Genomic DNA, 60,122 nt, shown 5'->3' with positions numbered 1-60,122 from the left:
ACAGAGAATCCCTATCTCAAAAAACCAAAAAGAAAGAAAGGAAGGAAGGAAGAAAGGAGGGAAGGAAGAGAGAAAGGGAAAGAAAGAAAGAAAGAAAGAAAGAAAGAAAGAAAGAAAGAAAGAAAGAAAGAAAGAAAGAAAGAAAGAAAGAAAGAAAGAAAGAAAGAAAGAAAGAAAGAAAGAAAGAAAGCCTGGAGAAAGACCAGCATTAATTCATATGGTGGGATCTTGAATACCACTTAAAGGTTCACGTGTTGAAGGCTTGATTCCAAACTGATAGAACTATGTATAAATTGTAGACCCTTTGTTAGGACACAGTGCCTAATAGAGGAAGTTACGCTTTTGGAAGCATACCTTTAAGGGGCTCTCCCCTCTCTCTCTCTCTCTCTCTCTCTCTCTCTCTCTCTCTCTCTCTCTCTGTGTGTGTGTGTGTGTGTGTGTGTGTGTGTGTGTGTGTGTGAGTGTGTGTGTGTCTCCTCACTCTCCTTCTGTCCCTCTGACCCTTCCTCCCTCTGCCCCTTCTCCCTTTCTCACTCCTTTCTTCTTGTAGTTTTCCCTTCCTTCTGTCCCCCCTCCTCTTCTTCATCTTTCCCCCTTTCCATGTGGCAAGTAGTTTTGTCCCACTCTACTTTCTGCCATGATGTTCTGCTTCACATCAGGCCCAAAACAATGAGGTCAAATGACCATGGACTGAAACCATGAGCCAAAATCAACCTTTCTTCCATTTAAATTAATTTTCCCAAGTATTTTGTAACAGCAATGGAAACCTAACAGATTCTACAAATACATACTTGTTTTTTCTTTACTTGGCTTCATTAAAATTTATAAAACTGAGATGAGTGTACAAAATGTTTGATTAGCATACTGAAACCTTCAGCACCACCAAAAACCATAGTAATAATGATGACATAAAATTATATTAAAAATGGTTGCAGGCTAGGTGTGATCACACACACACACACACACACGTAACCCCTTTAATCCCAGTTCTTGAGAAGCAGAGACAGGAGGATCTCTGCAAATTCTGGGCCAGCCTGGTCTACTTAGTGAATTCTAGGATAGCCAGGGCTTCCTAGACAGACCCTGTCTCAAAAAAAAAAATATTGCAAACAATGTATTTGTCAGCTTTTAATACATAGAGACACAGTATATACAATAGCTCAAAGATGGGAAGGGAAAACAGTGCTACAAAGGAGTAGCATCCCCATATGTCACTGAAATTAAGTTGGTATAGATTTGAGGTACTGTGATAGAATAAGAAATACATATGTGATCTCTCTTCTGGATCCTGGTGCACTACTCTCTTGAAGCCCTTAAAGTCTCTTAAGCTGTAAGTGACTTTGTGTATGGTAATGAGATGGCTGATTGTTAAGGGGTCCTGAATTGCCTTATGATGGGAACTGATTGCCTGGGAAATGAACTTCATTATTAGAATAGTGAAAATGTCAATCCCACTCTCCCCGAGCCAGCTTTCTTGGGAAAAGGGATGAAGGTTGAGATCATTGAGTTGTGACTCAGCCACAGAGGAAGCAAGATGTTACTGCCTCATCGAAAAAGGTACCAAGCCATGTGGCCAACATAGACAAGAATTATGAGCTAATATAAGTTATAAGAATTAGCTAAGCAAACTGTCTCAGTGGATGACCCCCTCATGGTCTTGAATTCCTTACTCATACTCTCACTCCTTCCACTCTTCAACTGGATCTTGGGAGCTCAGTCCAATGCTCCAACGTGGGTCATTGCCTCTGTTCCCTTCTGTTGTTGGACAAAGGTTCTATGGTGATATTTAAGATAATCATCAGTCTGACTACAGGGTAAGGTCTGTTCAGACACCCTTCCTCTATTGTTTAGGGTCTTAGCTAAGGTCATCTCTGCATTTTTCTAGAGCCAGGTTTCTTGTTAACTCCATAATGGCTTGCTAAATCAAAATATCTCTTTCTTGTTCTCCTATCTGTACTTCTTCCATCTTGCTCAAGTTCTCTTCAACCTCCCCCTTCTCCCCTTACTTCTACCCCTTGCCAAATTTTGTCTGATTCCAATTTCCAGGTGGGTCTATATATGTTTTTCTTTGGGTTCACCTTATTATTTAGTTTCTCTAGAATCCTGAACTATAGGCTGCTTGCCCTTTGTTTATGACTAGTATCCACTTATAAGTGAATACATACCATATTCATTTTTTGAGGGTCTGGGTTACCTCACTCAGGATAATATTTTCTAATTCAGTCCATTTCCAGTTGAAAAGTGGAGGGAGTGAAAGTATGAGCAAGGAATTCAAGACCATGAGGGGGTCATCCACTGAGACAGTTTGCTTGAGCTAATGGTAGCTCACCAACTCCAACTGGACTGGGAGTGAACGAGCATGGGAACAACCAAGCCCCTCTGTGTTGCGGGAGGTCCTCCCACTCCTCCAGCCTATTGCCGCTGAGATACCAGCCCATTGGGGCGTGGTCTCTCTCCCTTTAAAAAAACAGCCAATTCCCTCTCCTCTCTCTCTTCACTTCCTGCTCCGCCAGCGACTAGACTCCCTTCCTGGTTGCGCAGAGGGCTGACGGTGATCTGTAAGTTTTTTCCCCTTTAAATAAATACCACCCTATTAATCATAATTCCAAACTGGTGTGGCATTGTTTATGACTTATGCCTTCACCTCTGAAGATGGTTGACAGTTGAGGCAGACTGTGGGGCCACTGATAGTGACACTGGGATGTCTCTCTACTGCATATACCAGCTTCATGGGATCCTATTCTCTTTAGATGTAAACCTTGCTCAACCTAGATGTAGTAGGGAGGGTTTTGGACTTTCCACAGGGTGGGGTGTATGGCACTTCCTTAGGGTTGGAAGGGGAAGGGTCTGTGGAGGGAGTGGGAGGAGGGAAGGGAGTGGGAATTGGATTGATATTTTTTTAAATAATAATAATAATAAAAACAACAACAAAGAATTAGTTAATAAGAAGAGCCTGAGATACTGGGCTAATCAGTTTACAGTTGATGTACACCTCTGTGTGATTCTTTGGTACTGAATGACTGCAAGACCTGGCAGGACAGAAAACCTCGGTCAACAGAATGGCACCCAATGTGGACACCTGCATCCACATAAAGCCTGAGAGAGCTTGGGAAGTAATTCCAAACAGAAAAGAATAGAATAAAGCATGATTTATTGATAGCAGCATTTTTTCAAGTGGGCTCTGCTTGTTAGAGGCAAGCACTCTCATTTAAGAAAGGCTTCCTGACTCAGCATTAGCTGTAAAACCTTGCAGCTCTTTTAAGAGGTCCTGCCATAAAACACTTAAATGGTGTTGATGAAAAGCTGACCGCATGATTTTTGATAGTGGCAGGGACCTTGAAATGTCATAGAGTTGTGGTAATAAACATGGCTCCAGCCGGTACCTCTGCCATGAGGCTGGAATCTCAGAAAGCTAAGGAATGGCCTGTATCCAGCCATCAAAGCCGTGGCTTTAATCCTAGCCATATCACTTAGCAAATTAAAGACTCATGTGGTCAGAAAAAGAGAGATATATAGTAAAGATAGATTCAGATGAAGAAAACCTCTAAATGGTTTACAGTGCGTTTATATTTGTAGGCTTGGGAGAAAAAAGAAAAAATCCTTAAAAATAAAAAAGAAAGAGAATAGTTGGGTGTGGTGACAAGCATCTTTAATCCCAACATGTTAAAGGCAGACGGATTTCTGTGGGTTCAAGGTGTGGTGGCACATACCATTAATCCCAGCACTTGGGAGGCAGAGGCAGGCAGATCTCTGTGAGTTCAAGGACAACCTGGTCTACAGAGTTAATTACAGGACAGCCAAAGATACACAAAGAAACCCTGTTTCAAAAAGCCCCCCCCAAAAAAAATCAAAAAATAGAGTTTAAAATAAAGCCACATAAAACATGGAAAACATACAGATAATCTGGATACTGTACGTTATTATGTTTTCTTTGAGTTGTTTAAATGCTGAGGAAGGAGTAACAGCTGCTAAAAGATATTTGTTTATAAATGCTGCTGAATTAATCCAAGATAGGTATTTTGAAAATACCTTGACTTCAAAATTGAAGTCAAAAGGTATATTACTTTGGAGAAGAGGTTTTGCTTTTGTTTCCACAGGAAATGAAAGGCTGTGGACTCATTCCAGGTTAAGAAAAATCAGGTTTGATCAAAGAAGACTCCCTGAAGAATCTCCAATAGGAGCAGATGGTCCAGATGATCCAGCATTTCAGAGGACCTCTGTTGGAGTTTCCTCTGAGTTCTATATCCAAAACAGTTTCAAGACTGCTGGCTGAAATAATCAAGCCTCACAGAATATTCCATTCAAGACTTGACCAAAATTCAATTTTTTTAGGTCCCCATAAGATTATCAGCACCCCCAATCAGTAGGAAGTAGCCTGAAAAACTATGCCCATATTCCCCAAAAAATAATGGATTATGGATGTTTGCCTTTGTTTAGAATGTTGGTTACAAGTTGTTGTGGATAATGGTCAACAGAATAGCTAAGCAAAGGAGATTCGATTCAGAGTTTTTACAAAAAGGGGGAGGGAAGTATTGTGGGACAATGGTCTGTTCCGTGTCACTTATATTTTAAATAAATGCTGATTGGCCAGTAGCCAGGCAGGAAGTATAGGCAGGGCAATGAGAATTCTGGGAAGATGGAAGTTTCAGTCTGCAGTCCTGACCCAGCCTCAGAGGAAGCAAGATGAGACTGCTTCACCGAAAAAGGTACCAAGTCACATGGCCAACATAGACAACATAAATTATGGGCTAATATAAGTTATAAGAATTAGTTAATAAGGGGCTGGAGAGATGGCTCAGAGGTTAAGAGCATTGCCTGCTCTTCCAAAGGTCCTGAGTTCAATTCCCAGCAACCACATGGTGGCCCACAACCATCTGTAATGAGGTCCGGTGCCCTCTTCTGGCCTTCAGGCATACAAATAGACAGAATATTGTATACATAATAAATAAATAAATATTAAAAAAAAAGAAGTAGTTAATAAGAAGAGCCTGAGATACTGGGCCAATCAGTTTATAATTAAAAAAAATTGAGATCATCATCAATAGCCAGTGATGTAATAAGCCATTCGTATGTACTGAAGCCTTCATAAACCCTCAGACAGGCAGGACTCTAAGCACTTCAAGATTGTTGAACAAGTGAGCTTCCTGAAGAAAGGAGGACCTAGAAAAAGGTCACAGAAGCTGTACACTTCATAAATACATGAATCTCCATGCATCTCTTCCATCTGGCTGTTATTCGCATCTTTGACTTTACAATAAACCAATAAACAAGCATTTATCCAAGTACTGAGCTACGTGGCAACTTAATCAAGCCTAAGGAAGTGATCTTAGGAGCTCTCAATTTCAAGCTGGTTGGTCAGAAATGGGTAAAACAGTCTGGAGACTGCAACTGGCATTGCAAAGTGGTAATGGTGGTCAGTGATGGAAAACGAAGCACTTGACCTGTAGGATCAAATGCTATTTTCAGGTACAACAGGTCAGAATTGAATCAAATCAGACACTCAGCTGGCACTCACACCCTGGAAAATTGGTTGCTTGGTGTGTGAGGCGAAATCCCACATATCTGATACCAGCAGTGTTGTGGGGAGTGTGTGAGAGCAGGAAACACTTTGGGTTTTTTTCTCCTTATCTAGTAGGATATAAAGTAGATTCTGGCAAGTGAAAATATATGGATGATTCCCAACTTCTGATGAGCTGACTTACAATTTTTGAATTTACAATGATGAAAAAGTGATATGTATTCAGTAGAAACCAAATATTGAATTTTTATCTTTTTCCAGGATAGCAATATGCAATATAATATGACCTTGCTATGCTGGGTAGTGGCAATGAACCACAGTTCCCATTAACCACATAATCGCTTTACAGTGTGCTGAGTTGTTAAGCTATGCTGTTTGGTAACTTAGATATATTAAATTTATTTTCCATTTATGACATTTTCAACTGATCATGGATTTATCATTTGTTAAGGAACATGTATATTAACCAGTGAGGAAATAACTAAAAGTAATATAAAATAATTGAAGTAATTCAAGTATACCATTAGAAAATGTTCCCTTAATGCAGATGTTCTCAACCTGTGGGTCCTGCGGTCGAAAGACTTTTTCACAGTGGTCACATAAGACCATCAGAAAACAGGGATATTTACATTATGATTCATGACAGTAGCAAAATTAACAGACATGATGTAGTAATGAAAATAATTTTATGCTGGGAGTCTTCGCAACATAAGAAACTGTACTAAAGGGTCAGTAAAGCATTAGAAAGGTTGAGAACCACTGCCTTAATATATTTTTTAAAAAGTGGGCAAATGGAGCAGATGAGCCAGAATGATATTTATGGAAAATAACAAATAAAATGATAGGTATAAAATCAATTATAATAATATTAAGCACAACTGGATTAAACAATCCAACTAAAAGCTATATATTGCTAAAACTCCATAGACAATATAGACTTAAAGATAAAAAGAGTTTGAAAATAAAAGGTTAAAAACCATTTATCATGCAAAGAAAAATCAAGTGGTTGTAATGGTCCAAATAAACTTTTAAAAATATTAACTGAGAGACTGGACATTTATCACACAAAGAAAAACTGAGTAATTATATCTGGCCAAATATACTTTAAAAACTGTTAACTGAGAGGCTGGAGATATGGCTCGGTGGTTAAGAGCACTTGGTACTTTCGCAGAGGACCTGGTTCAGTTCTCAGCACCGACATGGCAAACCATAGTCATCTGTAACTCCAGTTCCAAGGGATCTGACGCCTTCTTCTGGCCTCCCTGATCACTGTGAATCCACATAGTGCACATACATACATGCATATAAAACATTAATACACATAAAAAGAAATAATTTTCCAAAAATGGAAACAAATGCTAATTAAGATAAAGACATAAATTTTATAATGATACCCAATGATGGAATATGGAATTATTTTTCCAAATACCAGTAACAATAAATTATATTTGATTTCACCACTTTCATTCAACATTGGAATGGATTTCCAGCCACTTTGAGAAAGAAGTTATCCAAATTGGAAAGGAATGGAAAATGTTTCCTGTCCATTGATGACATGACATTGTATATGGAAAAATCCTAATGAACATATACTCAAAATGAAAATTATTAAACGAATTCAGCAAAATTGCAGAATATAAAGTCAACACACAAAATCCTAGCATTTTTATACATACACTAGCAATGAATAAATTAAAAGAAAATCAAGAAAAATCCATTTAGAATATTATAAAAGGCTTTCAATGTTTAAATGTAAATTGAACCAAGGAGATAAAAGCTTATGGCATAGAAATCACAAAACATTGTATCAAAAAAAAAAGGCAAAGAAGACAAGTAAGTGGGAAGATTCTCCATGTCCATAGATTAGAAAACTTAATAGTAAGATGTCACTATTACCCAAAGTGACCTATGGCTTCATTGGAATCTCTATCAAAATCCCAATGCCTCTTCTGAGTCCTAAAATGCATAACGAATTACAAGGCTAGACAATGAAGAAAAGGAATAGCAAAGTAAGAGAACTCACTTTCTGATACCAAGCTGTATTACAAAACCCCAGTAATCAAAATTAGCATAAGGATACAAACAAAGGGTAATGAAGTAAAATTGAGAGTCCATAACACAAACTTTTATATTTGTTCTAGGCTATGGGTCAATGGTAAATTGTTTTCCTACTATGCACAGGGCACTGTTTTCAACCCTCAGTACTATACTACAGTACGACACACATAAATATAAGAAAAAAAAGAATTGAAAATTGCAGTTAACCCTTACCCATTGGGAGAGGTGGATGGGAGATGGACTGGGGGAAGGTAGGGTGGGGCAGGAGAAGGGGTTGGGTGGAGGGAGAACTATGGATGGAATGTAAGATAAAATGTTAATAATACATTAAAATAAAAAGAAATGTGAAGTTATAAATATTGTGATAAACTCATTCCATTTTACTTTGCTTTTCCAAGAAGTGAATCATTGCTTTGTTCAGTGTTTCCATGCTGCATATACCAACCACTAATTTAGTCACTAGTAATTATTTTCATAACCAGTATCAGAGTGCTCAATTTTGATTAACACTTATTTTACTTAATAATCGTTCCTAAGTACTAAAGTAGAGATACTTTCACTTTGGCTATGCCAAAGAAAAGTTTAGATAAAGTGCTTCCTTTAAGTGAAAATGCAGAAGTTCTGGCTTAAGAAAACAACAATGAAGTATTCTGAAGCTGCTAAGACCCGCGGTAAGAATGAATCTCCACCCATGAAATCGCAACGAAGGAGAAAGAAATTTGTGTTGATTTTGCAGTCACACCTCAAACTGCAAAAACTATGGGCACAGCATGAAGAGTGCTTGACTGAGATAGAAAGGAATGGAGTTCGTGGTTTGGTATTATCCCAGTTTACAGCCATCCACCGCAGTCTTACAGTTCATCCCTCGGGGATGCAGAAAGAACTACCGCAATTATATCATTAAACTTTTAGGCCACAATTTGTAAGGGCTTAATGGGATAAATTTTAATTTCATCCGATCTTATAAAATTTGGACTCACCAAGAATGTAGCTCCATTGCCTGGTGGCTAAGAACTCCCAGTGAGTCTCTATTGGTGCAACTCTACAAGGTAATTATGGCCTGAAAGGAAAGCACTTGCTAGATAGACTCAGATTGCTACTGCTGTCACTGAGAGTCAACAGTCAATGAATGTGACGTTCCTTCCTATGGTTATAATCAACTGTAGGCCCGAGGCTACCGCTCACTGATAAATCACTAGCCTACTACACGGCAAGGTCCTGGGTTCAATCCCCAGTCATCCACTGTGATAAAGAAGGTATGGCAGAATTCATGGTTATGGGAGTATGTTGTAGCGATTCCTCACATCCCAGGAGATCAGTAAAACAGAAAGCAGCTGTGACTGGAAGCTAGGCTACACGTAATCTTGAAAGGCCTGCCCCAGCAACCTGTTGTCACTAGCTAGACTCCACCTCCTAAGGCTTCCATTGCCCCTCAAAAGAGCACCTCCACTTGGGGAACAAGCATTCAAAATGCAGGCATGTAAAATCAAGTATATATGACAGGAAAACAGAAGTGGAAATGACTGACAGGAGGATGACTGGGTGAAGTGTAAATCTAATCAATCTTAATCAATAAAAACCGAGAATCAGATATCGGGATAAAACCTGAAAAATCAGAGAAGCAGAGAGGAGCAGCCGTCAGTTGCTTCCTTCCTCTCTCATTCCTCAGTCCAAAAGGGCTGAGGTCCTGTCTACACCCCACCTTTTCACTTCCTGTCTCCAACTCCTGCGTGCTGGGACTAAGGGCATGAGCCATGAGTGCTCAGCTTTTATGGTTAACTAGTGGCTACCTCTGACCTCTGATCACCAGGCAAGCTTTGTCAGAACACAAACAAAATATCATGTAACAGGTGGGCAAAAGTGGGATGAGGACATGGATGGGGATATTTTTTCAACATATAGTATTTATTTGTATGAAAACTATAGAAATAAGTTAATTTTTAAAATTGTCTTTATAAAGGTTATTTCAGATTCAAATAATAACAGCTATGAAGGAGCGCTATAAACAAACCTGTGTGGTTTTAGTTTTAAAAAGCAGGTTATAGGGGTTGGCCTATAGGTTGGTAGATCACTAGCCTACCGTGTCATTAGGCCCTAGGCTTGGTACCAGGTACCTCCGAAGGCTTTTTTTCCAAGTTACATCTACTACAGAGGTTATCATTTGAGAATGAACTTCCAGAAAATTACTTCCGGTCTAGTCATCAAACTATGCAATATACAATGGATAGACTGACAGCTGAATAACTATCGACTTTGATCACTACTTAAAAAGATCTTTAGCTATTAAGAATACAGTCATTGCCTGTGATGTCAAAGCGTTCTGTGCATATATACAAATCACCCTTGTTTCTGCAGATTTAAAGTTATTAAAACAGAGTTGGAGGCTAAAGAGATGGTTCAGTGAATACAAGCATGTACTGTTCTTGAAGGAGACCTAAGATCGGTTCTCAAGACAACACTGGACAGCTCACATCTGCCTCTCTCCAGCTCCAGAAGATTTGAAGCCTTCTTCTGAACTCCGTGGTCACACACTCATGAGCACATATCCACACAAAAAGGCACACATATACATAATTAAAAATATGGTGAATCTTTAAAAAGATTGAGACAATGTGTTCATGAAAGGTCTAAAGCAGAAGGTATTATTGCTTAGCTCAAATTCCCATGGGAAATGACTACCTTGAGACAAGAAAGGTTAGGCAGGAGTCTCTATAGCTTATGCAGAATAAATTGTTTCTTTTTGTTTTTGACTGGACGTAAGATTTAGACCTCAAGAGTGCAGGACTGGCTACTTGTCCAGAGTACTGCAATTGAGGATATATTTGACCACACAGCCATCAGGAGTGAGCCACTTCTCAGCTACTATGTCTTTTCATCCATCTGCATTAAACTTGGTGAAGCCCCACATCTTTGAGATGTGGATCTCCTGGTGGCCAGGGAGCTTGAACTTAGCTCTCCACATAGCGTCGATTCCAGGTTCCTTAATCTGTGGCTTGGTGTGGATAGACATGATGACCTTGCCAAGGAGTCCTGGAGCTGCCAAAAGGCATACACATACCTGTGTGGAGCCTGTTAAACTCAGCACAGGACATCTTGTTGGTGAAAATGACATGTAAAGATGGCGCCTCACTTAGATATGAAAGCCATCCTTGCCACAACTCTTTCCCACGTATTTGTTGGCATAAGTACAAGTGGCCCTCGAGGGCTTTAGAGGAGAGTTCCTCACATTTATTTAACACCACGTGAACATGAAGTGGGAATTCATTAACTTGTGCCTTCTGTCCCAAGTCCGATGCCCTGGCAGAAGTGAGTCTCTAAGTATTGTTCTTAAAATACAAGTGACACCAGGCTGGATGGCTATGGCGCATAGTGACAAGAGGATCTTAGGTGGAACACCAAAGAAAAAGAGAGAATAAATTATTTTTCTTTTTTTGTGTTTCTTTTTTTACTAGTTAAATTTATTCATTTATTTTACATCCCAACCAAAATTTCCCCTCCCTCTCTCCTCCCATCCCCTCCTCCCACCTTTCCTCCCAATCCACTCCTGTTTCTATTCAGAAAGGGGCAGACCTCCTATGGGTATCAACAAAGCATGGCATATCAAACTGAGGTAGGACTAAACTCCTCCCCTTTTATTAAGGTTGAACAAGGCAACCCAGAATGAGGACTAGGTTCCCAAAAGTTAGCCAAGGCATTAGGGACATTCCCTGATCCCATTGCTAGGAGTCTCACAAGCTACACAACTATCACGCATATGTAGATGGTCTACATGGGTCCCATGCAGGTTCCCTGGCCTGCCTGATACAATCCTTCCTCCCTCTCTTCAGCAAGATTCCCTGAGTTCAGTCCAGTGGCTGGCTGTGAGTCTCTGCATCTGTTTTCATCAGTTACTGGATGAAGGCTTTCTGATGACAACTTGGGTAGTCACTAATATAGCCTCTTTGGGGCTGTGGATTGTAGTATGGTTGGTTATCCTTTACTTTACAACTAATAATCTCTTATGAGTGAGTAAATGTTTGTCTTTCTGGGTCTGGGTTACCTCACTCAGGATGATTTTTTTCCTAGTTCCACTCATTTGCCTGAGAATTTCATGATGTGATTGTTTTTAACATCTGAGTAACAGTCCATTGCACAAATGTACCATATTTTCTTTATCCGAGAATAAATTATTTCCAAGCATGACTACCATCCACATAATCTTAGTAGGGAGATGCAGTATCTGTGGGTACAAAACATGTTTTCTAATCGTGCTAAGGCAATTACAATGGCAACAACATGCCTGGTGGATTAGACAATGGTCCACAGGACAGAAGAGAGCTATGTGAGAAACAGGTACCAGCTTAGGCACCAAACTGCCAGGAAGGCTCGGTAGAAGGATTGTTGTGAGTTTGAGGTTGCTCTAAGCTATGTAGTGATGCAAGGATAGTCTGAGCTCCAGAGTAAGACCTTTTCTTAAGAAAAAAGAAAGACAGCATGCGTTATTATTTTTCATTTATTTAAATTTATTTTAAGTGATCCATAAAAACAAAATTTGTACATATTAATGGGATACCATGATATTTCAGTACATGTATACATTATATAAATTTAAATCATGTTCATCTTTTTCCTCATTATTACTTCTTCATGTTAAAAACTTAACAAAATATTTTCTAATTTTTTATGTATAGTACATTAATGATGATCTACAGACACCCTTACTATGTAATAGCACAGCAGAACTTTCTTCTATCTAAGTAACTATAACTTAGTGACACTTGTTCAGCCTTTCCTCATTCAGCCATCCCTCCCCAAACTTTGGTAACAAGTGCTCTACTGTCAACCTGCACAAGATTAGTTGTCATCAGATCCCACACAGTAGAAGTCATACAGCTTCACAGTTTCACTCACTTAACATAATCTCCAGTTCCATCCAATTTTGTCACAAAATCATTCCTATGCATGGCTGAATAGCATCCCATTGTACAAATGTACTATACTTTATTGATACATTCATCACTGACATACACTTTGGCTGTTCCTAATGGTTAGTTATTGACAATACTGCTGCAATGAACATGGGAGTGCAAATGTCTCTGCAGCCTGATAATTTCATTCTCTCTGTTTACATACTCAGTAGTGTGACTGCTGGAGCAAAGTGAGTTTCCTATTAAAGAATGGCATTCACAAGAGAATGGTGAGTCAAGTGGACTAGAAGAGCCAAAGGGTCACTCTTCCAGAAGACAAGAAAAGGAAAGGAATCAGCCTGAAAAGATGGTAAGGGTTTAGCAACCTGGGCCAGGCAGATTCCTTGAATCAAGCTGGACAGTGTTAGGACTCACAGCTGGGTAAAGGCTTGTATCACGAACAAATAGGGTCTTTAGAACAATTTAAAATAGTTGGAACCTGACCCAGATATAGCCCTTCATATAGGCAATGACATATCAACACTTGTGGAATTCCTATAAGCCTCCAAATTTATAAGTTCTCTGAAGGTCAAAACAACTTATATTAATATGCACTTACTTGTTCTCACCCCAAGAATGGAGCAAAGGAAGTTGCACCTGATTTCACAGCAGAAGTAGAAATAATTCTAAATTACACCCTTAGATTTGCCATAAGAATCCTGCCCTGCCAGGAGTGACAATGCACACCTTTAATCTCACCACTTCGGAGGCAGAAGCAGGTGGATCTCTGTGAGTTTGAGGCCAGCCTGGTCTGCATAGTAAGCAGGGCTATATAGTGAAATCCTATCTCAAAAAAGTAATAATAACAAAGAAAAAACAGGCCCTGCCACATAACACACATGGAAACAGTCTCAGCAAAAGCCTGTGGATTGGAAGACAATGACTAGTTTCGTCACTACAATTATGTGCCCCCTCCATCCATATTGAAGCTCTAATCCCCAATACCTCAGGCTGTGACTATATTGGAGCTAGGGCTTTTAAGGAAGTGATTTGGTTAAAACAAGGCCATTGAATAGGCCCTAATACAATCTGACTATGATCATATGAAGAGAAAATCTGAACACACAAAGAAACACCAAGGACATACATACAGGTGGAAGACCGTGGAAAGAGAGGCTTCTGAAAAGTACACAAACATATCAACACTTTGATTGTGGACATGTGGCCTGCCTCCAAAACTATTTCTGTTGTTAAAACCATTCAGTCTGGTATTTTGTTACAACAGCACAAATACACTAATATACTGACTTGGAACCTGGACATAAATCCAGCTGAGCTGCGACGTCATCTTTCCCTAAGAACATCTGGCACATGGTTAAGAGCCAATTATTTGGGGGAAAGTATAATGGTATTTCAGTGACCTGTAGGTAAAACAACTTCTGCATGATACAGTGGAAGGTGAGTGTTGCTGGTGAAGTTCAAGTACATTAAACAGGTCACAGAATGCATGGATAATTATATGTATCGAACAATTTAAGTTTCTTTAAGACATGATATCAGTAGAAAATGATTGACATGAGGAGAAACTAGATATAGCTAACAAATGATAAGCAGTTTAATATAAGCTTATCATAAAGTTCAAATAAGACAAAGGGAAAATAATCATATTAATATAAAAATATGGAGGTGTATATAATGGCTTTATAGGATGGATTAACCGCTTCAAGTTTGTTTATATTTTACATGAAAACCTCCAAATGTTGGATATACTCATGTTATTATTTCTATAACTTATCTGCTATATAACTGCTATATTAAATGTAGATGCTCAGAAAAATACAGAACAGTCTCCCTTTATGGGAGACTGGGCTGCCAAGTGTGGTGGTACATGCCTTTAGTCCCAGCACTATAAGTTTGAGGACAGCCTGGTCTACACAGTAAATTTCAGAACAGCCAGAGCTACATAATAGAGAGACGATTCCTCAAAAAGAGGGGAAGGGACTGGGTCAATGTCCTGGAGGGTAGACTTAGTGGAAAGAGTTGACACAAATGTCATCAAGACATAAAGTAGAATCATGAATAATACTCAATCCAAAAGAAGGTGAAAATGAAGAAAAAGTAAATAAAGAACAAATAGAAGGCAAAGAGCAAGTTGGAGATCTAAAACCAATCAGGCCAATAATTACATGACATGAAAATTATCTAAACACTGCACCAAAAGGCAGACACTGTCAAACTGGATGTTTTAAAAAGCAAGACACAGCCCTAAAGCTGCCTATAAGAAATTCAGATGAAATACAACCATGTTAAAAGTAAAGCTAGTCCAAAGAAAAGTGGAATTGTTAGTACCATCAGCTAAAACAGATTTCAGCACAAAGAGTATTAACAAGTACAAAACAAAACATTTCTGAATGGCAAAGGGTCATATTATCAAGAGACTACTGCAATTCTAACAGTCTGTACCTAACAAGAGTACTCTAAATACACAAAGCAAAACCTTCACTGAACTGAAAGAAAAAAAAAAACGAATACAACACTTCAATCTGAGCTTTCAATATCCTTCTAATAATCAATAGAACAAGTAGACAGAAAAAAAATCAGTCAAGGAGTAGAAAACTTGAACAGCTTTATCAATGAACATAACCTGACATTCATAGTAAACAATACAGGATATGCATGCATTCCAAGAAAGCATGGAAGACTTACCAAATAACAATAATTTATGGACAAGATCCTATCTCCAAAACCCTCATAAATTAAAAGGATTCAAACATAACAATTATATTCTCTCACCAAAATGGAATTAAATTAGGAAACAGTATCAAAGAAAAATATGGAGAAATTGCACAAATATTTGCAATTTGTTGATGATTTTAAATGACCCTGGGTTGGGGAAATAAAAAGAAAATGAGAAAATATTTTTACCTGAATGAAAATGAAAACATATAAAAAAAACAGCTAAATCTTTATAGGAAGTTTTATATCATTAAAATTAATGTTTATATTACAAAAAGGAAAAATGTTGGAAATCAAGACGTTGAATCAGAAACTGTAGGGATGGGGTCCAGCAATCTGTAGCCCTCTAAGCAATTTTGATGCATGTCATACCTTGAGAATTACTGCTATGTGTTATTTGCATGTTGGTTTTGCTCTAGTCTTTATTCTTCAATAAAGAACCTACACAATTTATACTGCTCTGAAGTTCATGTCACTAAGGTCAATCTTACTTTTAGTAGTCTGTTAATCTTATGTTGACTTTAGAAAATAGAGTACTGCAAGTGATTAACACTGCAAGTAAGAGTTTATTTGCTAAAACATTCCAAAATTCAGAGACCATTGTTATATCTGCAGGAGTGTAGAGTACAAGCATCAGTGGGAAATATGACCTTATTGAATAATTCCTACTGTTTATACTAGGCTTCCCACATGGGAATCAAATGTAGTTAACTTTTAGTCATGTTCATTGCTGAAAAGCAACAGACATTTGGATCTAAATGGTTAATGAGATAAAAAGAATTTGTTTAAGCTGGGCCTGCAGGTTGTAAGCCTTTCATCAATGAGGCAAGGGCAGAGTTGACTACACGGAAAGTTCAAAGTCAGCCTGGGCTACAGAAGATCATCTTTCAAAACAAAAAAGAATTTGCTTGAAATATGGTTTCACGCCTAAAGTTGGACATGAAATTATCTCAAATTCTGGAAAGCACTTCAAACAAAATACTGCAGCCCAAAGAAGCACCAATTCAATTCAGTTGCAGCAATTCTCAGGTTTGGCAGGCAAAAAAAAAAAAAAAAAAAAAAAAAAAAAAAATTGAGATAAAATCTGGCTCAGTTACTTAAGCTACCCTCAAACACAAAATCCTCCTCCCTCAACTTCCTCAATGCTGGGGTGACAGGAATGCTCTTCCACATCTGGCATCATCTTTGCAACTGATTCAATGCGAGAATGATGTCAACAGATCTGGCCCATCTGAATTTTCTACCCACATCATTCCTGGGCCACCTAACTAACAAATGCAAATAAAACTGGCAGCTGGGAAAGGTGGTGCACACCTTTAATCCCAGCACTCTGGAGCCTGAAGCAGGCCTCTGAGTTCAAGGCCAGCCTGGTCTGCAGAGCAAGTTCCAGGACAGCCAGGGCTACCAGAGAGAAACCCTGACTCAAACAAACAAACAACAACAACAACAACAAAAGTAAAAGTACAGTGAGCCCTAGTAGTCTAGAATCCCAAGGTAAAATCCAGTCAGTCTACTCAAGGGTGCTTTCCTTCCCTGACCCTCACTGATTTTTTTTTTTTTTTTTTTTTTTTGTTTTTTCGAGACAAGGTTTCTCTGTGGTTTTGGAGCCTGTCCTGGAACTAGCTCTGGTCTTGAACTCACAGAGATCCGCCTGCCTCTGCCTCCCGAGTGCTGGGATTACAGGCGTGCGCCACCACCGCCCGGCTGATTTGTTTTTTCAGTTTTAGCTCTCCCTTAAGAATCTACCTTCTGCTCAATTGTATGCTTTTGAACAGAACCCCACAGCAGCTGTCTGTGGGGCCATGAGCATGTAATTATGCAAGTAATCAAGTAGAAGCCACAGTCACAAGTTTTAACATCAACATAAAATGGGATGGGGTTTTACAAGCACATTTCAAAAGTGCAAAAATTGAGTCTCATATTGTTTCTCTCCCTTTCAGAAGCTTAGATATGAGCACATACAAACCTCATATATTTTTAAAGAACATTGTTTTTTTTCCTCTACTTTAATATAGCTATAGCTGTAAAACATGCAAAATAACTAAGCTCCAAACCGAAAACAACTAGTAGAAACAACTAAATAAAAAGAACCGTGCTGATTTACTTATTGGCCACAAAATGCAGCAAAGCCTCTACACTTTCCTGCACACCTCGGAAAGAATCCCCAATTCCCTGTGCAGGGCTGATGTAGCTCTCTCTTGTCAGCATCAGGCATCCATGGTTCGGTCCCTGTACATTCATCCATGTTACAGATCCAGAAACTGTCAAGGCCCTGCCAACGTTCTCACTGTATTACAGTTTGGCAAGCACCTTCCCTCAACCCCCAGTTTGGGAAATGATCTATATAAGGAACACAACAGTTTATCTGAAGAGTTAACCAGACATCCTAGATCTGAAAAGTAAGTGAGGACATTAACGGCAATATAAAATTCCAGGATATATTCTTGTTCTCTCTTTTCCAAGATGCCTGTGCATATAGTACAAGGAAGTCTAGAGTACAGAGGGCAACAACAGCCACATACAGAAAAACACCCTAGAGCTTTTTAAAAACACAGTAAAGCAAATGTAAACTGCAGTAGGCCAAAGAACTAACTCTAGTTTGGGTTTTTTTGCAGCTGCAAGCAACCTCCAAACCAAGAGGGTCACAAGTTCGACAGTTTGCGTGCACTCCATGAGCAGATGATTACAATTTCCATCTTTCTAAGCACTGTGGGTGTGCTTCACTGTTGATTTTGGTACCACATGGGAAGAAATGATCAAATCAAACATAAACTTCCTATATTTCTTGTTACTACACCTACTTCCAATGTTAAAAGGCATTCCTAATGTATTTTCTCCATTATTTCTCAAATTAATAAAAAACAAGTATGAAATTCATTTACAACCATAATATTATGCAAAGCACTTCATCTTCCTTTAACAACTTAGTCTGTTCCAAAGTATTTCTGTCCAAAATGTGTAGGTGCAACAGGATGAACTTCAGTAGTTAAAATTGTGATCTCTGGAAATTCTTGAATGATTGATTTGGCACCTTCAAAATATAAAAATAATTATTACTGCAAGATTTTTGGTAACACTAGTTAGAATTCAGGAATTGTATAATCATTGTCTCCAGACTTAATACTGACAGAAAACAGGGAACAATCATCTTTGGATACTGAATTAGGCATGCTTAATCTCTTTATATAACATCCACTATGTGAAAAGTTTTGTTAATAGTTCAGACCATGCTCCGGCCCACTCAATAATATGGTCTGAAAATCAAATTATTCAGTCATACCAGCTTTGGCTAGAATCAAGTAATATGGCACTCCCTAAAAGGATAATCCCATGAAATGAGAGTTTTCCAATGAAAACCCCAGGAAATAAGTGTGAAGGCGTATTTGGTATGTCAGAGAATGCTAACTGTTTAGAAAGAAGGATTTGAGCTTTAGGTGAGGGGTTGGGTAGGGAATTTAGACTAGCTGGGACGCCAAACCAAAGCACCACAGTAAAAGCTGCTACACAATGTGGATTTTTCAGTTTTAATGCCAAACAATGATATACTGTTCCAATTAATACAACTACAACTAAAGAGATTATTTTTTTCTTTTGCTAGAGGTGGATAATTACTGGATTATCTTAATGTTTTGAATGTCACCAGTGCTACATACAATGGACAATCAAGCAAATCACCCTTTGTCACCGCTGGTATTTGAATTACAGGTACATTGAGGTTACAAAAGAACAAAGTAATCCAATAGACCACAATTAGTACACAATAGCCTATTTAGAATAGCCTTCTAACACACATGCTGTGGCTTCTTGAAGTTTGCCTAAAACTTAGGCTAGCTGGAAATGTGAGAACAGCCTAACTAGTGAGTAAAACACTGAGAAAATGCCCAAAACCCCAAAAGCTTAAAAGTGAAAGTCATTCAGAATTAAACCAGAAAATAAGCACTATTAGCACTGTGTGTGCAATTTGAAACCATTGAGTATCTTTCTAGCCACTCATGTTGAGGTCAAATTTATTTGGTTTTATGCTGAAGTCTACTTTTGGTAATTAGTGTTATAATTTGTATTGGTCATCTCTAAACTTCCTGGTAACATTTCACAGTATTTCTTTATATTTCTATTAATTCTTTGAGAATTCCATACAATATATTTTGATCTTATTCATACCTCGTCCCCACTCCCTATCCACCCAACTTTGTGGATGTTTGCGTTCTCTCTTTTCCTCTTCTCACCTTCAACCATCAAGCCTAGGCTGTTTTACCCAACTCTGGTGTGTTGATCTGGTAGGAGTCAAACCATTAAAAAAGCTGACTCTCCCTCTCCCAGCACCTATCAAAGGCCAGCAGCGCCTCAGCTAATAGTAGGACTCCGTGTCCACCTTCCCTACCTCCATGTTAGGATTCTATCTGGCCTGAGCCTGCATGGGTCTTATGCACACTGTCATACATCCTCTGTGAGTTCATATGTGTAACTGTTCTGTCTGTAAAACATTGTTTCCCTAAAGTCATCCACGACTTCTGGCTCTTAAGATCTTCCCACCCCTCCTAAAAGGTCCTTGAGACTTTGAAGGAGGGATGCATTTCACAGTACGCAATTCTCTTGTTTGTGCTGCTTTTCACACTTGCTATCTATATTTTTATATCACTAAATGTTTTTTCTAAAGCAACTTTGGATGTGGAATATTATTTTAAGATATGTTAATTTATTCATGCCATGGAACATTTATTTAATGATGCAAAGATGTGTTTCATTCTTTTATGTTGCATTTGTTTAACTTTGTAAAGCTGTGATTCTCTGCCTGTCTAAAACATCAGATTGGTTTAATAAAGAGCCGAATGGCCAATAGGAAGGCAGGAGAAAAGATAGGTGTGGCTGGCAGGCAGAGAGAATAGATAGGAGGAGAAATCTGGATGGGGATAAGAAGGAGCAAGATAGAACAAGGAGAGGAGGACATCAGGGACCAGCCACCCAGCAAGTCATGAAGAAAGAAGCAAAGAAAAGTATACAGAAATAAAGAAAGTAAAAGCCCGAGGGAAAAGATAGATGGGATAATTTAAGCTAAAAATATCTTGCTATATAGTACACAACTCCAGAGAAGCTAGGTAACAAGGAGAACCCTAAGAGAGACATATATGGATCTCCCTGGGAATGGGAGATATCTTGACTGAGGGAGCCATTATGGAGCTACCATGATACCTGGCACCAGTGAAATTCCCAGGAATCCACAGGGATGACTCCAGATTAAGACCCTAAGGAATAGTGGAGACAGTGCCTGAACTGGCCTTGCCCTGTAGTCAGATTGATGACTACCTTAATTGTCATCATAGAAACTTCATCCAGTAACTGATGGAAGCAGATGCAGAGATCCACAAAGCTGTGGGCCAAGCCCTCAGAGTTCATTTGAAGAGGGAGGAGCAACAATATGAGCAAAGGGGTCAAGACCATGATGGGTAAACCCACAGAAACAGCTGACTTGAGCTAGTGGGAGCTCACTGACTCTGGACTGATAGTGGGGGAACCTGCATAGGACCAAACTAGGCCCTCTGAATGTGGGGACAGTTGTGTGGCTGGGGCAGTCTGTGAGCTCACTGGCTGTGAGACCAGGACTTATCTCTACTGCTTGAAATGGCTTTTCAAAGTCAATTCTCTTTGGAGGGATACCTTGCTCAACCTAAATATGGAGCGGGGGACTTGGTTCTGCCTCAAAGTGATGTGTCAGACTTTGTTGACTTTCCATGGGAAGCCTTACCCTCTCTGAGGAGTGGATGGGCGGAAGGGAGTGAGAAATGGAATAGGCAAGTAAAATGAGAAAAGATCGTTTTTAAAAATTAATTAACATAAAAAAGTAATTAAGAAAATCTGGCTAGAAACAAGCCAAGCTAAGGTTGGGGATTTATAAGAAAGAATAAGACTCCATGTGTGATTAATTTAAAAGTTGAGTAGTGGACCCTCCAAAAAGCGAAAACGGTAAGAAGACTAAAACAACCAATAACAAACTTCTGCAAGGTATGTAATAAACCGCTAAATAGATATTACTTATATACCCATTTCCTTATCAGTCAAGTATATATAATTCCTTTTTTGTTGTTGTTTTTGAGACAGTCTTGCTATATAGTAAGGTTTTCTATGTAAGGTGGGCTGGCCTTGAACTTGCACTGATCCTCTTGTCTTTGCCTCCCAAGTGCTGGGATTACAACCATGTGTCACCATTCCCAGTCATCATTTACACACTTTCAAATTATTTCTTATACTAATCAACTCCATAATGAAGACCCTAGAAACTAAATTCTTAATGCCTGTATGATTATTTTCATACTATGTATTCCTAATTGCCCAAGATTGTTTGGTAAGAAAGGCAGAGTCTTAATTTAGCTATATCTCTTAAAGGAAATGGGAAATAGATGACTTCCTCACACCTACTTAAAACAGACATCTAATTCAAAAAAACAGCTGATATTCACATCACATTGCAAAGATTACTTCAATAACACCATAAGTTCCTTGTTATTCGAGAGCTGTTCTCAAGCTCAGGGGGAAAACCATTGAAACTTGGGACCTTTCAGCCATTTGTAGGCCCTAGTCAAATAGGACTTGGGAAAATAACTGCAGTTATTTTCAATGAAGTAATTAATATGTTCCCATTTGAATTTAAACATCAGAATGACTAGATAGATCAGTGGTTAAGAGCACCAGCTGCTCTACCAGGGAACCTAGGTTTGAGTCCCATCACCCACATGGCAAGTCACAACCATCTGTAATTCCAGTTCCAGGGGATGCAACACCCTTTTCTGGCTTCTGAGGTACACAAACATATACATGTATAAAATAATGGAATAAGATATTAAACATCAGGATAGTGTAAAACAAGCCAGGCATGCTTATCTATATCCGTGGTCTTGGTTGCTTAGGAAGATGAGACAAAAGGATCACCTGAGTCTAGGAGTTCAAGACCAGTGTGCAACACCTTGTCCAAAGAATTGTTTTATATTATCACTGAGATTAGAGATGACAAACACAAGTCATAACTAGCAAAACTAGATTTAAATTTAATATGGACTGACAACCATAATTTGCCTTGGGATGAGAGGCTAGAGAGATACACACTATCTCATGATTATCTGGAGCTGCAAGTTCAACTCACCATGGGGAGTGGAGAAGAGACTGAGTAGGATAATAACACTGGGTTGAACTCCATGTTCTATTAGAACCTTTACAGCTTCAATTACAGTATTGCCAGTGCCTAAAACAAAAAGGCAACGAAACCCATTAGCAACGTTAACACCTAAACTGACATGTTCTGAGAGTAAGGTCAAGGCAGGAATCTTAACATAAGACTTGACTCGTGAACACTTCATTTGAAAGTGACTGACTGTTCTTTGTCAATGTTATTTTTAATGATAGGTACAACAGAAACAGGAATTAAATGTACAACAAGCCCTAAACTCACTTACTTCTTGAGATACAAAATTTAACACCCCTGCTCACCTCCCTGGGAGACCATGGTATGAGCAAGTAGAGAGGTGAGAACAGAATACCAGAAAAATTACCTGTAGAGAGGATAAAACCTTGAGAAAATCAGTACCATGATCATTAGGGTAGAGACAGGACATGTTTCGATATATTTTCTGGGTTCTATATATTTTACTTCATTAGGTCCTTTGCTTCAATGTGTTCATTTCAAAACAGATGTTCTTTGGAGCTAACAAAGTTTGACTAATGTATATTCCCTTATTACACAATAAAAAATTCCCAGTGAACTGCCCAGGGCAACTCCAAATCCAACAGAGAAAAACACATTTAGAAACTGTTTTTGCCTTTTATATAAGTGTGCGTAGGAGGTAGACACTAACTTGAATTTAAAACTCTAACAAAAAATTACAAATGCAACTCAAGCCACTCACTGAGAATTGGATACATCAGAAGGACTTTTCTGCGATGTATGTCTGGGGGGAACTTGGCATAGTACACTTTGGCCCTTTGTGTCTCCTCATCGCTCTGAATCAGGATCTTCCCAATTCGTATGGATCGACAGCAGTCACGTAAACCTTGTTCCATTGCCTCACCTTGAAGAAGGAAATGAAAAGGAATCAGGGACAAAAGAGATGCAGCAGATAGCGTGCAAATCCAAGAACAGGCCAAAGTCGAGTTTCTCACTGCTATTAATACAAAAAGAGCACTATTAAGGCAGAAGCATTCTTCTTTCTCTTCTACTGAGCTCATATTTTATTCTTAGTGGGAACTCAATGAAAGCAGATGAAAGGCTTGTCAAAGAAACCACAGTGAGCTAGACTTATTGCTTGCTTACAAGGTATGGAGCTGTTCTGCTTCCATGATGATGGAAATGAAAGGTTGACTGGGTTGTTCCTTGAGCTTCTTCTATACCAGAGATACTTTTACTCATTATTTTTAAAGATGATTTTAAGCCAATTAAATTTGTTACTTTCCTCTGAGAAAAATATAAAAGATTCATGAAAAAATGGGGGCTATAGGCCATAGGCTTTCCTTTTAGATATAAGTGGCCAGGATCCATTACTTAGTTCAGCAAGGCTGTGGGACCAGAAGCCCCATCAGGCGAAGTCTTGAGTACCTGGTGGAGCACTGACTGAGGGCCCATGGGGCAGCGTCTCAGTAGATTCATGGGCAACCGCTAAGCCAACAGAAAAACATCAGAGGTGCAAGGACCAAGGTGGTATTCTCAGAGAAGTTGGTACTTTCAGAGCTGAGAAGAAACCATATCCAGGTGTTCAACAACTTCAGATGCTGAACAACACTATTCTGAGAATGTTTTCACTGCTTAAGAGCTGTCTTCCTGTAGGAACAGAGCCTTAAGCGCCTTTTGTAATTGAGGTGTTCAAGTGTTCACAAACACAACAAGAGCAAGAGAAAAATGAAGGTTTATATGTTTTTAAAGTCCGTCTGTTTTCAGTGCAAAAAGTGAGGCTTCCAGCTCTTGGAAAAAAAAAAGTTGTTTGCTGAGGAGCAATCATTCCTGTATAGCAGGCACACATTCTCATCACAGGCATGCCATTTTGTTGCACAAAAGTTGCTAGTTAAGATGATCAGTTGGACTCAAAGCACCAATACAGACTGTATAAGATCAGCAAGTGGAAATAGCTAGAGCTAATGACAGCTACGTGCTTTTTGCCTATGCAGTCACATATACAAAGAATATAAAATTTACAATATGAAATCAGTCCAGCTTTTGGCAGAGTTCCCTGCAACACAGATAAAAGCAGAGGCAGCATCTTCTCCAGCCAGCTCTCCAAATGTTCTTCTTCAGAAAGAATTTAATTTATGCCACATTCCTTCAGTCTGCAAACCATTCTCCCATCCTGCTATCCTCCCGCCCTCCTTTGAGGCATTTTAAAAGCTGCCTTGCTCGTGGGAGCAGGCCACTAGGGATGAGGCCTGCAATTACAATTAACCAAACTTAGCAGCACATAGGCCATGACTCCAAGGCACCATGAGGCTAGGCAACACAGGTGGTGAGAATTAAGCAAAGGCAGCATGCAATTATGACAAGCCAGCCCGCCTCTCCTGGAAAACAGCAACCGTTTCCATGCATGCAAAGAAACAAAATCGTACACACGCAAACCTACCGCTCCTCATGATGCTGACCCCACAATTTCCTTTCTCAAATTTCACTCCTTCATACTTGTGCCCTGTTGGGAAATAAAAATAAAAAAAAGAGATGCTTTATCATTAGAGACATGTACATATTCTATAAGGTACTCGTGGCTCAAAGCAGGTGAGTACAAAGCAACCCAGACACAACGTATAGCACCTTCGATTTCCTGTGAAAGTAGTGAGTCATGATCTTTCATAGTTATTTCTTAATTCCTCAGAAGAAACCTGTGAGAATAATTGGGAGAGGAGGTTTTCCTCAAGTGGGAATTGGACTTATTATAGCACAATATTCCCATACACATCCTCCAAATTGAATTCAAAGGAGACTCACTGCAGTCCATGAATACTAGATACCCCATCAATTCACACTGGAGCCCCACTGTGAGTCACAGCAGAAAGCCGCCTCATTCCATCCCTTCTTATGATCCTTCATTCTGCCTTAAAAAGCAGAAGAAAGAGGCTGAAATAGTTATTAAGCTACTCAAAACTTGGTCTCATTCTGAACTGTGTCAATTATGATGCAACAAACTCAGCCCTCAATTGTTCATAGCCAACCCTTTGAATAGTAGAGTTTTCCATCAGTTATGAAAAAAAAAAAAACAAATCAGAATTTCCAATCTCTGAAAGGGGGATTGTAGGCTATTCTTATTAGAGCAAAGCACCTACTCCAAATCTTATCATTTTGACTTTTCTTTCCCTTTTCCACATCTCATCTTCTTTTTAAACCTGTAGTTTCTATGCCAAACCAGTCTCTTGCATTTGTTAGCGCCAGTGGCTTCCCCACAGAGGTGAAGATAAGCTGCCAGCAATTCTCAACTTTGGTCCCTGTGGGCTGCCATCAGAAGCAACACCTGAATGCTACATGACTATGTAATAACCTTTAACTTGAATTGACAAGCAAGGCATTAACAAAAAGTCACGTACATATATTTCTTTACAAAAGTCTCTTAGTTTTTAAAGATGTTTAAAAAAAACAGCTCTACCTAAACTCATTTTTCACACTGATTTTACACAGAATGCCTTCTTTCCATTTTCCTTCCCCAACTCTAGTTCAGGATTTTTATGAGGAAAAGTTGAGAGCACAAGTCTTTGTTACCTGTTGGCGTGGTCACCATGCATTCTTTATATGGCAGCTGATTCAGTCCCTCTTCTACAACAAGTCTGATCTAGAAAGTCAAAGAAAAAATAAATTGAGGGCCTCAGAGTCTCTTGCTAGCTGCTAGCCTTGGGAGCTGAGGGCTTAGGTCATAGAGGAAGGAAGGAGGCCCCTACCATGGCTTAACTACAGGGACACATTTAAATGTCAGGCTGCTTTTTGGTAAGTACCCAACCTCTATTGTAGCACATTGACTATCACCAAAGGGCTTCTATGTGCCTTCTGAGTAGACAAGAATATGAGAGGCACGAAACTTCAATAAGAGTTGTGGCAAAAACACCATTGGTAGTAATAAAATTATGGGGTCCTGTGAAAAGTGTCCACCTAGGATTCTCTACCTTGCTTAGTACCTTTGAAATCTTTGCAATTTAAAAATGAACCTAGATTCATTTCTAACAAAGGTACACCATAATGTAAACTATATCGAAAAGTCCTTGTGAAAAAATGAATGAATAGATAGACTGAAGCAATTTACTGGATCTGAAGGAGGACCCAGTAGACTATCCCGGGACTTCTCAGTTAAAGAAAAGTACTATGAAGGCTAATTAGATGGCAGATAAACAGGCAGAAGGATAGAACTGACTCCCAGAAGTTGTACTACGACTTCCACATGCATCCACAATGGCATGAGCAGGTGTGTGCACACACACACAGACATGCACACACAAGTAAATAAATACTTAAAAAAAATTTTAAACAAAGTTTTATGAGTTGCATAGCAACTATGAAGTAGAAAGGAAGAATCCCTCAAAATTACTAGAAACAGTCGCTCACAGCGAGACATGAGCAACCAGAGCCCACTATAACAAAGCCAGTACCGAGCCGTAGTGCACATTTTCTCCAATCAATAGTACATTAATGATTGAGAATCAGGAACAGCAGGGAGAAGTACGATGCTTCATTCTCTGTTATCACAACACATCACCCTGCTGTCATTAAAGGGATCAATTGGAAATGGCCCATCACTTTGTCCCCCTGCAGAATCAGAGAATGGCCCAGAAAGCTTTTGAATAGTGTATGCAAGAGCACACTCGCTGCTAGCTACCACCTTCCTTGGCTACTTAGGTTTATTTAGGAGAAAATTGCAGAGAAGGGTTTTTTTTTTCTTTGAAATGTACATTTCTCTTTCCTCTGGTGACATGCCTCAAATGAGCCTTGTTCCTGAAACTCTGGGACAGAAGTGATCGTGTCTGCAGGGGCCAGAGTTTGGAGAGGACTGCTGTGAAATGTTTTCTGGACATGGCAGGGCTGTTGCACACTCACCGCAGTTGTGTTTACTTACACACAACAGGCACAAGATCAAGCCAAACAACATTGCACATACACGGGGGAGGAGCTCACAAGGCCCCACCTCTAACTGAGGAGCTATTGACAGTTGATGGCTTCTGAAGGAGGGAGAGTCAGTTTTCTTTAGAAGTGTGGCCCCCCTGAAAAATTGATCATACTCCAGAGGGTGGCCTCACACCCAGGGGCATGTGGGCAGCATAAACTAAACTCAGCGGGCTATGAAAAGAAAGAGAGCAAGAAGTTGGCTGGGAGAGTCTGAGAGGAGTTGAAGGCAGAATGAGGGGTGGAATATGATCAAAGTTCATTGTATACATATATGAAATTTTCAAAGAAGAAATAAAAATGCATAAACAAAAGTATGGAGATAGGTGTGTCTAAGTAAGAGGAGAGCATAAAACTACAAGAAGAATGACTCAAATCCTTTTAAAGGCTGGGGTGTACAGCATGTGTTTAATACACTCAAGGCCCCCAGTTAAATCTTCACCGTTCTCTCCCCAAAATAATTAAAATGTAAAGAACTACAGGAAACAACTCAGGATAAGATCACTTGTCCACTATCAGGGATATCACCCTTGTGTTGAGGAGATAGTGTATTAGAAATCCTCAACAATAAAAAGATAAACAGCTATAGTTGCTACCATAACCATAACAGATTCTTCTCAACCTCACCCCATCACTGGTCCTTCAAAGCCAACTACAAAGAATGGAGAAATCCAAGTTACCATGTCCTAGGTGAAGTATGCCACCTCTCTTGCTTGGCTAGAATATAATGCCTGCTATTTCAGAGAAGCATTTTAGAACAGCCATGAATTTGACTCCTACTTTCTATAACAAAAAGGAACATATGCACCTGTCATTAGGTTTGTAGTCCCAGCTACTTGGGAAGCTGAGGCAGAAGGAATGCTTGAGCCCAGGATTTTGAGATAATTATGGAAAAAAAAGAGATTGTCTCAAAAAGAAAAAAGAGAGAGGGCACAAGAGAAACAAAAGAAAGATGAATAATTTTATCCCAGAGAACAGAGACTCCTATTCTTTGCTCAGCAGTCATTAAGTTGGAAGTTCCTAACACCTCAAAAATGGCTTTTTTTTTTTTGTTCACTTGGTTGGGTTTTGCTGAAAACATAAAAAAAGGCTGAAGAGATGGCTCAATTGGTCCTTGTAAACAAAGACCAAGGTTCAATCTCTAGAAGGCATATAAAAAAGCGAAGTGGTAACATATGCTTTATAACCTAGTGACATGAGGATCTCTGGAGGGCTTATGGCCAGTCAGCCTAGCCTAACTGGCAAGCCCCAAATCCCAGTACAAAACCTTATCTGGAAAAAAAAAGATGAGGAAGATGGTTCCTGAGAAGCAACCAAGACTGATCTCTGGCCTCCACACATGCACACACTTGCACCTCCACAAACAACACATGCACACACAGAAGAAAACATTAAAGACAATGGTTTCTGTCCCAGGAATGTCAACCATATTTCCCTTGTTGCTAACATCAGTTATTACTATCCATGGAAACCAAAGTAAGTTTAAATAGAATTGGGTCTCTCAATCAAGAATATTTAAAGCCAAAAGCAGAAGAGGAAAAGCCTACACTCTTTTAGCATATATGTGCTCTAGAAAAAAATCAAAATTAAAAGTTGTATGCCTTTTTTCACACTTCCTTTTCTATTTTCTATGATTTGATTATACCTACAAGGTTCATAAGCCACATTTCTTTTTTAAGCTAAGTACTGACAAGAGCAGAGACCATATCTATATATCCTTAACTGTCTTATCTCCTCTCTCCCAAAATAGTCTAGTGCAAAGCCTAATATGTACTCAATGTTTATTTTCATTAATGTAGAGTATTAGTCTTAGCAACTACTTAGCAATTTCACTCCAAGAATGGAGCACACTTAGGTATCAACATAAGAACAGAAAGCTGTGGCAAAGAGATCATCTGAGATGACACTGACTATGTGGGGACTGGGTTTGCTCAGGACTTAACAGGATGCCCTTGAAGAAGGGGTATGCACTGGGTTTGCTCAGGACTTAACAGGATGCCCTTGAAGAAGGGGTATGCACATATATGTTCAATATATCACATGGCAGAAGCAAAACAAATACAATTAACATTGTAAACTACAAAAGAAAATAAACTAGTTTCTGCACATTAGCTCATACACAGGGTGAATGCTAGGTCTCAGAACACAGTTTTTTTCTAATGTGCTACAGTTCATGGCCCTAAGATAAGGCATTTTATGAGTTGCTGAGAACCAGGCTGACAAGATCCATCTAAGAATGACAAGGAATGGGTACATAGGCAATGTTTTGGAGTAAAAGGGAGTGAGGCAGCACTTTAATGCTATAATGGAAAGGATACTTCAGAAGCCTCACAAGACGATGGTTGTTCAGGGCAATCTCTCTCAACCCCAGAAAAAATGGTCTACAACGAAAAGCCCCCTGGCCTGCCAGAATTATATCACTGCATATAACAATGAAATGAAATGGAAAGTCTCCACCTACCAAACGATCCGCAGAAAACATGAAGTCCCCTCTACTGGCTGTCCTAAAAAAAAAAACAGTACAAGTTTTAGTCTAAATTAGAGCTTCAAAGTAAAATATAACTAATACACATAGTAACACTGATATTAAGACCTATTACATAGTAAAGGCTGAAATGCTTATGTGTACAATATATTTTTACTAGGATACGGGCATAAAAAAGAAAAGACTTCATAAGTATTATTGGGAAAAGTTATTTGATTACTTGACATCAATATTAGAGATAGGAATTGAAGATCATGCGATCTACACTAAGCTGTCAGGGAACACAGATCCCCTGGAAGATGACAGAAAAGCTCAAATTGAGAAGAAACTTTACAGTAAGAACACTACCCTGCCCTCAGTTCACCTAGTTTTATTGGCACACAATAGAGCTAAGTAACCCATCTACTTTGCTGCTTGTCCTTTTGGGGATTATAAGAGTTAATAGTCTTCTGTTGTGGTCACTGCTTTCAAAAAATGTGCCCCTTCATTGCTAAGCCCTCTTTCTCAAATCATTTATAACTTGTTCCTTTTCTCTGGTTTCCAATGAAGCCTTTCTCTCCTTTGATTTTTCTGTCATTTTCTTATACATTTCCTCTGGGTTGATACCATCCTATCCTGAGGTGTTCAAGCAATAGTAATTCAGTCTTGCACATTTCCACCAGCTGCTATAACCAGGCAAAAGAATGAATGTTAGGAGACTTGTGTCTTTTCTGTATATAAAATCTTTTCCCCTCTTTCATGGAAGTTAAACATTTTGATAGAATGGATGCATTATCAGCTTATATACTTAAAATTTTCTACTTTCCTATCTAAAATATAAAACTAAAATATTCCCCATCACAGCATCAATAGGACAACTGCAAGTGCCAATTATCTCAGCAAATCATTCATCTTTTTTTTGCATGTGCACTCCCTTTTTCTAACAGAGGAAAACAATAAAATATACCAGATACAAATATCATTGTGTTTCTCACAGTAACCACAGCTCTATCATAGTGTAGCTATTAACTCCCTAAACTAAGAACATAATTAAGCAATAGCAAGAATATGGGTTTGTAGTCTTTATACAGTCTATGCTCTAGACTCAAAAATTCTATATACACATAACCCCTACCTATATACATAGAGATAACATTTAAAACAGGTTCTGTTACATGTACTGCTGTTTTAGAATGAGACCAGTGTCTTTCATTTCTATAACTCATTTTCAAAACACCTATCAATGAAATGAAAAGCAGAGAAATTTAAAAAAAAAATAATGCTTTCAATGGTAGACCTATGCAAATTTGCCTAAGCAGCCAAAACACACCTCTTTTCTTTTTTCCCAATTAATTATGCATGCATGTCTTACATTCACACACAGACACACACAGGGATGGGAATCGAACTCGGGACCTCGGGCACTGCTGGCGGCACTCTTAACCTCTGAGCCAGCTCTCCTGCTGTTAACACAGCTCTTTTCAAGGGGGAATAAAACCCTGACCTTTTCAGGTTATTTTAGAAACTATGCATTTCTTTACATTTTTATATTGATTTTGTTTCATACAGGTGGTGTTTTGCTTGAATGTATATCTGTGTACCATGTACATGCCTGATGCCCATGGAGGTCAGAAAGGGCATTCAATTCCCCGGAACTAGAATGAAAGGTGATTCTGAACTGCCATGTGGATGCCCAGATGAGAACCAGGTTCTCTGCAACAGCAGCAAGTACTCTTAACTGCTGAGGCATCTCCCAAGACATTAAGTCTGAAGTTTCCTTTTTTGTTCTTGGTTTTTCAAGATAGGTTTTTCTCAATGTATCTTTATCTGTCCTGGAACTCACTTTATAGACCAGGCTGGTCTCAAGCTCACAGCCACTGACCTGCTTCTGCCTCCCAACTGTTGGGATTAAAGGTCTGTGCCACAACCACTCAGCCAGCCTGAAGTTTCTTAAAGAAATAACCTATGATATGTTTTGACAATGTCTTTCACTCATCAATTTACTACACAAAGGAGTTATATCAGGGAAAGTGATGAGAGATATCACCATCTGTTATTTTACTCTGGAATCAGACATTTTAACACCTTTTATACCCTCTCTCCCCCCAGAAATCAGCTTTATCTGATAACCTTTGCAAAATAAGCACATTATCTACATACTACAAAAGGTATACACTGAGAATCTAATAGGAATCGCCTTCTCTTGACAATTATTTGACCTACAAAAGAAATCATTCATTGTTCTACTATAAACAGCAATTACTAGTTTGCCTTCTGTTATTTTAGACAGACTTCAACTCGTACTACTTATTTTAAATCAATTTAGAAATTAAAGTAAATCTAGAATACAATAAATTGATTACATTTTTAAAAAAAATACATAGTGGCCTTCAACATCATGTTGAAATTCTTAACACTGTTGAGAGACAGCTTCATAAAATCAGAATTTCCTTATCAGATAGATCAAAGTACCTGTATTCTCTGAGCTCTTCCTTTGGGCCCAATGCTGGTCTGAATCATTTGTTTAAATACACATTTTAATGGAAACTAGACTCCGGGTATGATTCTCCCCATATACTTTGTTTCAAAATTATATTATTTCAAAACCATTCAAAAAAATCTTGTCCCACAGGAAAAAAAAGCTTGGTAAAATACCAAACATCTTCTAAGAATAAGTTAAAATAATATAATGTAAAACTGCCATAAAGCAAAATCACACAGACACATATCCCTAAAATATTTTTTAATTCAGGATCTGTATTGCCCTGGCTGGCCTGGAACTAGCTCTTGTAGACCAGGCTGGCATCAAACTCATAGAGATCCCCCTGTCTCTGCCTTCAAGTACTGAGAGTAAAGGGGTGCACAACCATACCCAGATCCTAGAATATTCAAAAATACATTTAGGTAACCAAATATCTCATAGTTAAATAAATAGGACAATTAAACAATCAAAACCCAAAGCATGGAACTGTAATTAATATTAAACTGAGATCTTTTTTGTTTGTTTTTGTGAGTCAGGATTTCTGTGTTGCTTTGAAGCCTGTCCTAGAACTAGGTCTTGTAGACCAGGGTGGCCTCGAACTTGCAGAAATCCGCCTGCCTCTGCCTCCGAGTGCTGGGATTAAAGGCATGCACCACCACCACCCAGCTAAACTGAGATCTTTTAAATTATACAAGCTCCCTGGATTGTGGCAGTACATGCCTTTAATCCCAGTACTCAGAGGCAGAGGCAGGCAGATCTCAGTGACTTTGAGGCCAGCCTGATCTACAAAGAGAGTTCCAAGACAGACAGGATTGTTACACAGAGAAACCCTGTCTCAAAAAAAAAAAAAAATGATACAAGCTTCAAGCATGTCCAACAACGAAGACATAACTGTAACTAAGATTTTTTTTCTTTGAGACAGGGTTTCTCTGTAGCTTTGGAGCCTGTCCTGGAACTAGCTCTTGTAGACCAGGCTGGACTCGAACTCACAGCGATTTGCCTACCTCTGCCTCCCGACCACCTGGCAAAGAATATTTGTCTAAACAGTCTCCCCTCAAATACACGTGTCACATACTGTAGTAACATGATGAAAACCAAAGGCAGTCATTTCAAAATGCAATTATCACATGGAAACGAGACTCATACAGTAGGAGCCAACCATGATAAGCAAAATAGGAACAGATCACCCAAAGGAAGTTCTTTATTTCCAACCATTATCATCTGCCAGAGTAGAACTCAGCCATTGATAAGTTTAATGGAGGCCTGAGTCTCAGTAGTTTACCCTGAAGCAATACCTGGTTGCAGGAAGGACCATAAACTAAGATTACCCAAGCACCACCCAAGAACAGACCATCCAAAGAAAATGCCTACTGTTCCAACCTTGAAGATAGGATCACCTGTCAGCACACACTCACCAGGACACCCCTTGACAAATGTCAGCCAATCAGGGGTCCTGAACCTCAGAAACCCTTCACCCCTACCTTTACTACTATAAAAACCAACTCTAACCAAGCTCAGAGTTCTCTGCTTATTCCAATACTCTGGACATGCAGAGAGACTGAGTTTGCAAACTTGCATAAAATAAAGGCTCTTTGCTTTTACATATGGGACTCAGTCTTCTTGTTGGCTTTTGGGGGATTTCGCGGATTTGGGCATAACATTTGGGGGCTCGTCTGGGATCCCCAAGCCCACTGGGACTACTACCTGTAGAGCCTTCAACTGGCCAGTAAATTTTCTGTGTTTTGTTTCGTGTCCCATGTCTGTGTCTCATGTCTCATATCTTTCTGTAAGCAGGCCCAGGAACCATAAGAGCCTGTAGACTATGTAGGCAGACACCCAAAAAGATCACAGGTGGGGTGCCTTGAGGAGATGCCCCCAGGGTCCTTCTGCAGAGGTGAAACATGCAGGTAGCGGTCTCAGTTCAACAGACAGGTGGATTGCACCCACAGAACAGCTTGAGGCTCTCATTTTTGGTTTGGTTTAGCACCATTGTCCTGTTCATTGTCCTGTGTGTCTATGTGTTATTGTGTTTTTGTCCTGACTTAGACTGACACTGACGATAAGGGACAGACTCAAATCATGAGTACTTTGACTTTGATACCGAGATCACTTACAGGACTTTAGAGATAGCTCCATAAGCATAGGGGTATATTTTCCTAAAAGGAATAAGACAAATAACCTCTACTCGCTGCCTTAAACATTTCATGAAAAGGAGTCAGCCTTGGCCCCAAGCATGACGATGCTGGGTAGAGTGTTTGTGTGGCTGGGTGGCTGGGCTGTACAGCCTTGTTGTTATAATGTAGCAAGGCTGTCAGCCACAGTTGTAGGGGGCAGATGTACCCCAATAAGATTTCAAACACTGGACAAAGAATCTGGGGTTAATTGCTATGGTTTGGAGAGGTTAACAATCCCCCCCCCCATGCTGCATGCCTCCCTTCCCCCTCCCATGCAGGTGAATGAGTTCCCTCCACCTGCCCTGGGGGCTGCCTGCCTCAACTTCTTGTCAAACCTGACCAACGTTTGGTTCCATGGGTCAAGGACTCTGGCTATAGGTGTTGCTGTGATGGCCTTATTGTGGCACTATAGCCAGACTTCCCTCCACCAGAGCTGCTTTGGTCATCCAGATCCAATGTGTTATAAATATATGTCATCATTCAGAGGGGCTGGTTACAAATTATTACTGGTTACTATATGAAAAAAAACCACTGTTGATCTCAAATGTTTCAAGCTGATACAAGATTTTATGTGATGAAAATTTAATGTTATAGTATATGCCTGTTTCTGTTCTTGTTTAAAATATTGTAGCCATATAATATATCATACACCACTGAAAGAAACCACAAGTAAGACTTTGGTAAGAGTTCTTATGTTGTCTAAAAAGCGAGAGAGATTTTGGTATGTAGTCTAAAAAGCAAGAGAAATTTTCGTATGTCATCTGGAAAGCAAGGGAAAAAGCAGGAGACTGAAAGAATAAAGAGAGGAAAATGGATTAAAGGTATATAAAAAAGTTATAAAAGATCAAAAGATGATGTAAACTATATTTGCTGTGGTTTCTCATACATGCAAATACTGAATATGCTTGTTTTGTTAAAAAGTTTGTCTATGTAGATTTTCTTACAAGCATGGAGCTGAGACAGAACTGGTTCGGCTATTTTTGCTGTCTCTGCCCCCCATCACTGCTGTGACCACATTTAAGGGCCTGACTTCAGAAATTTATCACTGAGCTCTGATTACTAAATTTGGGTTAGCAGAAATTCAGATGACTTTTTGGTATAGATAATGTTAAAACTGCTATATGCTGTTTTATTATTGAAAAGCTGGCTCTAGAACTGGGTTATGGCTCTTCCTTTGTTAGACCCATGTTTTATTTACTAAAAATTGGTGCATGGGTAATTTTAAAGAAACCATAAGGTATAATTCCATTTTAAATTTTGGATTGCTATTTTACTAGAGTTAAGAAAAATGGATGCAGCCGGGCGATGGTGGGGCACGCCTTTTAATCCCAGCACTCGGGAGACAGAGGCAGGTGGATCTCTGTGAGTTAGAGACCAGCCTGGTCTACAGAGCTAGTTCCAGGACAGGCTTTAAAGTTACAGAGAAACCTTGTCTCGAAAAAAAAAAAAAAAAGAAAGAAAGAAAAAAAAGAAGAAAAATGGATGCCACATGATTTCACGGCTATCTTGATTAAGTGACAGTGACCATATGAAGTGGGCCTAACAAATCTCCAAGATAGTTTGGATTGGGATATATATATATATATATATATATATATATATATATATATATATATATATATGTGTGTGTGTGTGTGTGTGTGTGTGTGTGTGTGTGTGTGTGTGTATACATATGTGTGTATGTGTGTGTGTATGATTTAAATTATTAAAAGCTGCACCTCAATGTTTTTATCCTCAAATGTACCTTGCCCTGCCAGCTAGGCTTTGTTAATTTAAGAGTCACCCAGATGATAATGGTTATAAAGACATAAAGGAATCATAAAAAACAGTTTAGGATTACAAATGTATGGCAAGAGTAGCGTCGCAAAGAATGTGCAGTTGCAACAATGGACCTTAATAGTTTGAAAAATGCCAGTGCCAGGTGATAGTCACCAGAAGTATCAGCTACAGTGAAATGGAGCAGGCTGAGATCTAAAAGACAGGCTATGTATATGCTATCGAGGGTGAGACCAAAGAAGTACTTCATTTTTGATATTCTTAATATTGCAGGAAGACATTTAAGAGATTTTAATTTTTTAGAAAAAAATTTTAAATAAATTTATAAGGCTGTGAGATATCTGTGCTATAAATTTTTATATTGTGTTTTGTATTGTTAATATTTAAACTTAAAATAAAAGGCTAAAAATTAGGGTCAGAGCCATAATCACCAAAAGCTAACCAGAAACAAAAATGTTAATTTCTTATGATGCAGACGACAATGACCTAAGCAGTTTGATAGAGGGCTTGGAACAACATCCAAGTCTACGAATCTCAATCTTTTGGAGGTTGTACAGGGGTAGTCTGGGACCACTTGCATGTCAGATGTTTAAGTTGAGATTCACAACATAGGCAAAACTACAGTTGTAAAATAACAACGGGAAAAATTCTGTAATGGGAAGATCACTGTAACATGAAAAACTATATTAAAAGGTAAAAGTATTAAAATGTTAACTAATGGTTTAAAATATATTTCCTTGTTCAAGGTCTATTCAGGTTTTAAAATGTATGTTTAGCCTCCTTATCTTTGCTAACTTTGTTGGGTTTAATCTATTTGGATAAACTGAATCATAAATTTTTGTACTGATACTAAGAGGTTTGGACCTTCTCTTCTGGGGAAAGAATATTTCTATGTCAATCACTCTGGGGTAATTAGAGATTCAATGGCCTTGTTAGTGATAGAGAACAGAACATACAGAAGCTGGATGAAAACTTGTTCATCTGATCCAAATAGATTAAACCCAACCTTACTTTTGGCTTTAGCAGGTCCCTAATGATCTTGCTTCTTCTTATCAACAGACTGACGGCTTTTGTTTGAGAACAGGTCAATACTATCTGACTGATGGTATTGAGGTTCCAGTATCACCCCCTTGAGCTCCTGGATAGACAGGACCCATGATTGAGTCCTGTCATTGGTACTTGTGAAGGGAGAAAAATGTAGGGTCCAGGGCAACTTGGCACACACCTGCCAAGATGGGTTCTATAGATCAGCAGGAAGGTAGACCTGAGTCTCAGTTTGCCCTAGGGTAATGCTAACTCTTAGATTCCTTCCCATTTTACCCTGGGACCTCTTCCTTGCCTTTGCAGGAGACAGCATTAATAGCTAGATATAAACTTGTTCTGTATTTATCCTCGGAATGACTAATGCAGTTTCTTTATTAGCTTTAATTCAAACTCATTACAGAGTGTGGAGTTCTAGTCTTGTGAAAGCTGCTAACTTATTGCAGACTGTTAGGAAATACAAGTTAGTCAGTCCTCTTTAGAGTACTAATATAATTAGTTACAGGAATAAGCATTATTTAGTTCCCTGTATATGTTTTCAAAGTCAAACTTAAAACAAATAATGAGAAACAAAGTTTGACTAATCAGATATACCTAGGCAGCCTTCATACTTCAGAGACCTGCAGAATATGGCATTTAAAATAATGATTAAAAAGCTTATTGTATTGGACAGAGACTCCGAGAACCTAGCAGTAACCCAAGGTTCCCAAAGAAGATTATGAGACACCATGATGTCTCCACCAGGATTACAACAACGCTGATCGCTGGGTGAGATGCCCCAGTGCAATACCTGCTGCCAGGACCCGGTCCAGACTGTGGACAAACAGCAGGATCTTGGAGAATTGATTGCACCACTTTTGCCTAGACAAAATAAGGTCAGTCTTTTCCATGTCCCTCTTCCACAGAAAAAGAAAAAAAAATCACCGTATGGGCCTGGCTTAGGCAGTAAGACTGCTGTTCTGGATACTTCTGCCTCCAATGCTATGGAGACCTGAGTATGACTAACTGTATATGGACTCTGGTCCCTGTCAATTTTAACAGATTCGGAAACTATTTGGTCTGTACTCAGATACACTTTATTTATCCTTCTGAGATCTCTGATAGTATTAATGGCTAGGGCAGTTATAATGCCAGTTTAAGCGCAAAAGGTTTTCAGACTCTTCCATAAAGCCACATACAACTCTTTAGCTCATTCTAAAGCTACCAAACATGGTTCTCTGGACAGCAGAAAAATATAAATGCTTCTAACCCAAATCTGTAGTTTTTGCTAGCACTCAAAGGTATGAGTCTATTTCTTCTGTTTACAGATAACTGTTTTTTCTACATTTTAATTTCTGTTCCTAGTTTAAACTTATCTTAATAGGCTTCCACTTGGCTGGCAGATGCTATCTAAGCATCAGTTGCTGACTACAACCTGCTCTGAATGGCGGTGAGCCCTGGACTTCATGAAAGCTGATGTGGACCAGTCCAGCTGATATGAACGCTCCCTGTCACTTCAACGAAGTCTGATGAGTGCCCCATTGCCTAAATTTCCTCCCTACCTTTGGCTAGCCTTTCAACCTGCTTGAACCTGGATAACAATGCTCCAATGTCAGCTTGAAGTAGTTGTGGAAAGGAACATGTTGTCCCATGCTCCCTGCCCAAAACAGGTAGAAAGGCTGAGACAAGGGGGAACTCCCTGGCATGGGGGGGCAAGATAACGACCTATACTAGAAAAATAGGTCCAAAGTTGTCAATTAATGGATTTATTAGTTTAAGTAGTGCTATACATTCTTAAAACCAGGGACAAGGGGGATATGTAGGAGCCATCCATGATAAGCAAAATAGGAACAGATCACCCAAAGGAAGTTCTTTATTTCCAACCATTATCATCTGCCAGAGTAGAACTCAGCCATTGATAAGTTTAATGGAGGTCTGAGTCTCAGTAGTTTACCCTGAAGCAATACCTGGTTGCAGGAAGGACCATAAACTAAGATTACCCAAGCACCACCCAAGAACAGACCATCCAAAGAAAATGCCTAATGTTCCAACCTTGTAGATAGAATCACCTGCCAGCACACACTCACCAAGACACCCCTTGACAAATGTCAGCCAATCAGGGGTCCTGAACCTCAGAAACCCTTCACCCCTACCTTTACTACTATAAAAACCAACTCTAACCAAGCTCAGAGTTCTCTGCTTATTCCAATACTCTGGACATGCAGAGAGACTGAGTTTGCAAACTTGCATAAAATAAAGGCTCTTTGCTTTTACATATGGGACTCAGTCTTCTTGTTGGCTTTTGGGGGACTTCGCAGATTTGAGCATAATAATACCAGAAACCAAATACTCATTTTAACTTGGAGTACCTAAAAGCACATTTTTCCTTTTTGTTAAGTAAGACTGTCTAGATAGTACTTTAAAATCTCCAGAGAGCCAGGTATGGTAGTTTATACCTATAATACAAGCACTCAGAAGGCTGACACAGAAGGATCAAAAGTTTGAGTTCATCCTAAATTACATAGTGAGTTGGAGGTAAGACTGCATTACATAAAGAAATCCTATCTCAAACAAAACAAAACAAAAAAACTAGATGCCAGGTGTCTTAGTTACTGCTTTATTGCAATGAAGAGATGTCATGCGTAAGTAAATGTATAAAAGAAACACTGAACTGGAAAGTTGCTTATAATTTCAGAGAGTGAGTCCATGACCAACATGGCTGGGAACAGGAGGGCAAGCAGGTAGGCATAGTGCTGAAGCAGTAGCTGAGAGCTTTCTTTTAATCCAAAAGCAGCAGATGGGGAGAGATAAAGAGGAAGGGAAGGAGGGAGGGAGGGAAGGACAGAGGGAGGGATGGAGGGAGAGGGAGACTGGACCTGGTGTGGGCTTTTGAAACCTCAAAGTCTACCCCCAGTGACACACATCTTCCAAGACCTCACCTACTCATCTTTCCTAAACAGTCCACCAACTTGGAACTAAACATTCAAAACTATAAACCTAGGAGGGCCATTCTCAGCCACACCACATCAGGTGTGGTGACACATGCCTGTAAGCCTAACTAGTGGAAGATTTAAAGGCAGAAGAATGTCTTGTAGCAGTTTCCTCGGGAGATTGAAACCTTCCATCCTGGAAGCAAGCTTGTTAAGCCACAGGATATGAAAGGGGTAGTGAAACAACAGGATGTTATTAAGGGAAATGAAAAATTCCATCCTGCAGGGAAGGTGGTTAAGCTAAGCAATAAACAACTCAATAGCTTCAGAAAGTCCCTGAAATTGACCAGATAAACTAGGTCCTCACACCCCCAAGCATATATAAATTCTAAGGACTGCCAAGACTCACCCTCAGACCAGCTGAGCTGCCTGGAAGAGACTCAGACCAGCCGAGCTGCCTGGAAAGGACACTCTCCAGCCTATTGAGCTGCCTGCAGGCTGTATAGTTCCCAGCCTTTCTGAGTTGTCATCCCTGCTGAGGTGGACTTTGGTGATGCAGCTGCCCTTGAGTCATTTCTGCTCCTGGAAGTAACCCCATTAAAACTTACTGCTGGTTTACTCACCAAGATGGATTTTGGTAGTTTTCTTACTTTAGTGTGTCACTGGCTCCCTATCTAGGACAAATAGATGTTTGTTCACCCAGGAATAGTGTCACACAACAGAGAATCAGCTAAACCCAGGAGTTTCAGGCCAGCCCAGGCAACACAGCAAGACCTTATTTCAAAATCAAGTACAATTAGCAAATCAACAAAACCTTCTTCCTGAAGAGGCAGATGATTTTATAATATAGCTTGTAAAAAGTAATCCACTGTGATTACCACATGCAACACACCCTTTGCTGGGTGTGGGGGTAGAAAGCTGTGATACCAACACTCAGGAGGATGATGTCAGTAGTTCACAAAGTTCAAAGACAGTCTGGCATCCCTAACAAGTTTAAGGCCTGGGCCACATAACAAGACCCCGCTTTGAAAAAAAATGCATGCTTCCCAAAAGCAATTAAAGGCAAACTCTCCTGAGTCACAACTCAAAACAATTTAACTAAAATCAAATCATAGGAACACTGAACTGGATGTCATTTCAAAAGTTTAAATACATCACTCTTCTTCCTGGAAGATTATACACGCTTGTGACATTTGGAGAAGGGAGACTGGGGTGAACATTCAGCAAATAAAAATACAGGATCCACAATTAAATCTGAACTTCAGAAATCCCATGCAATATATGTTACACTTATATTTTTAAAAAAGGTGTTCATTGCTTGCTTGAACTTAAATTTAACTGGGCATCCTGTGTTTTACCTGATAAGAACAGGAATAATTTAATAAACTTTCCGAAGAATGTGAGTACTCAGACTTAACATTTTGTTTGTTTGTAAAATCAACAGGTGGAAGGAGAGTGAAGCATAAAAGCAGTTCTGGCAGGCTCAATCAAAAAGACACATTTCATTTCAAGCTACGGTGTAATGAGCACTCACACAGTGTTAGGTTCTATGTCTCCATTACGTGATTACTAAAATCAAGAACAGCTCCAAGGCTTGCTGTAGCATGCAGATGGCTTGCAACTGATTTTGCTCCTCCCATCGCCTTCAAACAACAAACCCCTAATAATATACTTAGAACAAATCTAACTCAATGGATTTTTTTAAAAAAAAAATAGCTTCTTCTACCCCCCAGGTGCAAGTCAGCAAAGCCAGTTTGTTAGGACCTTCTTAGTAAGCTCATAAAAGAGACCTCCATTCATTGTTTACTCTCCAAGCAGAGTTCAATATAAATGCCAAGAAACAGGTAGAAAAACAAGAGGTATCATTTTCACCTGCTAGAGTCCAATGTCACTGGTGAGACAGGACTAGGATAGACCCGAGACATATTATATCAGGGATTTCTGCTGCTAAAAGATGGGATTTCCTCCCTATTTCACTAAAGCCAGTTAGAAAATTCAAATGGGAAATGTACAAAAACAAACAACAACAACAAAAAAAAACCACGTTTCATCTGAGGACAGAATAATCATTTGTGGTGTTTGTAATGCTGCAAATATAGGACCCACCCAACATTGCACAAAGCACCTCCAAGGATGAGAGCCAGGAACTTGTTTTGTAAAACAAACTTCACTATTAGTTTTCATGCTCAGCTCTGCTTAAGAACATTACATGACTTAGATGAGTCACATCACATTAAGCAACACTCGTGCTAGGCTGGCACGGGACTTTCATCCAACCTGAGGTTAAATGTCTCCTCTCCGGACGACTAAAAACTAGTCACAAGGCTGAAGGTAGTAGTTCTTTGGTGCCATTTTATGGACTGACAAACTCTTAGGATCATTATTCAGCTTCCATCTAAGTAGGCTATAGAAGCCATGCCAAAGCCTCTCCTAGGACAAGAAGATACAGACAGAATAGACTCAACAGTTCACAAGACAGCTTTACTCTAGTATTTCAGGACACAAAAATCTCTCTCAAACTCCTTCCCTCTCTTCCCTCCTTCCCCCCGCCCCCCACCGCCCGAAAACTGTGGCCTGGAGAATGATTTTAAAAATTCACTTCATTGCCTTTCGTATGAGGTCATGAACCGTGTTCGGGGGAGAAAGTACATTACACCCCCATTCTACTGGGTTTATTATTCAGAAAGAGAAGAATGTGTAGTTTAATCCACTTCAACAGCAACAAAAAAAGAAACCACAGGAAAATGAAGGAGTCATTTCTTTTTCGTCGTTTGCCGGTGACCCATGTATGTGTAGCTGAGTAAATTATCCATTCCATTTGGTGTTTAGATTACTGCACTCTCAAAGAGAGAAAATCATTTCCTTGAAATTCAATAATACAGCCAACATATTACGTTTCAAATATTGTACACTTCAAAAAATAAAGTCATTTTAAATCAGTACAATGTTCTCAATCTTGCTTGCTTTATAGATATACAACACTTGCAGTCCTGTTGGATCACTCCATTTCTCCAAGCCAGAGCCAATTCATAAAGCAATCCCTTTACTAGACAGAGTCTAAGAACTAGGAACAATAAAAGAAACAACATGTACTCCAAAGGTTTCTATTATCAGACACATAATATATACACATGCTGTCCTCTCAAAACAGAGAAAAGTATATGCCTCATTATGCTTCTTAACAGAAACAAAATCTGTGTCCTGAATAAGCATCACCTCATTAGGGGAGAATCACAGTAGGTCTTTCTGTACTGTGTCAAAGCTGGATACAAATTATGTAGGCTCTCTCGGTATTTTTGTTTGTTTTGAGGAAGGCCTTGCTAGGTAGCTATGGCTGGCTTGTTCCTCCCTAATCACCACAGACTAACCCCCAACAACAGCAATATTTTTCACTCAGCCTCCTGAATGCTGGGATTAGCAGCAAGAGCCACAAGAGCTAGCTTTGGTATTGATTTGCAAATAAAGAATTTGAATTCTCTGTACAAGCAAATCCCTTCTACTATGTCAGTAAAAAGCATGCATAATTTCCAACTTGAAGAATTTAAATGCTGTAAATACACACAGTGATTCACAGTTTGTAACACTGCTCACGGACAGTATCTTGTTTTAGCCTCTCAGGAGTTCCATGAGACTGTACCAACATCTTCATTTTAGAAATGATAAAGCCAAAACATCTTGCCTAAGATCCCTTTACAGAATTCTACTGTCTCCTCTTTCAAACTCAAGGGAAAATACAAAGGATTCCACTTACTCCCAAGTTGCTATATAACCCAAGCTTTTCTAAATAATAAAATATAATCGAGACATATAGATATTATCATATATAAATGCTGAATGTCATACTCTCTCCAAGCTCTGTATTGATGGTTTTTAACCTTTACATCCTGATCCTTTATGAAATGTCATGAAAACTGAAGCTTCCCACCCCTGCACAAGGCATATAAGCAAATCATCACAGCAGCCTTATTCATCATAACCGAAGAGCAGAAAGCTACCCAAATGTCCGCTACCCGTTGGATGCATAAAAAAACTGCATTATATCTATACAATGCAGTACCATTCAGCCACAAAAAGGAATGAATCCCGAAAACATTACACTAAAAGAAATTAGCCACATAAGCATCATATATATGACTCCTTTTATTTGATCTATACAAAATAGTAAGAACCCCACGATCTCACTCATATATAGAGTCTTGAGCTCAAAGAATTTGACAGTGAAATGAATTTCACCACAGGCTGGGGGAGAAAGGAGGAAGAGAAGGAGGTAGAAAGGTTCATCAATGAGTACTGAGTTCGAGATAGTTAGGAAGCGTGCTGTACTGTTACACAGTAGGTTGACTACCAATAATAAGAATGTCCCGCACATTTCAAAAAGTGAGGTTAAAAGATTTAGGAATCTTTTACCATAAAGGGTTGATAAGTGTTTGGAGGAAGAAACAGATTTAACCTGATTTAACCATTATGTAATAGTCTATTGATATTGAAATTTTTATGTTTTTATATTAGTTAAATAAATGTAAGGACTAGGGAAATGACTTAGTCAGTAAAGTGCCTGCCAGCGTTAAGGGATTGAATTCAGATCCCACAGCATCCATGTAAAAGGATGGGTTGGTGCCCACCTTTAATCCTAACACGGGAAAAACAGAGATGGAAGGATCCTTGGAGCTTGCTGGTCAACTAGTCTTGCTGAATTAGCAAGCTCCAGGTTCAGTAACAAACCCTGTCTCAAAAAATAAGGTATGTCTTGACCCCTTTGCTCATATTCTCACTCCTTCCACTTGGGAGCTCAGTCCAGTGCTCCACTGCGGGTCTCTGCCGCTGTTTCCAGCAGTTGCTGGATGAAGGCTCTATGGTGACATTTATGATATTCATCAATCTGCCTACTCAGCCTAAATATAGTAGGGAGGGCCTTGGACCTTCCCCAAAGGAATGTGCCACTGAGGAGTGGATTGAGGGTGGGGCGGGGGAGGTAGAGGGGATAGGAGGAAAGGAGGGAGTGGGAACTGGTATTGGTATGTGCAATGAAAAGAAATAGTTTTCTTTTTTAAAAAAAATAAAAGAAACTGACACAAAAATAAGATGTGTGGTGATTATGGAAGGGTCTAGATGTCAACGTCTCTCTGCACTCCACACACATGAGTCATGCATGCATACCTGTACCCACACAAACAGCAACACACACATATACCACACACATGAAGAAAGATAAAATGTCCACGATAGGCAAACCAAAGAAAATATAAAGTAAACTAATTACTGCTTAGGGACTGAGGGAATATTAGAGAAAGGGGATTGACCTGTAAGGCCATGACTGTGGTAGGTGATGATAAACAACCATGAACATACATAAAACTACTAAGTATATACTTTAAAATGCTTAAATTGTATTGTATATGAATTGTACTGCAATAAAGATGTTCTTATTTGCAGTGCTTGGAATCAAATCCAAGGTCTTGTGTCTACAATGTGAAAGTTCCACTACTGAGCTAAATTCCAGTTCTTCAAGATTTTATTTTTAAAACTATCATGACAACGGAAAAATAAAATAACCAAAAATTTCCTGAGCCCTGGAACTCATCTACAGATAAATACAATAGGGTCCAAGAACCAAAATTAGTTAACTCTAAGAATCATAAAATTCCTGGGCGGTGGTGGCACACGCCTTTAACCCCAGCACTCGGGAGACAGAGGCAGGTGGATCTCTGTGAGTTCAAGGCCAGCCTGGTCTAAAAGAACTAGTTCCCCAGGACACACTCTAAAGCTACAGAAAAAAAAAAGAATCATCAAATTGTTTTTATTTCATAGATGTTTTACTTCAGTTATTCCAACAACTACCAAGCCTATGCCCTATCTTTTTCAAAACCTCTATGCCATTAGATCACATGACCACAGTTTTCAACACTGATTCTTTATAAACAAATAGTACAGTTTCATAAATAAAATTTTATGAGCTAGGTCCGGGCATAGTAGTACGCTCCCATAACTCAAGCATCCAGGAAGCTAAAGCAGAAGGATCAAATAGCTATATAGTAAAACTCCAGCTCTACAAAAGATAGAAACACTCTTTAATGATTGAGCATCTCTTCCTGGCAAGGAATGGCTGTAATTCAAAAATGTAAAAAGATTTCTGTCATAAAGCATAATAAAGCCTAATACGCAAAGTAAGATCCATGCACATGTAATAATATTCAAAATAGAAGACAAGTCTTCCTTTTTAAAGGGTCAGGGAAAGGGAGCCAGAAAGAATGAGTGTAGCCTTAAAAAACAGGATCTGACCATTCCTAAATGGGGATATAGGGAATTCCAAATGAAAGCAGAAACAAGGATGTCTCAGAATTGAAAGGGGCCAAACACTCCCACCTTTGGTAGGTTCAGATAATCCAATGAAGGCTGTTGAGAGGCTGTCAGCAAATCAAGGCTGCTGTGTTTAAAAGGTGCATGTATGTGAGAGTCAGGAACAGTGCAGTGAGGAAACGCGGGAGCCTACTACAAGAGCATGGTAAGGCTGGTAGGATCTGATTTAAGTTAGGGCATTTTTTCTTTTTTTTTTTTTTTGGTTTTTCGAGACAGGGTTTCTCTGTAGCTTTGGGGGCTGACCTGGCTAGCTCTTGTAGACCAGGCTGGCCTCGAACTCACAGAGATCCACCTGCCTCTGCCTCCCCAGTGCTGGGATTGAAGGTGTGCACCACCACCACCAGGCCATTAGGGCATTTTTTTAACTGTCAAGGCACGCTGGAAAAATAGCGGTCTTATATGCTGTAGCTACTCATTTAAAGCTGCCAATAAGAGCCAGGCATTGTCTCATGTCCAGTCGTTCCACCCACTTGGGAGGCTGGCTTGTGTTTGAGGCCAGAATATGAGCAGCAACTTAGGGAAACGCTGTCTCAAAAAAGAAAAAAAAAGGAAAATGAAAGGAAGGAAAGGAAGGATGGCAGCTGTATTTCATCTGATAAGCCTCATATTCCAAACTTCTTGAACTTCTTGCTACACTTATTTGTGAGATTAGGAGGGTCCAACATGTTCTTAGGCAGCCTTTGCAGTTAACTGAGGCCTGTAAGTTTTCAGTAAGCAATCTTGATAAGAATGGAATGTTCAACTTTCTGGAGACCAGTAAACCTGTACTCCCAAACAGTAAACAAAATGGCACATTGCAGTCACAAACTATGAGTCAGAGGGCCAGAGAAGTACAGTATCATTTCCCTTGCAATTGCTTTATTTCTGTGAGCCTGGGCTGTTAGGAGATAATAACCACAAGCAGTTACCATTTCTGGGTTATACATTTACCACGTGGTCAGGAACTGAGCAGATGGCATAGGGGTGTGTACCTGCCAGGCATAGTTGAGGATTGGTTCTGCTTAAGAGAGACAAAGAGGCCGGAAGACGCTGAAAGCTGTCTAAAAGGTTTCATTTCTACACAAAGCAACGTTAGCCACAAGAACTAAAAGAGGGCTATTGAATGTGTCTAGCTGACTCTCCTACTCACACTCCAAAGAGGCCTGGCTCTAATCCTCAAAGGCCAGTTTGCCAAATTCAAACACAGGCTTTTTACTTTCACCCTGTAGCCCCTCCACTCCCTTTTCCCCTTCCGCTCAGGGCTTACTTGTCCCGGATGATAGTCTGCAGCTCCCGGATCTGATCATTCATAGGCAGCAGCTTAAGCTGTGCCCCGATCTGTCGGGACAGTTCACAGTCCCCTAGGAGGGAGTCACCGACAGGTGCGTCGTAGTTGCCACTGTCACTACTGTCACTGTGGTTCTCAGAGTGAAGATTAATGCCACAGCAGGCCTGAGAGTCCCGCTCCCAGAGCACGCTGGAATGGGCGTGCCCAGGGAGGAGAGTCAGCTTAGCCATGGCAGCGTTATTTTCTTCAGCATGATCCAGGATAGGGTCGTCTGTTCCCAGATGCTCGGGACTTGGGGTAGAAGTAGAGTTTACTTGCCGGTTGTGACAGGGCATGGAGTCCGGACGCTGTAACTCCGTGGCCATACACTGGGCCCCGGGCTGTCCCCGCAGCTATCAACCCTAAGGATAAAGAGATAAAGAGCAGAAAGAAAAGGATGCGGACACGTGCTTCCTCCGGGCCCCCGCCTCCAGCAATCTCTAACCCTGGCTGCCCTCTCACCCCTAGGCCTCCGCGGTCCTTTTGCACACTTTGTCCCACACCCGCCCACACCAGACGTACTGCCGGCTTAGACACCTTATTGGCCTGTCTCTCTGTCAGTCTGCAGCGCGCTGGTTTGTTAACTCTTTTGAGTCTCTCCTGCTAGACAGATTCTCACACGTAGCCTGGCAAACCCGGCTAAGCCAGAAATTCTTGGTTGCTGAGTCCCCGGAAAATCCCTAGGACTTCCTGCAGTCAGACCTTTGGTACAGCCAAGAGAAAATACGGGTGCGTTATACATGTTAGGCCCATGCTTTCAGACTTTCTGACTTGGCAAAGAAATTGTACTTGAGTCAGTTGCGTCTTCAAGCTAATTAATAGTTTATTCGTGTTACGGAAGGAGGAAGAACTAGTAGGCCACTGAAAAGTATGGCCTTTCTAGACAGTTCTAGAAGCTGCAGTTTCATAAGTGTGCTTGATCAGCAAAGTTTTTCTTACTAGTATTGGTTGGGCCCTACACTGCACATGTTGCCATGGAAATTTGTTGTCATTTTCGATACACTGTCACTTTGTTCTTCCAAACAATACTTGGAAAGGTGCCTTTCAAAAATGCATAGGTACTCACAAAAGAGAAGAACACAAATGTCTAGGATAGTAATTTTCGAACATCTGTGTGTATCAGAACAATTGTCGAGCTCGTTAAAATGCTAAGTTTTGACCGGACAGAAAGGCACACATCTGTAATCCCAGCACTGTGGAAGCTGACACAAAAGGCCCAAGAGTTCGAAGCCAGCCTGGGTTACACAGCAAGCCCTAGTCTCAAAATTCATAATGTAAGCAACGTCTCATAGCTTACCATTGAGATTCTAACCCAGTAATCATGAAATAGGACCAAAGAATCTTTAGTTTTAACAAGTAACTCAAAGATCTGTTTTGCTTATTTGTTTGTTTGCTTGTTTCAATGCGATAGGTTTCATTATATCGTTTTCATAATGCTTTATTTTGGTTGACCTTTCTCCCCCCCACCTCTCCTTCATCCCCTATTTCTCCTCTTCAACCCCCAGTAGTTCATTCTTCACTTTCATGTCATGTATTATTCTCTCCCCCTGCCTTTTACTAAAACCTCTGTTCCCCAGCTGTGATAGCCTTTCTATTTTCATTACCTATACCACAGTATACCCCCCCCCACACACACAAATTTACAGAAATATGAGTGACAGATAATGGGACTCTCCAGGCCTTTGGCAGAAAATGAACCTTGACCTAGTTGTCTGTTTTATATTTTATTCACTCATTTCTTGCTCCGGTGTTGTTATTAGTCATGTTTTCCTCTTTGTGTGTCTCATCTGTGTCCTACTTCCAAGTCTGTCCATTACTATCTGTGAATATAATGTAGACTGCATAAATTTCATTGCATTGTGAAATTAAAATCTCGAATGCAATCCCACACACTTTTGAAAGCTTGTACACCTTTCCACCTAGCACATAATGCAAATGCAAGGGTCTCTAGGTTTAAAACCTGCATCTGCGTACGTGAAGTAGGCAAGAACAAATGACTATTTTGTCAATGAATACTTTAAGGGAATTCACTGAAGCCCAGTATTGTATCATGAACAAAGATATCCTGGCTCCAAAACTGCCCTAGAGTTTGTCCATTGTTTCATCAATCCTGTGACCTTATTTTCAATGCCATAGAATAATGAATTAGAATAGTACAATTGCCAGTCTGTCTTCTGTCCTTACTTTCATGTTAAATGTACACTTGTTTATATTAACCAATAAGCATTAGCAGGTCTATATTTGAGGTTCTGGTCTGATAAAATTTACTAATGATTAATCGTAATTGCACATTAAGGTTTGTGTTCTATAATTTACAAAGCATTCATATGCATTTTCTTGTTTCAAAATTCAAGGAAAAAATCCAGATATGGTGATATATAACTATAATCCCAGTACTCAGAGTGCTGAGGCAGGAGGATCACCAATTCAAAGCCAGCCTGGGTGCGCGCGCACACACGCACACACACAGCAGGGAGAAAACACAAACCCTGTCTCACAAAGTCAAATAATTGTTTAAGGGCACTCATTCAAAAGGAATAGAGCTAACACAGGAGCTCTAGTCTTTGAACTCTAAATCCAATCTTCACCCACACATAAAATCATTCAGTTAATGAAATACTGAGTGCATCTTTCCTATTACAATCTGTGCAGTTTACTGGGTGTCAAAGTAGATAAAAGATACAAATAAATGAAGGTCTTGAAATTTTCAAGTGGTGGTGGAAAGCCTGCATCTTTGCAGAGCAGGGATGAGTTTGCTCAGCATCAAATCCTTTATACTAGATGGAAACAGCAACATTAAGTAATTTCATCCTGGCTTTCTCGCTTACCCCTTTCTGATACAGGTAGAAAACTATATAAATTAAAAGCTGGACGATTCCCCTGCGGTAATTGACATGACTTCATTTTGGGTGGTTTGCTGTTTGTTTGTTTTTAAATCAGCTTAATACATTATTCTCTTTGTTACAAAGATATATTTAAGAGATAACACATTTTGAAAAGCAATGAATACAAGAGTAGTTTTTTTTATTTGCAAGCCTTTGTTGTGTATTTTTTAGCCTGTGGTGGATTAAAGTCCAGGCACTAAATTGGTCAGACTGCCGAATATAGAGGCTCAAGTTCTGAACTTAAGACAATCCTTAAAGGTTTTGAGAAACTAGATCTATTATACATCCTAACAAGAGTCCTTCATATGTAGCTGTGCAGTCTCTTCAGAATGCTTTTGTTTGCTTGTTTGTTTGCCTTGCTTTTTGAAACAGGGTTTCTTTGAAGCTATGGAGCCCGTCCTGGAGCTAGCTCTTGTAGATCAGGCTGGCCTCCAACTCACAGAGGCCTGCCTCTGCCTCCCAAGTGCTGGGATTAAAGACATGCACCACCACAGCCCTGCTCCAGAACACTTACCTCATTTGATGTGACAAAACAGATAAGAAAATCCAGACTTAGAAGCTAATTTAAAGAAACTGAAAGACCTGGATAAATCCGGACCTCCCCAGCAGGAAGAAAATAGCCAAAAATCCAAGCAGGAAGAGAAGAATCAAAAATCTAGGATTAGCCGGTTAGTTCCTGTGTTTCAGGAACTAGCTGAAGATAAAATTAGGTTGTAATCTTGAGAATAATCTTGAGAAACAGGGAGTTTCCCCCTTGTGATTGTCATTGTAATGTGTTTTAGGAACTAGCTGATTATGACCTTGGGAGTGGTCCTGAGAGGCAGGGGGTTGCCCCCTTGTAATCTTCATTAGTATTTTAGGTATTTTCTGTGACACACTCCCTGCCAATTCCGGATCACTGGGCTGTGGTTTCTTCCCTTAAAAATTGCTTCTCCTGGTCCCTCGGGGTCGAACTCCTCCCCTGTGTGGGTTATGAGTCTCGGCCCCAGGGCACTGGTTCTCGTCTCACCTCATCATTAAAGCCTCGTGTGACTGCAACGAGGATGGTCTCTAGTGAGCTACTGGGGGGGTCGTGTTATCCCGAGACTTGAGTGAGAGTCTCCCCAGCACCGAGGGTCTTTCAAAATAATCAACTAATTGTAAAGTTGCGAGAAAACAAAAGAGATCTTATAATAAACTCGATTTTCTATTTTCAAGTATCTTAGACTTTCTAATGACTTTCGGACGTGGTTCATCTTATTATCTCCATTTACAAGTAAGAAAATGAAGACTTAGATTAATTTACTTGACAATGTCATGCAGGCTGTAAATGCAAGAGCAGGCATTTAAAACTAAATTTGAGAAATTCAATGTGCTTCTTAAATCGTGTCCTCAGATTAGTCCTGGTTATAATCTTCTACTGTGGACCACATCTTATATTGGACTAGACAATATCTCACCTGTAATACTATACATATGTGCCAAATTTGTGTTAAATAACTGAGGTAAGGAATCTGGGTATAATCTTGTTTAATTCTTATGCTTAGATAACCAGAGTAACGCACATCTGTAATCCTAGTACTTGGTAGGTAGAGGTGAGAGGACATAGACTTTCTAGAGTTCAAGGTCAGCCTGAGTTACTTGACTGTCTCTAAATAAATATACAAATAAATAGGCCTCTCCTGAACTCTTTGCATTGGTAATCTCTTTGCATTGATTTTAATGATGTTCAAGCCACTTCACTATACTTTTAAATTCCTTATAAACAAAAATATATTATTTAAAAGAATAGCCAATGAATAGGTACTGTTGTACACTTTTTCCCCCAAATGTGTCATTATTCAGTATATTCCTTACTGTTCAGGTGGAAGCTTCACTCCAGCCCCTGGCATCCACAGAAGCAAAGAGTCTGGAATGTTCGAATGGAGGCTCCGTCCCCAAGCCCCTTCCCCTGGAGTTGCCTCAGTACAGATTCCACCCCTGAGAAATCCCAGAGGCTCTATCCCAGGAGGGCATTAAAACCCCCACCTCATGGGTTCCTCTTGTGGTCTCCTCGACTTCAGCTGGGGCCACCTGGAAGTGCTTTGCTCAGAATAAACCTGGATTTATTAATTTTGATTGGCGGCATCACCAGCATTTGATTGGTCATCAGCGCCAGTGGCTTCCATCATTAACTAGGATTTAAAACTTTTCCTGCTACCAGGTGGCAGTGGAAAACCACTCTCCACTCCCCACCATAGGACAGACTTGCTCGGTGAATTACCCAATTTCAAGCGATGGCCCCTAAAGGGATCCAGGATCCCTTTCCTTTCGCCTCCCAGTCTGCCTATAAAGACACTGCAGTGCCAGGCGGTAGGCCTGTTCTCTACCTTTTGGGGCCCTTGTATGCAAGACGTCCTGCACTGGGATACCCCAAACCTCCTGTTTTGACCCCAGACTATTTCAGAGGATGTTCTATTTTAGTCTTCCACTCTCTGGCTAATGGTTTGTGAATGGATACTTCCCGGTACAAGCTTGCTCCCCAAACACCCTACAAACTTTGTCCAAACCGGAACTGAGCTACCCTGGCCAGATTCCTGAGCACAGCATCCCTTCCCCCTTCTCCTATGTCCCTAGTCTTTCTCTCGGTGCCCTGGCTTTTGCCTGTGGGCAATCTCCTTGCTTCTCGGCTTGTCTGTATTTCAAGCTTCCACCCAATTGCGCATTCAGCTTCCTGAATTGTTCCTTTCTTGGACACTCTTAACTTTGCCTGTGCTTCCCAGCCACATTGGGATTCACACAGAAGCTCGCCCCTTCCCCCGACAGCCTGGGAGACCCACAGTTTAAGATGCAGCCAGTGTGTCCTGCACATGGCTCCTGCTTCCCTGCCACTTCTTGCTTGTTCCTGCCTCTCAGTTTCCCTCCATAGTACCTTCTCCATGCTTCGGTCAGCAGGCGGCTGCCCCAACCTGATAAGAGCTGCCTTGATGCCATAAAAACACCTTTCATTCTTATGGTTTCTTTCTTACTTTAGGCTTTTTAAATTGGTCATGTGACACGGTTCCCAGGAAGAGTTTTGTTCCATCTTTTTGTTAACATTGTGTTTCTGTTAAAAGTCGAGTTTGTTCCTCATGCATGGATGAAAATGTGTAAACAGTGTGACCACATTATGCTTGCTTTATGTCTGTGTGTGTATGTGTGCTTGTTTTAAAATCTGTAAAACTTGTAACTCCAGGTTACAACAGCTCTGGAATAATACAAACACGTGAATAGCTCCCATTTTAATTGAGGTCAAAACAAAAACCTCAACACCATCTTTACTAAGGGGACCCACGTATGCTCTCCACACCAAGGAGGCATTCATCTGCAATATACTTTGGTTTACAATATATTTCTATATGATAATTTCTGCCCTGTCCTAAAAAATCAAGGTTTATAGCAATGCTATTTGCTGAGATATTAAAGCTGCATGCATCTCTACATTCATGTACAGGAATAAAAGTTGCTGACAGCCAAATTTTGTAACTTAAAGGTAAAACCCTTGATATTGATTTAAAACATTAAATTGTTTACAATATTAAAACTTGGTTCTGCCTTCTAAAGATTAGGATTATATTCTAGGTCTCAGGATCACAACTAAAAGCTAGAGACCGAAATACTTCCTCTAATCTTCTTGCCTCTACTAATATTGGTATGCTGTAACTGGTGAGACCTGGGTAAATCCAGACCTCCTCAGCAGGAAGAAAATAGCCAAATATCCAAGCAGGAAGAGAAGAATCAAAAATCTAGGATTAGCCGGTTCCTGACTGTGTTTCAGGAACTAGCTGAAGATAAAGTTAGATTGTAATCTTGAGAATAATCTTGAGAAACAGGGAGTTTCCCCCTTGTGATTGTCATTGTAATGTGTTTTAGGAACTAGCTGATTATGACCTTGGGAGTGGTCCTGAGAGGCAGGGGGTTGCCCCCTTGTAATCTTCACTAGTATTTTAGGTATTTTCTGTGACACACTCCCTGCCAATTCCGGATCACTGGGCTGTGGTTTCTTCCCTTAAAAATTGCTTCTCCTGGTCCCTCGGGGTCGAACTCTCCCCCTGTGTGGGTTATGAGTCTCGGCCCCAGTGCACTGGTTCTCGTCTCATCATTAAAGCCTTGTGTGAGTTACTGGGGCGGGGGGGGGGGGGGTCGTGTTATCCCGATACTTGAGTGACAGTCTCCCCGCACCGGGGGTCTTTCAGACCAATTTTAACTTATGTGTGTAATTTAGATATACCTGACAGCTAATGATACACTGATTCCCAAGCACCTTTACAGATCTGAGAATATGGCATTTAATAAAATGATTCTTTTTTTTAAAGATATATTTATTAATTATGTATACAGTGTTCTGCCTGTGTGCATACCTGCACCCCAGAAGAGGGCACCAGATCTCATTGTAGATGGTTGTGAGCCACCATGTGGTTGCTGGGAATTGAACTCAGGACCTCTGGAAGAACAGTCAGTGTTCTTAACCGCTGAGCCATCTCTCCAGCCCAATAAAACGATTCTTATGATAAAGAGACATGCCAGCTCGTACAGAATCCTGTAGCTCCTCCAGGAAGACACTTGACCAAAGAACTTCCTCCTGGAGGCTTACTTTGAATGTGGCAAATCCACCCTCACAGCAAAAGCTGCCTTTGACCTCATCAGCTGCCTGGCCCCTGCCTGGAAAAGACGACAGGACACTGGGAGAATCGATTGTCTCATCCTCCCAAGACACGTAGACTGAGCCCTACCCACACAGGAAAATCTGTCAGGCTCCTGGGTATAGCAGCTAAGGGGAAGCCACTTCTAAGACTGGTGTTCACCAAAGACCACGGAGAGACTTGGGATTGCCTGGGTAACTGGAAAGCTGTCTCACTTCTGCTCATAAGATCTGTCTGATGGCATTTGATGACTAGGGTACTAGTAGCTCATTACCTCATTAGTTAAGTTGCCTGCTAAAAGTACAGACAGGAGTGCCTCTTCCACTAACTTTATAGTCCAGAATTAACAGGTTTCACATGTATCTTCAGAGGTTCAGAGTTTCTAATTTCTTTTGTCTTCTAAAGTGTTCATGCCTTTAAGCCTAAAGCCATAACCTTTTGCTATGACACCAAGACGTAAACCTGTTCTAGCTGTCTCACAGACACCCGCAAGTTCCTGGGAGAAGTTCTGCTGCTCTATCAAGAAATCTGATATGATGAAAACTAACGGTCTCCAGAGTTCATTTTGACCCCACCCATTTTCGAGCTTATTTTGCAGGTTCACTCATCCTGCCTGGGCCAAGACCAACGTACAGAGTATCCTCCAGATAACGCCAGCATCTGCACCAGCTCCTGGGACTTCACCATTGGTACCACCTCTCCAGGCTCAAATGGGCACCTACCCAGCAACTGAGAGCTGGTTTTAAAGGGCGTAGCTGCTCTCATGTCTCACTCATTTGCCTCGCCTCTCCTGTCCAACCAGGGCACTTCTCCAGTCCTTTCATTCTGGAAGTTGTCATACTTCCCATGGCTAGCCACATTCATACGGCCAATGACAATATTCTATTTTTTCTCCTGGCAACCTTCCTTCTCAGCTCCTTCAATAAACAGATGCCTAAAGTCTTCGAGATGACAATTAACTGAATGCTTCTCTACAATGCTTCTTCTGCTGTATATGAGCACACCAACTCCTGACTTCACCTCCCCACATTGTCCCTTGTCAGCAGGAAGAAGCCAGACTTAAACCAGTGCCCCTATAACCAAAGAGCCTGGAATTTTTGGATGGAAACTTCACTTCAGCCCCTAGCATCCATATACCCAAAGAGTCTGCAATGTTCAAGTGGAGGTTCACCCCAAATTCCCTCCACTGGAGTTGCCTCAGTCCAGACTCAGCCTTGAGAAAGCCCACTATCAGTGATTCCACCCCTAAGGGCATTAAAAACCCCCACCTATGTGTTCCCATTGTGGTCTCCTCAACTTCACCTGGGGCCATCCAGAAATGCTTTGCTCAGAATAAACCTGGATTTATTAATTTGGTTTGATTGGGTTATTACATCAGTGGCGGTGGATTCTCATTAACCAGGATTTAAAACTCAACACCTACATTGGTTATTTTTTTATTTATTGGAATAAAGTCTTGCTGTGGATGCCAGGTATAATTCTAGCCTTCAGGAGGCTGAAGCAGGAGGACAGAGTGTTTGAGATCAGCCTAGGCAGTGAGACCTAGCCTAGCTTGAGCTTTGTAACAAAATCCTGCATTAACTCTTCTACACCCTAAAAGGCTACTGTACTCTGTGGCAAGGACATATCAAAGATACAATATAATATGAATGATAGTTGCTATGCCCAGATCACAGAGTCCCCCAAAAACAAACAAGGAGACTGAGTACTGTTTGTAAAAGCAAGTTATTCTTTATCCAAGTTCTATCTTGGACTCTTCATGTGTCCAATGTATTGGTATAATAGAGAGCCTTGAACTCAGTTGGCATGGAGAGTTTATAATAGCAGAGTTTGGGGTGAGAGATATCTAAGGTTTAGAACCCCTGTTTGCCTGACATTTGTCTAAGGGTGTCCTGGTGAAAAGTGATAGGTGTGTGCTGGCAGGTGATCCTGTCTACAATGGTTGGAACGTTAGGAATTTCCTTTGGATGGTCTGTTTCTGGGTGGTGCCTGGGTGGTCTTTTCTTCGAACCTGTATTGATTTGGGGTAAACTGAAACTCAGGCCTCTATTGAGCTTGTCATGGCTGGGTCCTATAGTAGTCATCGTGTTGCCTACTAGATCCCAGAATCCATTCATTTTCTGGCTGAAATTTTGTACCCTTTGTCCTGTTTGTGTTCTATTGCTGTAGTAAAACACCATGACTGAAAGCAACTTGGGAAGCAAAAGACTTATTTGGCTTACTCTATCCAATCCAGTCCATCATGAAGGGAGGTCAGAGCAGGAACTCCAGAAAAAACCTGGAGACAAGAACAGAAGCAGAGACCATGGAAGATCACTGCTTATGGGTTGCTCCTTGCTTCTTGTGGCTTGCTCAGCTTTCTTTAAAAACAACAACATTTTATTTTATGTGTGAGTGTTTTGCCTACATGTTTGTAGGTATGCCATGTACATGCTTGGTACCCATGGAGGTCAGAAGAAGCCACTAGACCCCTGGAACTGGAATTACAGATGGTTAAGAATTACCATGTGGGTGCTTGTAATGGAACCCAGGTTCTTTTTAAGAGCAACAAATGTTATTAACTGCTAAGCCACCCTACCTCCACCCCTACTTGCTTTTTAATGAAACTCGGGATCACTTGCTCAGGGATGGCACTTCCCAGAGTGAATTGGGTCCTCCCATATCAACCATTAATCAAGAAAATGCCCGACTGTAAGCAGAGACTGCTCTTTCATTTCTTGTTCACTGGTGTGGGAGAATTGTCTGTAATCTGTCAATCATGTTTTAAATAAAACGCTGATTGGCCAGGCAGGAAGTATAGGTGGGAAAACCAAACAGAAAGTAGAAATGATATGATGAGAACAGGAGAATTCTGGGAAGGAGGAAGCTGATTCCTTCCATTCCTGCCCAGACCACGGAAGCAAAAGGATGTGTCTGCCCCACTGAAAAAAGGTACTGAGCCACATGGCTAACATAGATGAGAAAAATGGGTTAATCAAGATGTGAGAGTTAGCCAGTGAGAGGGTAGAGCTAATGGGCCAATCAGCTTATAATTTATGGAGACCTATATGTGATTTTCTTTGGGGCTAAACAGTTATGGGATACCAGGTGGGGCAGAAACCCCAACAAAACAAGCCTGGCCCACCTTCATGTTACAGTTCGCTCAGACCCAAATAATCACACAGATCCTATATTAATTGCAACACTGTTTGGTCAATGGCTCAAGTGCATTTCTTGCTAGCTCTTATATCTTAAATTAACCATTTCTATAATTTTGTGTATTGCCATGAGGCTGTGGCTCACCAAGTAAAGTTCTAGCATGTCCTTCTCCTTCAGCAGCTACATGGCATCTCCTTGATTCTGCCTATTCTTTCTTTATATCTCTTACAGCCTGGCTATATTCTGCCCTTCCATAGGCCCAAAGCAGTTTCTTTATCAACCAATGGTATTCACAGCATAGAGGGGAATCCCACATCATCTCTCCTTTTCTGTCTAAATAAAAAGAAAGATATTTAACTTTAATGTAATAAAATTACATATACAAAAGAGTTATCAAACAAGAATTACACTTATAGTATTTAGTCTTTGTATTTGGAACATTTCATATCTAACTTTTATTATAACTAAAAAAAAAACTATATCACTATCTGTTCTTCAACTCCATCAAAGACCTCAGAAGGATATAATATTACCTAAGTAAATAGGAAGTACATTTTAAGCAACTTCTAATACTCTAGAATCAACAGAGATATCTCACTGTCTGGATAGTCACCCAAAGTTCTTCTGTAACATTGGGGCATCCATCTTCAACCTACAGGCCCATAGTATCTGGCAGACTTTTCATGAAGCAGGAAATTTGAAAGGTGTTTTGCCTATCTTGGCAGTTTGTCAGTCACTTTCCTCTGTATCCTGCAGAATGTCTGGTAGCTTCTTCTGTGAAGCAAGAACCCTGATGGACTATCCTGTCTTTAAGAATGTTTAGTAGTCACTTTTTTGTGGGTCCTGTATGTCCAGTTCATATAGCATACCATCAAGCAGTCCAGACAAAAGCAATTTCTTGCCCAAATGGCTAGCCCTGTCACATTGAAGGCAAATTCCATAACGTTTTTTCAGTGCCCATAAACCTCTCTGAAGTAATTGGTGCTGCCAGAAGCAGACATGTCTCAATACTGAGAAAAGTCTAAGCACTTAAAACATTTTAAATGCCATGTTCTGTAGGTCTTTGAAAAGTTTGAAAAGTACCTATTTATCTGAAATATATTTCTATACATATCTAAAATATATCTCTGTACATCTAGAAAACTCACTAAAATGACTACAGTTTGACTATTATAGATGACTATTAATCTGTATTTATTAACTGTACATTATATTTTTAAATGGGCTGCACAAACACAATACCTTAAACAAGAACAGAAACACATATATACAGTGTAACAAAATGACCTTAAATTTGTATCAATAGACCAAAGTTCATACCAATATAAAGTATTCATCTCTATATATTATATTTCTCCCCCCTTTTTAGAAATTGACTGTGACTATTAATCATTTATAATCAACCCCTTTAACTGAAAACATTTATAAACAATCATTTTGGAAATTTGGGCATTGTTTTCTCCAAACTACTGTTTGGGGGTAAAGTATTTTTAGGGTTCACAGAGACCTTTCAGGGGGGTCTTGTTCCATCAAACCACATAGCCAGGAACAAATCCGCAGGTTCTCATCTGCTGTGGAAACAAAAGCAGAACCTCTTTTCCAAAGCAACATATCCTTAGAACCAAATTTTGAAGTCAAGATACCTT

The 60,122-nt window shown here is 40.0% G+C and overlaps 1 protein-coding gene across 2 annotated transcripts; it reads right to left on the bottom strand.

Annotated features, from left to right (window-relative positions):
• Positions 1–12,057: 12,057 nt before the first annotated feature.
• LOC121444270 (uracil phosphoribosyltransferase homolog) lies at positions 12,058–48,289 on the bottom strand. Of its 2 annotated transcripts, XM_041646100.1 has the most exons (8): positions 48,276–48,289; positions 47,754–48,175; positions 29,766–29,808; positions 25,916–25,985; positions 24,792–24,854; positions 23,094–23,255; positions 22,334–22,432; positions 12,058–18,229 (listed from the first exon to the last, which is right to left on the bottom strand). In XM_041646100.1, the coding sequence occupies exons 2-8, from the start codon at positions 48,137–48,139 to the stop codon at positions 18,123–18,125; spliced, it is 930 nt and encodes a 309-aa protein (XP_041502034.1). In that variant the 5' UTR covers positions 48,140–48,175; positions 48,276–48,289; the 3' UTR covers positions 12,058–18,122. The 2 variants fall into 2 exon arrangements, with proteins under 2 accessions (XP_041502034.1, XP_041502033.1); XM_041646099.1 differs by lacking the exon at positions 48,276–48,289 and having other exon boundaries at positions 47,754–48,269.
• Between the last annotated feature and the right edge of the window lie 11,833 nt (positions 48,290–60,122).

The sequence above is a fragment of the Microtus oregoni genome, unplaced genomic scaffold (genome assembly GCF_018167655.1).
Source record: "Microtus oregoni isolate MIOR12 unplaced genomic scaffold, Mior012 000119F_ref0000445, whole genome shotgun sequence".
Taxonomy (NCBI): Eukaryota; Metazoa; Chordata; class Mammalia; order Rodentia; family Cricetidae; genus Microtus; species Microtus oregoni.
Note: the sequence above shows the minus strand (reverse complement) of the source record. Positions and strands in the feature narration are given on the sequence as shown.

What these genes read in the sequence shown, in the direction of transcription:
- LOC121444270 (XM_041646100.1), bottom strand. Translation starts at nt 48,139, where the DNA reads ATGGCCACGGAGTTACAGCGTCCGGACTCCATGCCCTGTCACAACCGG. An exon ending in CATGGTGACCACGCCAACAG is followed by an intron (nt 24,855 to 25,915) that starts GTAACAAAGACT and finishes ATTTCCCAACAG; the next exon opens with GGCACAAGTATGAAGGAGTG. An exon ending in TCTCTTCTCCACTCCCCATG is followed by an intron (nt 18,230 to 22,333) that starts GTGAGTTGAACT and finishes TATATTTTGAAG; the next exon opens with GTGCCAAATCAATCATTCAA.